The sequence below is a fragment of the Giraffa tippelskirchi genome, chromosome 3, assembly GCF_054371585.1.
Source record: "Giraffa tippelskirchi isolate mGirTip1 chromosome 3, T2T-mGirTip1v1.2.pri, whole genome shotgun sequence".
Taxonomy (NCBI): Eukaryota; Metazoa; Chordata; class Mammalia; order Artiodactyla; family Giraffidae; genus Giraffa; species Giraffa tippelskirchi.
In genome coordinates this window covers 38007641-38068805 of record NC_137277.1, presented here as the reverse complement: position 1 = coordinate 38068805, position 61165 = coordinate 38007641, and the positions used below count along the sequence as shown (strand labels likewise).

Below are 61165 nucleotides of genomic sequence, written 5' to 3'. Positions count from 1 at the left end.
ACTTAGATATTTTTAGTCTTATAGTAGTGGAGAGCCATGGAAAGGTTTTATGCAAGGTAATGATAGGGTTGTATGTGTGACTTAGAAAATTATGGCAAGAAATATGAAGAAAAGACTGGAGGGGAATGTTGGAACAGGTGTTGTTGAGCTTTAAAAGGGTCCAAGTGAGACATGAAAGATTAGAGCTAAGTCCATGAACAATGAAGACATTTGAAGATATTAAGAAAAAAGTGGATGGGCCCTAGAGGTGGGAGTTGAAGGAGGAGTCCCAGATGGCTTCTAGGTTTCCTGCTTGGTAACAATGTGGATGCTTCTGCTATTTGTCAGAGATAAATGATACTGGGTTGGAGCATGTTGAGGGGAAAGATGACGAGTTCAGTCTTGGATGTGCTGAGTTTAAGGTGCTGAGGGCTATCTCGGGGGGAATGTGCAGGAAACTGCATATAGACTGTTTGGAGATGAGGTCACATCTAAAGATGGAGGATGGGATGTCCTAGGGATGTGGATAATTGTTGAAAGCCCAAACACGAGTGAGAAGCTGCCGAGGGAGGGTGTGCCACGTGAGCAGGGAGGAGACTGAAGCTGAGCACTGGAGACACTCCAGTGTAGGGAGATGGGCAGAGGGGAGGTGGACTGAGCTCCCAGCTAGCAGACGTAGAGCCAGTATTTCTCTGAGTGTGTTCTGCAAAGCCTAGTCATCTTCCAAGATGTTCTGTGGCCTCATACACATGGGGAGATGGCAGCCTATACCTCCCCATGGGAGACTCCCAATGTACATTCTCAGATTAAAAGCTCTGAAAAGTTCCTCAGTGAGGGAACCTAATTCTCTATGTTTACCTCACCATTTCCCAAATATACTTGCCCTTGGGACATGGACCACTAATGTCCTGTGCCCCATTTGTTTTGAAATTATGGTCTAGACTTAATGAATGAATATTAGAAGGCCCTTTAGCCATCATTGACTTCAGCCTCACATTATGTTGATGAGGAAACTCTGTCCTGGAGAAGCTAAGGGAAGCTACTGCCCCCATCCCTGTGGGGTAGCAGAGGAAACACTGAATTAGAGGGTAGACACACCCTACCCTCAAGGTTTAGTGCAAGCCTCATCATTTACTGGGCTTCCTTGGCGGCTCAGATAGTAAGGAATCTGCCTGCAATGCAGGAGACCCAGGTTCACCCCTGGGTCCAGAAGATCCCCTGGAGAGGGGAATGGTTACCCACTCCAGTATTCTTGCCTGGAGAATCCAATGGACAGAGTAGTCTGGTGGGCTACAGTTCATAGGGTCACAGAGTCAGACACGACTGTGCAACTTAACACTTTCACTTCATCATTTACTAGGTATGTGACCCTAGGTACACTACTTTTCTTCCTTGGGTCTCTCTTTCTGGTTAAGAGCTAAAACTGCTCCCTGGACAGGGCTGTGGCTGAAAGGATGAGGAATTTGCGGGAGTGGGAAGGGGACCATGGTGTTGGGCTTAGAGCCTTGGTTCTGCCTTCTGCCTACAGTCCCACAGCTGGCCACATCCTCCAGCTGGGCCCTGTCCTCTACTCGGCATCATCACACCATTATGAAGGTCAGTGCTGGGGCTCAGTCCCAACCCCACAGAGCTCCTAGGTCTGTCCTTGCCTGTTTGATCACCTGCCATTCTGGGCCACCCAGTGGAACTTCCCGCATCCAGCTTTGCAGGCCTGCACTCAGCAAGCTGGAAAGAGGCAGCACAAGAACTTTCAGAATGAAATGTTTTCCTAACCCTCTCGTCACAGTCATTCATACCCAACACAACGATGCATATTTTTAGTCACTTCACAGAATTTAAAACACACCTCGAAGGCGCCAAGAAACACCAGCTTGGGGATTAACTCTGCTCACAAGAGACAGTGGGGTGGATGTGGGGAGGGCTGCCTCGTGCTGCATCACCCGTTGTCTGTGCCATGACTCACTGTGGCCGACACCTTCACGAGATGCACCTGCCCATGGATGTTGGGTCTGGAGCAGCCTGCGGTGGGAACTGAGCTCCCAGCCCAGGTATTGCACCAACCCCAGGTCAGTGCTAACTCTGGCACCTGCTAGCTGCACGTCCATAGTGGGGTCATCTCTGGGCCCTGGAACCTGTATGTGGAACCCAGGACATAATTCTGGTTCCCCGGGCTCGGTCTCGTTCTAGCATTCTCTCCTCAGCCCTTTGTACAGGATTTTTATTTCAATCAAAGCTGCAAACACATGAACGGGGGACGGAGCTTACCAGAACCACAGCACCTCTGAGATGGGTGACAGTGGAGAATGTAGTCCCAAATACAGAAGCTATTCTGCCACTCTCTACAGGGGATGGGGCTCCCCGCTCCAGCAAGGGAGAACCTAGGGGACTTCAGACCATCTAAAGCCTATCCTCCTATCTACCCCCAGAGAGAGAAACTGACACCAGTTAGGGTTCTTGTCGGACACGACTGAAGCGACGCAGCAGCAGCAGCAGCAGCAGCAGCAGCAGCAGGGTTCTTGTCTAGGGTCATGCCACATACCAGGGCAGAACTGAGTTAGGGCCCAGCCTCCTGTCTCCCATTCAGGGCTTTGTCATGCGCTGCTGAAGCCTGATGCTTGCGGTTACTGGGCCCTCAGGGGACAAGGCCCCCTTTTAATGCCCTGTTTCTAAGGTGTCCCAGTTGGAGCCCGGTCTCTCCCTGCCAGGGGCTGCCTCTCTGTGGGGCATGGGTAGGGTCTCGGTGTGCACACAGGAATGGGTCCAGGGGGAGGCTGGGGGCTGGATCTGAGTTTCCATGGGGAGATGGGCGACATAACCTTCTGTGTCTGTTGGAGCCCTGGACCAAAACCCCCACTGATCATGCTTCTCGGTTCTTACAGTAGCCCTCCCTGATCTGATTAAATCATGGCGGGTGAGTAGCTGCTGGAGCGGTCACGGGCTCTCCCACCCGCGCTCCTGACTTAATCATCTGAGACCCTCTCTCCAAGATGTCCACATGCCCTAAGCTCCAGCCCCTCAGCTGTCGCCCAGACTCTCTGCTGCGGTAGGGGATGGTGGGGGAGGGCACTGAGTGGGTGCCAGGGAGTCCGGCTTCCCGCACGCGACTCCTAGCTCCGTGGTTCCCCACAAACCCCCTCCGGGTCCTCGCCAGCCTCAGCGGCCGCGCGGCTCCGGTGTGACTGCGCCCTCGTCGGGCGGGAGGGGCTCTGCGGCCCGGCCCCCTCTCCGCCCCCCTGGAGGCAGCACGTGTGGGGCGGGGCTGTGGTCTGAGCCCGGGGCTGATTGGGCGAGGGCATGGTGGGCGGGGCCGGGCCGCAGCTGTCAGAGCGGCGGCGGCGGCGACCGCGGCGCATCGGGCTGAAACGGTGGCAGCTCCGCAGCCGGGGCCGGAGCGCAGGAGCCGACGGGGCCCGGCCGGGATGGTGCAGCGGCGGCTCCTCGGCGCACACACGCACTGAGTGGGCCCAAGCTGGGCCCCGCGCCCCCCGCGCCCCCCGCCGCCCCGATCCCGGCGGGCATGATGTGCCTGGAATGCGCCTCGGCGGCGGCGGGCGGCGCGGAGGAGGAGGAGGCGGACGCGGAGCGGCGGCGCCGGCGCCGGGGGGCGCAGCTAGGGGCCGGCGGTGGCGGTTGCTGTGGGGCGCGGGCAGCGGGCGCCGCTGGAGTCGCGACCGCCGACGATGAGGTGCAGACGCTGTCGGGCAGCGTGAGACGGGCCCCTTCCGGACCCCCCAGCACCCCCAGCACTCCTGGCTGCGCAGCGGCTGCCAAGGGCCCGGGCGCGCAGCAGCCCAAACCAGCCAGCTTGGGCCGCGGGCGGGGGGCAGCCGCCGCCATCCTCAGCTTGGGCAACGTGCTCAACTACCTGGACAGGTACACCGTAGCAGGTGAGCGAGTGCCCCACCCAGTCCGAGAACCAGGACCCTCTGCCTCGAGGTACCCCAGGGCAGGCCCCCTATATCCAAGCCTTTGGTGGTGTCCCTAAGGGCCTTCGCCTCAAGTACCACTAGGCAAGTGATGCCCCCAAGATCTACTGGTCCAATCCTGGGACCGCCCCCGCACGTCCCTGGCCAGGGGTAGGGGGAGTCCCCACCCCTGGAGTAGCCTGCGCGTCCTCGCCAGCCCTTGACGTCCCATCCGTTGTCCTCTTCTGCGAGAGTCTCCTTTGCGTCTCTCTGCGTTATGGCCTTCGCGACCCCTTCCGCCCCAGCCTCAGGTTCCCGGGCCTCTCTTCCCCTTCCCCCAGCCCAGGCGGTCTGTCCGTCCGTAGCCGGTCAGTTCCTTCCTTCCTCCGCCGCCTCCACTCCCCTGCGTGCGTGCGGCGAGTGCGCGCGCCCCTTGCGGGTGTGCACCAGAGGAGACCAAGTGTGTGCTCGCAGGCGGCGCGGATGTGTGTGTGAGCGTGTGAGCGCGTGGCTGACAAAGGCTTGGGGCTGCGGGGAGTGGAGGGAGGGGCGGGGCGGGTCCGCGGCGCCTGGGGACCCAGGATGCGGTTTGCAGCTGGCCCTGGCTAGAGGCCTGAAGACGCTTCCCTCTCTTCTCTGTCGCTTGGGGCCTGGGGTAGGGCGCAGGCCACTGGGGCAGGAGAGGGACTGCCTAGTCCTCTGTGAGCGTCTCCTGGAGCCAGCCTCCTCAGGGAGGGGGTAGGGGTCGATAGAACAACTGAGTTCTCGCCCCGAATCTGCCCCTCTGTGCTTGGTGTGTGACCTTGGGCCGGTCTTAGCTGGTGTTTAGGTCTCTTCACCCGTTTGTGAGGTGGTTGATCCTCAGACCCTCTGGGGATGAAAGAACGTTCTGGGAATTCTAGTCTGCTGGCTCCCCTCCCCTGGTTCTCAGGGGTCTATGAGCAGGGACTTTTCCCTAAATTGAGCTACTCCTGGGTGGGAATGGTGTAGCCTTGAAAGAAAAGGACTTGGGCCAGACTTGCATGTGGGGGCTCTCTGCCATAGGAGACTAGCGACTGGATGCCTGACATTCTGGCCTGCTGGCCCCAGAACCTGCCTAACCACAGCTTAGTAAAATCTGGAACTACAAAAAAGAAAAAAAACAGAGAGGGAGAAATTTTGGACAGACTCTACAGAGAACTTTGTGCCCATGACGAGAGGCGAATCCTGGCCTAAACCATAAAACATAATGCCACCTGGGTCTCCTTTCCCAGGACTCAGTCTCCCTGTCTGTTGAATGAGGTTTTGTGTCAAGTGGAAGGGAGAGGCTTCTGCCTTCCCCGACTCCCACTTTCAAAATCTTTTATCTCTCTGTTCCTCTCTGCGGGGAGTTGAAAGGGGGTACCCCTGGCACCAGTTTCTGGGGCGAGCTGTCCCAGGGGACTCTTACTTTGGTCTGGTGAGCTGGAGTACCCAGTACCATCCAAGCACACCAGCCCCTCTCATGCATGTGCCATCCTGCCTGGGACCTGGGAGCTTAGGTACCACCTTAAAGTGGGGAGAAGTCACAGAACACGGGCGGGGGGCAGGGGTGGACCTGCGGTTAGTGCAACATCAACTTCTGTCCACAGATGAGCAAACTAAGGCCTTTGTCCACAATGGCTCAGAGAGGGCACTGGCATTCCATCTAAATCCATCTACCTGGCTCCCACCCTCTCAGCTGGGCAATGAATGGCCTGCTTCTGGCTCTGTCACAGCAATTTGTCTTTTCAGGCCCCAGACCACTACCACCCCCTGACCCACACTCTGACATTCTTAGGGAAAACTGACTCTGCTTAGTGGCTGAGGTGGGAGGGTGGAATCAAGGAGGGCTGGTGCTTATCTGCCCCCACCCCCAAGGGGGTCCCAGAGTTAGAATGGGAGAATAAGATAGGAAATTTTTGGTGAATTGGTAACAGGGGGTGGAGCAGTAGGGAGGAAGGTCTGGAAAGCTCTCTGCAAACAGTGCCTGAGCTGTGCATCCCCTTCTGTCCCGCCAGGGCCAGCAGCTCCTGCTCCACCCCACCCCCAGCACATAGCACACACAGATTTCCTCTCCGGATAAGCCTGGCTCCCTCCCTCTCTCTTTACTGTCGATTCTCCTACCACCACCCCCTTGTTGCCAAGTTCAGTTTTCAGGAAGATTTACTGTCTCTATGGCAACTACTATGGCTTGATGTGTCTTGGGAGGCGGGGAGCGGTTTGGGGGGATTGCAGGGGAATGGTCATCTCAGGCTTCAGTCCACCTGTTGTTGACTGTCCAGCTGGGACAGATGAGGCGATGCTGACAGTCCATGGCTCAGTCATCTTGGATATTTGCACCCACCTGATCCCTGAGAAACTCACCATCTGGCCCTGGCTCCCCCATCAAGAAAAAAAAAAAATGGAGATAGTTCCCACTCTCTTCCTTTCAATCCGTCCTGTGCATTTCTGTTTTCATGGTATTGACCAGCTTGGTCCAAAAGAGATATAAGGCAAACCATGAATATAATTTAACATGTTCTAGGGGCCACATTTAAAAAAGTAAAAAGAATAGGTGAAATGAATGAACAACATTTTATTCCACTGACTCTAGCGAACATCATCAACATAGAAGCTCTTGATGGGATAGTTTGGCTACTTTTCATACTGAGTTTCAAAACTCAGTGTATTTTGCATTTACAGCACATGTCAATTTAGACTAGTTGTATTTCAGATACCCAATAGTCATAGTAGCTAGGGGCCCCCACGATGGACAATGAAGGTCTAGAGTCTTTGATGCCAGAGTTCATGTCCAGGCTCTTCAAATTCCCAGCCCTGTGACCTTGAGGATGTCACCTGGGCCTTCCGGGTAATCACTTCCTCCCCTCTACCTCCCAGGGTCGTGGTGTAACTGGGAGGTGTCTCTTATGCCAGGGACAAGGCCAGACTCCTAGGAGATCTTCACTTCTCCCTGCTCTTCCATGGCTCTGCCCAAGCTGTGCCCCGGTCATTGTGCCCTCCTATTTCTTGCTTTCTCACAGTTCCTTTTAGGATTCCTTGGCAAATCCCCTCCTTCTTCACCAGGGCTGTTCTCTATCCTGGGAACTCTGGTAGGTTCTGCCTCCATCCTAGCATTCCCAGGGGTGATCGAGCTAATTACGGCTTCTTCTCCTCCTCCCCATGAGAACCCCCTGAGGGCAGCAGGCCTCAGAAGCAGGTGAGAAGGGCCAGGCTCCCACTCTGGCTTTTCTTACTGATGGATGTAACTGAAGTAGCCCAGAAACCACCTCTTAACCTTGCCTTCCACCTCCCTGGGTGGATGGGGACGTGGATGCTGAGAGAGAGCTGGCATTTATCCAAGGTCACATGATAGGGTGGAGCAGGATCAGAACCCTCCAGTGTGGTCTTCTCTCCAGGGCAGGACAGAGCATGCCCCCCTGCTTCTGACCTGGAAAACTGGAGGCTCCGCTGGCCAGGGCGGAAGCCCTCCAGTCAGATGAATTTCAGCTCAGTTTAACAGCAGCAGTTTGAGCTCCCCTAGGGCACATGGCTCCCGCTCCCAAGGCCCCTACTAGCCTGGCAGCCACTCACTCTCCATTCTGATCCCACCTGTGGCTGCCAGGTCAGGAGAAGGGGTGGAGCCTCTCATTTGAGGGTCCTGAGTCTCCCCTTACCAGCAGCACAGCACCATGGTGCCTGAGAAGCCTGTGCTCTCGGGCTTCCATTCTTCCATCTGTAGAAGAGAAGCAGAACTGAGAGTGTAGGAGGCAGCATTCTTTTCCTGGAAACAGACCCAGCAAGAAGAAGTTGTCATGGCCCTGTTCATGGTTGCTGAATGACTATTTGAGAGCTGAGATTCTCCCCTAACTTCTCTGGGGGCACCTGTTCCCTTCCGGAGACCCAGTTTCTTTCCCTTTGATCCAGCCCCTTGGCAGACTAGGCACTTGAAATCGGGTGGAGCAGGGGCTGGTGAGGAGGAGAGGCAGAGCCCTGCCCTGGGGGAGTCTTTTCTGCCAAAGAAGCTGAGACGGGTATCCATGGCAACGCTCACTAACACAAACCCAGAAGGAGAGAGGAGTAGAGGGACCCAGCCTGGAATGCAGGCCTGGCAGGGACTGGGGGCTTCCCCAAACACCTGAGCTGGGTGCGGGAAGGGCGGCCAAGCACGGGCTCTTGGCTCTTTTCCTTTTTTTTTTTTGTCTGCTTGGTTGAATCTGTCCAGAGCTAACACTTAGGGGAACGGAGGCTCCGGGCCTTCTGCAATGTCACCTGAGTGTGTAGAAGCCAGGTCAGTCCCCACGCTCCATGGCTATCTCTGTGGATAAGGATTATCAATGCCACTCCTGCCCTGCCCCCTCAGGTGGCTTTGTTTGACCCCTTGAGTGGCCCTGCCTTGGTCACCACCAAGTCAGGACTACGTAAGGTCTGCAGGGTGGGGTGTCCCAGGACCACATTCCAGAATGCCTGTCTGATAGGTCAGCGTCCAGGTGCAACGCTGGGCTGGCCTGGAATGCCAGCACCACAGTGACTAACCACTAGCAGCCCATTCTCAAGCTCCTTTTTCCTCCTTAGGCACCTTCCGGTTGGATCTGTTGGCACCTCCTCTGTGCCATTGACCTGTCAGAGAAGTGCCTTGAAACTCACTACCTTGGTTTGGGACTCAGGGCCAGTGACCGGCCCAGCCTATGCCTTTGTTTCCCCTTTGTGAATGGGGCAGGAAGGCTGCAGGGTATAGCCTGGTCCGAGAGGGAGGTTGCGCGGCCAGAGCTGCTCAGAGAGGAGTTTCGTGTCCCTTCCCTGACAGGAAGTGGCTTTTGTTTCTCCCTGGGTGTGAAGTGAAGTTGCTCGGTCTTGTCCGACTCTCTGTGATCCTGTGGACTGTAGTCTACCAGGCTCCTCTGTCCATGGAATTTTCCAGGCAAGAGTACTGGAGTGGGTTGCCATTTCCTTCTCCAGGGGATCTTCCTGACCCAGGGATCGAACACAAGTCTCCCGCATTGCAGGCAGACCCTTTACCGTCTGAGCCACCAGGGAAGCCCTGGGTGTTGGGGCCTGAAATCCTGAGGGTAGATGGGGGATGAGAGCACAGGAGGCAAAGAAGGCACTGTCTTGATCCCCAGGCGCATGGGGCTGGGCTCCCCATGGGCCATGACGATCTCCTGGGCTGCTCCTGGCTTTGTCAGAATTGCTGTGTGACCTGAGGCAGATCCTGACCCTCTCTGAGCCCTGAATCCACAATAGAAAGTTTTGTTCCTCTTTTTCTGTGGTCAGGGTCTTGCTCCCAAGGGTAGTATGGGGCGCGTGACTTGGTCTCAGGAGTTCTCACCTGTTAGACTTCGGCTCTGCCTACATCTCCCTTTCCCAAGATAGCCAGGTCTGTTTCCCTGTTGCTGCAGTGGCCAAACTTATTTTTTGCTGATGGGCCTCAGTGGTGCCTCTGCCCTCCTTCCTAGAAGTCTTCCCTATGTCCCCTCCACTCTGTCCCACATCCATCATAGCACCTACCCCTGTTATAGGCCAGCTGTCTCCCTCCAGCCTCAAGGGTTTCTGAGCCTGGTCACCTCTGTGACCCCAGTACATGTGAGGAATGGGCATAGGCTTGGCTCTTGTTGTCCGACTATGTGACAGAATTGAGTTGCCCCAGCCTGGCCTGACCCCAAAGCCCATCCTTCTGGGCTGAAGGGGCACTGGTAGGTTTGGATGACCCCGGACCAGGATAGGCCCCTGTGGTCGAGGCTGGGGCTTCTCTTGTGGTGGCCGATGCTGCCCTTTGGTCCTGACCAGGGCTCACAATGAGCTACAAGCCTCGTGTCTCCAGGAAGGAAGTGGGTGCAGTGGTCAGTGTGGTCCCTGTCTGCCCCGCCCGCAGACCTGACAATGGGTCTCCCTGGCTCCATGCTGGGTAGAATGGCTCCTATGCATGCAGGAGGGCACTGGGGTGGTTCTGCCTGGTCTCTTCTGCAGGTGGGGCACTGGAGGTAAAGAGCTGGTCCCAGGTCACTCTGCCAGGTGGGGTGAAGCAGGACACTGGTCCTCTCTGGTCCTGGCCCTCTCTTGGTGGTTGGGGGGTTGATGGTAGGAACTCTAGGTAAAGATGTAGCTGAGGGTAGAAGCATTTCTTTTAGAGTGAAAAAGGAGCAAGAATGATGCACTAGCCAGAGTTTGGAGGTTAGGGGTGCGGGCCCTGCCTCCTGCCTTGCCCTCAGTTCTCTGCCTCCATGGCGACCTTGCTGGGGTCTTCTCCTCTGCCCCACCCCTCCATCGTGGGGTCTTCATGATCCCTTCAGTGCCTGGCATGGACTTGCCAAATGGGATCTCTGACCCCAAGGAGCACGGTTATGCTTTGTAAACTGTAGAGGGCTGTGCCTGGGGTGGGATGTTGTTACTTAGTCACACACTGTTTGGAGCACCCAGGTGAGAGTGGCTGGTGTGGATGTTGAGAGGGGGCTGGCTGCAGCCTCTTTTCTGGTGTTTTTTTGGGGTGAGATGGGGAGGACAGGCCAGATCGGGGAGCTTGGAGGCCAGCTCAGCCTAGCTCCCGCCTGGTCTTCTGTGGTCTGTTTCCTTCATCTTCTGAATCTCAATTTTCCATCAGAGAAGTGGGAGTGGAAGTCATTGGTCACCTTAGCCTGCTGGTGCAGCATACAGGGAGACGGCTGAAGGTTCGTGGGCTTGAGCCATGCCATTCCGAGGTCTCTTATCTCTCCCCACCCTCTCTCCCCCCATACCTTCTTGGCCTTATCCTGGGTCTGTGTCCACACAGCCCACACCCTCCATGGGTCACGATAAGGGTGTGACCACCTTGTCCCCAGCCCCTGGTGGTCTTGGGAGTCCTTGAGCCAGAGCAGGGCTGGGGAGGCTGAGATGGGAAAGGAGTAGCCCTGCAAAGCCCCCAAATTGCTAAGGCTGAGTCCGGTTCCAGGAAAGCCGGCCCCAAATGATAGACCAGAACCACAGGCCAGAGGCCTGGCTGCCTGTCTCCGCCCACTCTGGGCAGAGAGGCTTGGTGGGGAGTAGGGGATGGGGTGGGGTATTGGGGGAGGGCTCTCTGCTCTCCTCAGGCTGGCAGGGTCTGCGGGCAGGGCTCTGGGTAGGGAGGGGTGCTATGGGTGCTCTTTAAGGGGCCAAGTTTGGAGTCTTCTAGGGAGGGGCTGAGACTGTGGGGCTGGGGCCCCATCCTCGCGGTCCCTGCAGAGATGACCACTAGGCTGTCCTGACATTGATGATCCAGATTTATAGGGAGACGTGGGGGGTAGGAGGGAGGGTGTATATAGAACAAACTTGATTTAAGATTTAGGATGGACGCAGCAGGGATGTGTAGGGATTCTGGGTCACTCTCAACCTGGGCCCCAGAATAGAGGCCAGATGCTCCCGGAGGTCACTCAGCTTGTCCCTGGGGGATCGGGGGAGGGTCTTGCCCTTGGACACTCTGGGGCAGGTAGAAGTGAGCATGCTTGACAGCCCGGGTCCCTGGCTGAGGAACTGCCTTGGTCAGTCCCTTTAGGCTCAGGAAGGAGGGGGTGGGTGCTGGTGGGGCCAGGCTGTGGTTTCTTAGCCTGAGCCATCCAGAGCCAGGTCAGCAGAGCCAGGCCCTCAGGCCCCTATAATTACTGGGGCGGGAGCTACAGCCCAGTATGGTAGCAGGGGTGAGACTTCCAGATTGAGCCAGCTGTGAGGCCTCCAAAGGGGACCAGGGTCCCTCCGGGAGGGACCGGCCAATGGCAAGCAGTACCCACCATCTGCCCCCATTTTGGAGAAAAGAACAGTGAGGTGGGGATTCCCATTCTCTGGAAACTGATCACAGGGTGGGGCTCTTGCCCCATGAGTTAATGATCTATGATCACGTTTATAACATTTATTGACTACCTACTATGTGCCAGACACCGTTCCAAGCATTTTACAGGATTAACCCATTTAAACTTCACAACTATAAAGCAGATGTTAAAATTTATTCTTGTTATGGTGTATAGGTATACATATATACATACATATATATATATAATTGAATATTACTCAGCCATAAAAAAGAACAAAATAATACCATTTGCAGCGATGTGGATGAGCCTAAAGATTTTTATGCTGAGTGAAGTGCATCAGACAGAGAAAGACAACTATCATATGATATCGCTTATATGTGGAATCTAAAAAAATGGTAGAAATGAACTTATTTACAAAATAGAAATAGAGTTATAGATATAGAAAACAAACATGGTTTGTTACCAAGGGGGAAAGGCAAGGGGAGGGATAAATTTGGAGTTTGGGATTGACATATATACTCTAATATATATAAAATAGGTAACTAAAAAGAACCTACTGTATAGCACAGAGAACTCTACTCAATACTCTATAATGACCTATATGGGAAAATAATCTAAAAATAATCTAAAAATGAGTGTATATATATATATATATATAACTGATTCACTTTGGTATCACCTAAAACTAACACAATATTGTAAATCAAGTATACTGTAATAAAAATTAATTAAAAAAATTAATCCTTGTTACAGAGGAGGAAACTGGCACAGAGAGGTTAAATAACTTGCCTGAGATCACACAGCAGGGAAGGTGGAGAAGTCAGGATTTGAACTCAGAGCCCATGCTCCTAGGAATTCAGCTATGCTGCCTGCTACTCTGAGAGAGGCAAGGTGGACTGCACTGGATGGCGAGGCAGAGAGAGACCTCAGGATCATGTCCCAACCTTGCATCTGAGGCTGGTCTGAACTGGGGGCTCCCGAAGTCAGTGTGGATTTCCTCTTACACTGTGGCCTTTTTGAGGACTCAGTGATGTCAGCAGGTTGGGTTCTGGACCTGGCTCCTCTGGGGGTGATTGAGGGGCCAGCAGTGATGGAGAGTCACTGTGAACATCTGTGACCAGCCTGATAGGCGAGTCAGGCCAGATTTCATCCAGCTCTGGGGGTACCTCAAGGTTACAGGCATCTCTTCAACAAGAGCCCCGAAGGAGGGAGCTGGAGGGTGGAAGAACCTTGGTAGACATGAGCTTGGATCTGGGCCCTGGATGAGGTGGAGATGAACAGCCCAGGAAGAGGGCACGGCTGTGTCAAGCCTTAGAGGCCTGTGGACCATGATGTGTAAGCCACGGGGGTTCAGACCATCCAGGCCAGTGATTTCCAGTTACCTGGACAGTGTGTTAATAGATTCCTGGCTCTCGCTTCTAGACAGGGTGATTGTGCAGGTCTGGAGCGTGGAGGCCTCAAATTCGAGAAGTCTGGGCTGAATTTGGGTGGTAATGCAAAGCCACTAAACCCTAGCGGGGCAACCACGCTCAATGAGCTAATAATTTGTTTCCACGCTCAGAACAATGTCTGGCATGTAGTGAGCCCTCAATACACGTTAACATCCATATTATTGTTGTCATTAGCAGTAGTATTATGAATAAGGGTCCTGGGCCGTGTATTTTGAAGACCTCCTAGGTCTCCAGGAGCTAGTGAAGGACAGGGAAGCCTGGTGTGCTGCAGTCCATGGGGTCACAAGGAGTTGGACACGACTGAGCAACCAAACAACAACAACTTAGATGACTCTGAGCCCTGGTCAGAGCTGACAACCACTGGGCCACAGCCTTAGCTCCTTGAGTCCAGAGACTGTTTGTGGTCTCTGAAGCCCCAGCCCAGGACTTAATAAGAAACTGATAAGTGCTTGTGTGGTCAGGCTACCTGAAGGGGTGCTGGGTGGGTGGGAGAGGCTGGAGGCAGGGAGTCCAGGGAGGAGACTGGTTGGGGAAGAGAGAGAATCCTTGGGACCCATTCATGGGAGGTAAAGGGGGTGTCATGGCCGACTCCCAGGTGTCTGGCCTGGTGGAGTCATGGAATCGGGGTCCAGGTGACTGTGATGCTGAGGGATGAGAAAGCCTGTGGGACTGAGCCACCAGGAGGTGGTTGGCTTCAATGGAGGATGGAGATGAGGACACTGAGTTGGGAGGGACGAAAATTCTTTTAAGAACTTTAGCTATGGAAATTCCCTGGCAGTCTAGAGGTTAGGACTCAGCGCTTTCACTGATGTGGCCTGTGTTCAATCCTTGGTTGGGGAACTAAAAAAAAGAAAAAAGAACTTCATCTGTGAAGTGTGAGTAGCTCAGTCGTGTCCAACTCTTTGCGACCCCGTGAACTGTAGCCCACCAGACACCTCTGTCCATAGAATTCTGCAGGCAAGAATACTGGAGTGGATAGCCATTCCTTTCTCTGGGGGATCTTCCCCACCCAGGGATTGAACCTGGGTCTTCTGCATTGCAGGCAGATAGATTATCTACCATCTGAGGCACCCTGGGAAGTGGGGAGAGAAAAAGACTGGCTGGTAGGGGGGATGAGGCAGGACTGTTTTTACCACCAGGATCAGCGAGAGGTGAGAGCATTTGTGGACTCTGTGCAGGAGGCAGGAGTGAAGGAGGTGCTGACAGCATAAGGCAAGCCAGTGGCTAACCCAGGGCCAGCTCCCTGGGAGGCAGGAGGGGCAGTTGGCCTTGGACAAGAGGCGAGCCCCTCGGAGGCTTGAGAGGGGTGTAATTAGGGTCAATGGGTAAGAAAATTCAGGTGCTCCTGCGTTTCCAGAATGTTTTTTCTTGGCTCAGGGATGAGGACCCTGTGGACAGAGGATGATCGTGGCTGTGGATTTGGAGTGACTGCCTGGAGAAACCCGGATCAGGAGCTGTGGCCATGGGTGGGGGGAGCTGCATGTGGGGTGGAAGCCCCACCTTGCTCACCCTGGGCTAGTGGAATGGGCTGGGTCTGAGCTGTAGGAGGCTACTCCTAGGCGTGAGGCCTGTCCTGTGACCCACTAAACCTCAGCCTCCAGGAAAGAGGCTAAAAATAAGGCTGTGGTGAAGAAGGGAGGGGGTTGTGTGGGTCCAAGCCAGCCTGGAGCCCAGAGGAAAATCTGAGACGACCATCCGGGCTGCTGTGACACACGCTTCCCGTGCCAGCGGCCAGTGGGATCTCACCGGCCTGCGGCAGTGGCCTTTTGCAGGACTAGAAGAGGGAAAACAACCCAGAGAGGCTCAGGCAGGGCCTGACCTGGAGTCTTACAGCCTGCCCAAGGCCCTGTTTCCTGGGGGGGTTCCTCTGACTTCCTGCCTGGAACTCAGGCCTTGGCCCCAAGACTGGATTGCAGGGGGCTGCTGGGACAGGGGCATTCAAAGCTTCCTGTGCCTTGGGGTCTAGACTGCTCAGGAGTTCCTGAGGGCCCTGGATGCCCATCGGGATGTGGTGAAATACTGCTCCCCGTTATGAAGCACTCTGTGCAGTGGAGGAAGTCAAGGAAGGCTTCCTGGAAGTGGAGGCAAATGCTGGACCTTAGTCATGGGTGGGGGAGTGCATCTAGTCAGATGTCTGGGATGTGCCTTGGGGAGGAAGCAAGAGTGTTTTGTTTCTTAAAATAATTTTATTTATGTAGGGCTGTGCTAGGTCTTTGTTGCTACATGAGGGCTTTCTCTAGTTGCCATGAGTGGGGCCTACTCTCTAGTTGTAGTGCACGGGCTTCTCAATGTGGTGGCTTCTCTTGCTGCAGAGCATGGGCTCTCAGGTACAAGGGCTTCAGTACTTGTGGCATATGGGCTCAGTAGATGTGGGTGGCACACAGGCTTAGTTGCCCTGAGGCTTGTGGACTCCTCCCAGACCAGGGATCGAACCCATGTCCCCTGCATTGGCAGGCAGACTTCCAACCACTGGACCACCAGGGAAGTCCAAGAGTGTTTAGATTTGCTGTGGACACATGCCACCTTCATTGTGACCAGTTTGATATGGCCTCCCTCCCAGAAAGTGGGCCTGAGGTTACTGCAGAACCACGGCCTCCTCTGGGCTGTGGGTGGGGACCCAGTATAGGACCCCGAGGGAGTGGTACCCTCCTACTATCTCTCTCTTTTTAAAATTTTTTAATTGGAAGAAAATTGCTTTACAATGTTGTATTGGTTTCTGCTGTACATCAGTCATATATATCCTCTTCCTCTTCTCCTACCGTCCCTTGACTCTTCCCATCCTTCTGTTTGCCCAGTGCCTAAATTGTGACAGTCTCTGTCCTGGGTTCTAGAGATGACTTGCTATGGTCCCAGCTCTCAAGGGGCTCATGATCCAGTTGGGGGGGTGGGGAGGCAGGCACCTGTCCATCTGTCTGAGGTTCCCCCCAACAAACAGTCCTTGGGGGTTGGCTGTGTGCCCGGCCCTGGGCTGGGGAGGGGGGGTGGGCAAGAGCGAACCATGCAGAAGCCATGGGACAAAAGAATGAGCTTAGGTTTTTGGTAATAGACCTGGTTTCAGATCTTGCCCCTGACATCTTGGGTGCTGCCTGACAAGCTATATAATTTCCCGGAGCCTCGGTTTCCTCATATGTAAAATGGGGATGATAACCCTAGATCAGCATGGGTAGGAGGGCTAGAAATACCCCTTGTAGAGTCACACACAGTGCCTGGAACTCAGCAGGAACCAGCAACTAGGTGTTTTTTTGCTCCTGGCCACAGGGGGTCCAAGGAGCTCATATCCATGTCCCTGTGTCTTCTCTATAGAACAAATTGATCCTAGTGTGACAAGTGCTAAAACAAGGATGGACAGGGGAGAGTAGGAGCAACAAGCTCTCCCCATTGTGGGAGGGGGAGAAATCATGGAAGACTTCCCAGAAGAAGAAGCATCTAAACTAGTTTTGAAGGAATGGCAAGAATTAATTCAGCAACAAAATTGCACCAGGGTAAGAAGAGGCAGCAGGTATAGTTAGGGGAGCCATAGGTAGGTTGGAGTGGCTAGAGCATGGGGTAGGGGTTGATGCCCTGAGAAGTGAGGCTGGAGGGTGATGTTGGCAGGGCTGAAGCTGCAGCCGCATAGCCTGATGAAGCCAGGGGAGGCACCTGTGATGGTGATTATGTGAGAGAGGGCTGTGATCAGATCAAAAAGCTGCAGGCCCTGGCTCAGGACTGGGAATGGGCTTTGAGGCTGGGAGGTGAGTGTGGGTGCCTCCCCGAACTCAGCCATGCCACTCATAGCCCCTGATGGAACTCGAGGCCTCTGAGTCTGAGCTGGGGGCACCTCGGAGGTCCCACTTGATGGCTCTGCCATCCGCAGACCCAGGATTGGCCCCTGGTTTCCGCCTTCGAGGTAAAGTCGCAGCCCGCCCCGGTTATTAAGTCGTTAGCTGGGTCTCACGCAGCCTCTTCATTATGGGTAATTATGGTGAATCCTCTCTGGGTATTAATAAGGAGGAGACCAGCTGCTCTTGACTGTCAGGCTGCTAGAACAGGAAGTCCCTGGGCATCCTAGCCCTGGGTCTCGGGTGGGAGGACTGTGGCATCTTCTGCAGCACTGGCCACCAGATGGGACCTTCGTACTGTGTTTGGAGATTCCACTTTCAACCATTTCCCTGTGACTTTGAACTTGTGGCTTAACCTTCTGTGCCTCTGTTTCCTCATCTATCCAGTGGGATGATAGTACCAGCCACCCAGAGTTGTGTGAGGGCTAAACTGATAAAGCACTTAATGCTCAGTAATATGAATCACTGGAGAAGGAAATGGAAACCCACTCCAGTAGTCTTGACTGGAGAATCCCATGGACAGAGGAGCCTGTAGGTGGGCTACAGTCTATGGGGTTGCAAAGTGTCGGACACAACTGAGCGACTAAACAACAACAAAACAACAAGAGAACCACCATCATTTTAGATGCTGGCATCAGCATCATCGTGTTGAATTGTTCTGGGAGTTCCCGGAAGGCAGGGTCTGGTCCCTTCCTCTGTCCCCTGCGTGGGGAGCTTCAGAGAGAGGCCCTGTCTCCTTTCTCCCCTCTTCCTTCTCAGCGCAGATGTGCGGTGGTCAGGGGGGCTCTGGCCTGTGGTCCGGCCTTCTGTTCTGAGATAAGCTGAGGTAGAGGCCCTGGGGCCTGTGGGGGCGGAGGGTTGTGCTTACCCGGGGGCCCTGGTGGAGAGCTACGTGAGGTCAGAGGGGGCCAGGACGTTGATGGCCTCCATACCGCCAAGGCCCTGTCCGTCCACAGCTGTGGATCGTTTCTAATTGTCCTAGTTACCAACCCTGTTGACGCTCCCTAATGGGAGTGCAGAGGTGGCTGGAAGTTGGGAGAAGGGCAGACATGGCCTCGAGGGCGCTCATTCCCCCAAGAAAGCAGGCCCGGAGCCCTGCCTGCTTCCCTCTGCATCTTGGCTCCTCATTGGAAAATTGGAGGTCCTGGTTATGCTCCTGAGGACAGCTAGGGGGACGTGTTTGTGCACATGTACAGGTGAGCAGGTATAAGCATTACCTGCATGCCCTCACCACTGTCTCCTTGGCCAGAGGGCTTTCCTGCACAGCTTTCAGAGGCTGCCCATCCACTCTCCCCTGAGGGCAGGGTCCACCTCTGGGGTTCCAGCACCTAGTCTGGGGCTGCGCTGCAGGTGGGCAAGAGACCCTGGCTGGCAGTAGGAGGCTTGGTTGCCCTAGGTGGGCTGAGTGATCATGGAGGAGACTCGCTTCTCTGCTCCTTGGACCCCACACTGGCTGAGTGCGAGGATAAACACCGCAGGATGGATGCTTGGCCTCCACGGTCCCCAGTGGCCTGGCTAAACTGGGCAGGGTGGAGTTTTCTAGATGGGGCCAGGCTGGGCCCTGAGGGGTGGAAAGAGGACTGGGCGGAGGCTGAGGGTCACCTGTGTGGGGTAGAGGGATGTGGGTGCCCAGGGGTCAGACGTCTCCAATAATCACCCTCTGTCTTCTCCTCCCAGGCGTTCTTCTGGATATCCAGCAACACTTTGGGGTCAAGGACCGTGGCGCTGGTTTGCTGCAGTCAGGTGAGGCCCATCTCCCATCCTGGTCCCTCCACCTGGCTTTCTACCCAGTGGGGATTCCCTGCCCATCTCTTCTGTGGTCCTGACTTGCTGAAAAGAACGTGAGCTTTGTGTCCAACGTCCCACCTTGTCACTCACACAAGGCACCACTTCTCCCAGCCTCTGCTTCTATTCTTGTAAAACAAATAGCACCTGCCCTCAAGGCTGTGGGTAATACACAAGAACGCAGGCACCTGGGAATCACCTCTCAGATGCCAAAGCAGGAAATTCTAGCTGGTCAGCCTTGGAGCTGGTTGCAGACCCAGGGCAGGAGCCTGAGAAACCTGGGTCCCAGACTAGACCTGGGTCTGAGGTTCTTGGCCCCTCTCGCCTGGGATCCTGGCCTCGGGACTGATGGGGAGGCAGGGCCCAAGCCCCCTGGGCCAGGGCAGCCTGGCAGGTGATTATGCAGTTATTCCAGCCTCTCTGCCCCTCCCTCCGGGGTCCATGTCAACCTTGCGCCTGCCCAGCCTGCTAAGTGGCCCTGTTGGACCTGAGGTCCTGGCCCTCCCATGGGCTGTGGCCCTGCTGGCCATGCCCTCAGCAGGACCCCCAGGCTGGGGCAGAGACTTGGAGCAGTGTTACATCCTTGCTGTGTGGCCAGATCCCTTGGCCCTGGTTTCCCCTGGGTGTGAGGCCCTGTTAGATGTGGGGGAGAAGGTCCGTGGTCTGCATTCCAGTCTGGGAACCCCATCCCCTCCCGGGCTCTCCGGGCTCTCCGGGGAGGCAGGGGCGGAGCGAGCTTGCTCCCTCTAGGAACCTGCCTGACCTGTCTGGGTGGCATTCCGGCATGCCTGGTGCCAGGCCTCCTTGAGCCACAGCCACTCGGCCAGGCTCGTTTCTCACTTCCCAGGTGGAGTCTTCTGGGCTTAGAGAGAAGGCAGATGAATAGCTCCAGGGTTCAGCCCTAATAGGTGAGAATGGATGGAGCTGGGACTGGGGCAAGGCTGTGGGGCCCAGCTCCTCCTAAGGGCATCCAGGTACCCCCCGCCCCCGCAGACATCACCTCCCAAGCCCCTCTGCGGGCTCCTTGCTCTCTCCCTGCCCTTGCTTGGCCTCCTTTGGCTGGGTCAGAGCAAGTCATCCTGCCCTGGGGCCTGGGACAGGTTCCTCCAGCCTCCTGGGCTCTGGGCAACGCACTGACCAGCACTTACAGCCTGGGAAACGGGGGAGACTGAGGTCAAGCCCGATGGGAGTGTGGGAGGGAGCAGGCTGCCAAGCTGGTGAGGGAAGGGCAGGAGGGAGCCTAGTCGCCCATCTTCCTCCTTCCATAGCCCCTGAGTCACTGGGGACCCAGCCCAAGCCTCATCCCCTTCCAGGTTGCTGACTGATCTTCCCCCGCTCCAGTCTCCACTGACGGAGGTCAGGGCCAGTGCATGCACCCAGGGAGAGGATGCGAGGGCTGCAAGGGTCATGGCTCTGCCACAGTTATGTCCCGGGCTGTGCCTTTCTTGGTTAAGAGAGAAGTCATGGCAGCCCCTACTTATCCCTGGCCACCTGGTTGGAGGTGGGCAGACCATCCACAGCATCATCTTCTTTGATTCATCCTCCTCCAAGCTCCCTTTGGTTGGCTTCACTTTCAGGATAGCATAGAGGTCAAGAGAGGGAAAGCGACTTGCTTAAGGTCTTGTGATGAGAGAGTAGAAGGCCTGTCATTGGGACTTCTGCATATGGGGTCCTCTTGGCTTGGGAGGGGACACAGACACTCACTGGATTGGTGAGGCTTGTCCCAGGCATCTGAGTGTCTGGCATCTCAACATTCTTGGGGTGAGTGCCTCTGGGCCATGGTGAGCATTTCCAGAACTCTCCAAGACCCTCTAGTCTTCGCCCTGTGGTCCTCATCCTACCACCCACCCTGGGCACCAGCTTGGAGGGCTCCCCAGAGTGTCCTTGCCCTTCTGGCCAACTGAGCCAAGAAACCAGGTGGGCTGGCCCAGGACGTGACTCAGTGGGTTACCAGGCAAATCATCTAATTGGCCTGGGCCTCAGGCACCTGTCTCTTCCCCAAGCCCTGATAAGGTCGGAGGCAGGTGGAGGGCGCCAGCTAGGTGTTGGTGCTTGCCCAGATCAAAGGGCCAGGATTGAGGGCTGGGTTGCCTGCTTATTTGTGGGCACCAGAGGCTGCTGGGCCAGGAGACAGGGTTGGGGGGCAGGGGCGGAGAGTTCAGCCTGGGCCTGCCCGTGCTGTTTCCCCTGGGGACCAGAGCATGAAGGCTGGTTTGGGAAGAGCCTACTTTTGGCAGCCCCCTCGCATATTGCTGCCAGCTCTGAGCTGGCCCCTCGGCTGCAGCAGCCATAGCTCAGCCTCTGGCAGAGCCCACAGCAGAAGTACAGCTCTTGGGTCTTGCTGTCTTGGGAAGTCAAGAGTCCCATTAGGCTACATCTAAAGGGGCAGCTGTTGCCAAACCTACTGCTCAGCAGACCCTGTGCTAGGCTCTGCCTCGGACTCAGTCCTTGCACGCAGGAAGATTCCTTGTATTGATGGGAATAGAAGACATATTTAGCCCCCACCCAGTGGAGACTGTGGGAGCCTGGGGTGGTGGTGGTTATAGCAGAGAGCATGGGCCTAGCTGTATCTGGTGGCAGGTCAAGACTTCCCCGAGGAGGGGACATTTGAGTGGGGCTTTGAAGGATGAATTAGAGTTTACTCGGGAAAGCAGAGCTTCCCAGGTGGCACACTGGTAAAGAATCTGCCTGCCAATGGAGGAGATGTAGGAGACTTGGGTTCGATCCCTGGGTCAGAAAGATCCCCTGGAGGCGGGATGGCAACCCACTCCAGTATTCTTGCCTGGAGAATTCCATGGGCAGAGAAGCCTGGCGGGTTATAGTCCATGGGGTCTTTAAAGAGTAGGACATGACTGCGCACACACACACAGGGGAAAAGACTTCAGTTAGCTTGTTGATTTGTCAGAGTTTCCCCCTTCCCAGCTTGATAAAATATGTCAAGAAAACATATTTAAATGACATAGCTGAGTTTGAAAGCTAAAGCTAGCAGGGACATTTTCATGTGATAGAAACAAAGAGTTGAACTCAAAAACAGGAGTGAGAGCTGATACTAAAGCCAAGCGGGGACCAGCATATGTCTTAGAAGCTTGTTACAATATTTTTAATGTAAACATTTTTATCACAAAGACTTTCAAATATACACAAAACATAGAATAATGTAACAGGTTTCCATAGAGCTATCACCCAGATTCATCAAAGTATGACTAGTCTGGCCCCGTTTCCAGACTTGGGGGGATTCTTTACTTTGAAGATCATGCAGAGCAGATTTGGGTCCCTGTGTTTTTAGTTGATCACCGATATATGGGTGATTCAGTTTCTGCCCGGGGCAAGCTCCCTGATTTCAAGCTATATACCCAGGCCGGTGGACAGTTTTTCCATCCGTGAAAAGACATCGCTTCCTTGGTTCAGCATTTTAGCAGGGAGCCGAGTCTAGCTTGTGCTTTGTACAGGCCTGGGAATTCCGCCCCCTTCCATAGATAGGCATCTGTTTTCAGGAAACCCAGCAGAAACAATTCCAAACTGCTCCTTGGGGAAGCTGTCATGACCCAGGACCTGCACAGGACACAGGTGACAATTCCCACTGAAGACAAACCCAAATTCAAAATGAACAGAGCATACAGGGAAACCCACATTTGTGGGAGAGAATCCACCAGCTCAGAAAATGGGGAAACCCACTCCTAAAGAATTAGAGAGAACATACTCATTTGAAAAGACTTTACATTAGGTATGTTTAACACTCAAAGCTCTAAAGAAAGAGTAGAATTTATAGGACTGGAATAGCACATTATTAAAAAAAAAAAAAGTAAGGAGATGTTTAAAAGCCCTAAATTCGAAATTCTGGAGTGAAAAATACAAATATTGAAATAAAAAATAATTAGATGAGTTAACAAGTAGACTAGACCTAGCTGAAGAGAAAATAAGTGAATGAGAAGCTGGATCTGAGAACACTGGCGTAAATGCAACTCAGGGGAGCGGGGAGTGAGAGTGAGGGCTGTGGTGTCGCTGGCTCTGGTGTGAATTTTGTCGTGGGGAGAGCTAAGGTGAGGGGCTGGGGACAGCAGGTGGGGTCTGATGGTAAGGAGCATCTGGGTTTTGTCTGGAGGCAGCAGGGAGCCAGAGAAGATAGCAGAGCAGGGCTGGTCCCTGTAAGGTATGTGCATCAGGAGGGTCATGCTGGGGCTGAGTGTGGGAGCGGACGGTGGGGGAAGCTGGGCAGCAACTCAGGGCTGGGGTTTGTGGCATCACGAGGCAGGGCTAGGATTGGGGGGGTGGGGGCGCAGGGACAGAGGAAGGGCCAGCTCAGACTGAAACCAGACGGCGCCTTTGCTTTGGGACTGAGTCTCCCTCCCCACTTTGGCCAGCCCGGCAACATCCTCCAGCTTTGGCAAAGACTCAGGTTCTGCAGGCAAAGTTGGGAAGCCCCCGTGGCTGTCCCCTCACGGCTCTCCTGTCTGAAGGGATGCTGGAGAACCTCTCTTCCCGAGGCCTCAGTGGCCAGCCTAGGGTCTATATCCTGAGCAGAGTCTGAAAGAGGCATAGTTCCTCTCCTTCCTGCTGGAACTCTTGAGTGTGGTGGGTGTCCAGGCACCGATGGGGGGTGGAGGTTGCTGATCTGGGTCCTCCTAGTCATCTCAGCCAGCCTGGGCCTCCATCCTCCATATCCCATGGGCAGGCATAGCCTGACTCCCGCCACCCCGCGCCTGCCTGAGCTCCCTCCCTGCCCACAGGATGTGGAGGATGGTGAGTCTCCTTCCAATAATAAGTTGGTTGGATCCGGATTTTGTAAAAATAACCCTGGTCCAGCCCGGGCTGAGGTGGGGCTGGACACGTGCTCCAAGGCCACGGTGTGGGAGCCCAGGGCTCCCCCAGTGCAGACCTCACCCGCTCCTGATCCAGGACTACCTTCTCAGCAGCCCCAGGGGGTGGGGTGTAGGGGTGGTAGTGGTGGAGGGGTTCCTGGGGCTGCCTGCCAGGGCTCAGAGCTCTTAGCAGGGATTGCTCAGAGCTCTTAGCAGGGGTTGCTCAGAGCTCTTAGCAGGGGTTGCTCAGAGCTCTTAGCAGGGGTTGCTCAGAGCTCTTAGCAGGGGTTGCTCCGAGCTGTGGGTGCTGGCCTCCTCAGCGGGCCCACTGGGAGAAGGCTTGCAGCCAGCACCACAAGAGGTGGAGGGTGCCTTAGGGACGCTCTCAAGCCCTGATGACTTCCTGTTGGCCCTGCGAGGAGGAGGTGGGACTTCCTGGTGGTCCAGTGGTTAGACTCTGCACTTCCACTGCAGAGGATGCAGGTTCTGTCCCCAGGGACCTAGATCCCACAAGCACGAGTGCGTGCGTGCTCAGTCGTGTCCGACTCTTTGGGATCCCGTGGACTGTAGCCCGCCAGGCTCGTCTGTAAATGGGATTCTCCAAGCAAGAATACTGGAGTGGGTTGCCCTTTCCTCATCCAGGGGATCTTCCCAATCCAGGGGTTGAACCTGCATCTCTTGCATTGGCAGGCGGAGTCTTTACCACTGTGCTATTCGGGAAGCAGGTGCTGGGAGGCAAAAAAATTAAAGAAAAAGTGAGAAGGCGGCATCGTCCATTTTGCAGAGGAAGGAGTGAGGCTCAGACCCAGCTTCTTCTGTTGAGCCAGGGGCTCTGACTCCTCCCGCGCCGCCCTCCGAGGCCCTGCCCCCTGCCCTGGCTCCCTGCCAGCGGCTCCATTGTCCGGGACCTGTGGGCTCAGCACATGTGAGCTGACGGAGGGCTTCCCCACACCCTGACCACAGGATGTCCTCGTGCTGGGAAAGCCATCCCTGCCGAGACCAGGGGTGGGGCAGCCACTCTGCCCAGAAAGCTCTCCTCGAATAAACAAAGACTATGGGTTTGTTGTTGGTGGGCCCGGGAAGCTTCTAGCCTGGGCTGGTCTTTATTTTCATCAGAGCTTCCTGCTGGCCGGAGAAGGTTCTGGCCCTTTTCTGGGACATGGGTCACCTGTCCAGGCCTTTGCCCGTGCTGTTCCTTCTGCCGGGAATTTGTTTTCCTCTGGTCCCTACCTGGTTGTGTTCAGGCCTTTCTGCTGGCCTGTGACATCCCTGAAGGCCAGGAGAGGTCCTTTCTCTTGTCTCCCCAAGGCAGAAGGGGAGGGCTGTCAAGGGGAGTCTTCCTGCTGACCTTGGACTCCTAGGTCCCCAAGGGGAAGGCCCTGAGGAACAAGGGAGGCCAAGGTCAAGAGGGTTGCTGTGTCATCTTGAGCAATTTCCTCCACCTTCCAGTGGCCCCAGCTGTAAAATGGGACGGAAGGTAGAGCTCCAGTTGGGGCTTGGTGCTCTTTGGCAGGATGAGGGTGGGGAAAGGGCGTGGCTGCTCCTACAGGAGTCCACCTGCAGTCCTGGGTGCCTCTGGCCACCCAGACAAGCATGCACAAAACCAGTGGGTAAAGTGCCAGAGGGGCTGCCTTCTGGTTCCCCTGTGGACATGAGGGTAGGGTTGGACCAGGGTGGCTGGATGTCAGACTGAGGCCTGACCCACCTCCTTCAGCCCCTCTGCACCCATCCATTGGGGGCTTGCCTAGTGCTGCGGATCTCCCACTGCCCACTCACTAACCACCAAACCCGGTCCTAGCGGTTATGGCCTGGTCCCCCTCCATGGCCCCATCCCCTGCTGCTCGCTCCATCACCTTCCCAGCCTGCAGCTTCATGCATCTTCCTGCTGTCCCCGACACACCCTGAACTTTCTCTGACCTTTGGAACATCAGCTGGGATCTTCTGCCTTCCTGGCCTGGCAGTCTGTAGTGTGATTTAGAGCAAGGACTTTGGAGTCAAGTTGGAGTATAAATTCTGGCTCAGCCACACACTAGCTGTGTGATATCACTCCTTTAAGCCTCTCTTGTGTCTTCTGTAAGATGAAGATAATAGAATCAGATTGAGGGGATCTGTGCTTATGTCCAGGGTAGGTACGTACCTGGGCCTTGCCTAGAAAAAATGCTCCATAAATGGTAACTGCAGTTATTATTAATGGTCAGCATTATGGCTCATTAACCATTATACAGTCATACGATTTGTAACTGATCTTTTAGTATTCTTGATTTTAAGTGTTATCATCACCACAGTAAACTCCTATGCAGCCTTCAATGCCCAACTCTGGCATCACTGCCTCCAGGAAGCCTCCCTTCACTGTCTTGGCAGAATTTAGCCCTACTTGCTGGTTCCTTGACATTTTAACTCTTTAAGCTGGGCAACCCGCAGATGAGGTCTACTCCCTGGTCGGACAGCGGGGGCAACTCCTACTCTGATTTTTTTTCTGCCCACTCCCCACCTTGCAGAGACAGGCATAGAGGGAGCGATTCTTCCTTCTTCCCTAACATGTGGAGTCCTCATGAGACTGCAGTCTCTTTCCTACCCCTATTCTTCTCTGATCTCAGGCAGATCCTGGGAGACAGACCCAGCAGGAACAATTCTTTTTCTAGATACGAGGAAATAATTTCTACCTTGACTGATCTAAACAAGGGCCCATTGTTGACCAAGGTTGACCCACTCTGGGCAGGGCGTGGCATTAAGCACTTTACAAGCATTATCTCAGTAGTGCCCAGAGCAAGCCGGGAGTTGCTATTTTTATCTTCATTTCACAGATGAGGAAGTTGGCACGGCGGAGGTGGCTTAGACTCCTGAGAGTTGATTGTTAAATTTTCAGGAATTGTGTGAGCTTGTTGTTAAGCACAGACCGTTGTTAAAAACTAAAGTACATCAACTTACAATTAAACAACATATTAAAAACAAAGGTAATAAACGCTCAATATTCATCACTTCCTAATTATTTTACTGCCTTGTATCTGTTATCTACGTTCTTTAGGTTATTTATGTCTGTTGAATCTGGATGGTAGACTCATATACAGCTCTACGTGACTGCGTATCTCTTCTCAATTCTGATTAGTGACATCATGTTGGGAGCTTGAAATCAGGCCACATTGGGAGTATTTGCACCATGAAAACTGGCAAACACTACACATCAGGGCCCGTCTCCCCTCCCTTGTGGAGAGAGAGTTGCTAAACATTTATCAGCACACCACGGAATGAGGAACAGAGAGGTTGTGACCTGCCCAAGGTCACCCTGCTGGCAAGGAACAGAGCTGAATTTGAGCCCGGGCAGTGTGTCTGGAGCCCAGATTCTTGCACCTCTCTGCTGTGCTGATTCTGCAGCGGGCCCCCCATCACCCAGTTGGGATTAAAAAGTATCCTCACACCCATACACACTCTCTGTCCTTCTCCGGAGGATAAGAGACAGTCACGCTGCTCCAGCCTGCCCTCCTCCCTCCGTCTCTTCTCCTAGGGGCTCAGGCCTGTGAGGGACCAGCCAGCCCCTGTGAACATCCAACTTGGCGGTCAGAGGCCACCCTGTCTGCTCACCCGGCCTTTGTCTGGCCATCTGCCCATCAGCTGCGGGTCCGCCTTCCAGGAGGAGGAATCAGGGGCTGCCTCTCTGCATGACCTGGCGCCTACCCTGCCTTGCTGGCCTCTTCATCCCACCTGGGACCCCCAAGGCCCCTCCCATCCTGCTAGAGCCATCCCCATGGGGTCCTCTAAGACTCTGCTGCTCTCTTGTTCTGGAAGAACAAAACCAGGTCACCTCACGCCTCTGCTCAGCATCCTCTGGTGTCTTCCTCTCTCACTAGAAGCCATAGTCACCTCAGTGGGCCACAAGGCCCTACCCCATCTGGCCTTTCCTCCAGGTCCCTCTACATCAGCTACTCGGGTCTCTCTGTTGTTTCACAAATATGCTAAGCCCACTTCTGCCCCAGGATCTTTGCATTTGCTGTTCTCAATCTAATATCGGCATGATTCATCCCCTCATCTCCTCCAGGTCTTTGTTGAAATGTCACCTTCTCTGACCTTTCTATTTAAAATGTTTATGCCTGTATTCTTTCTCTTACACGCTTTTCCTACTCCTTTTTCTGCCCTTTTCCCCTCCTTAGCACTTGTCACCACCTGACATACTATATTTTTTGTTTGTTTGTTTTTTGTTTTTTTGTTTTTTTTTTTAATATTTTTAATTTTATTGTCTGTTTGTCACTAGAATGAAAACTTCAAGAGGCCAGGAATTTTGTCTTTGTTGAATGGATGAAAGGATGGATGAATGAGCGAGTTATTGAATGAATGAATGAACAAAGAAATGACAATGTTCCTAATTGTTAGGAAAGCCTCTGTAGCTTACTGGGAGTAAGGGTGGCTGTGTGATCAGGCCAGTATGAGACCTGGGTTTCCAGGTTCAGTTCTGCCCTCTTTTGCTGTGTGGCCTTGCACAGGTCCCTTTCTCTCTTTGAACCTCTTTTTCAAATATAATAAGGAGAGCGGCATGGCAAAGTATAAGGAAGACTGGCTCGAGTCAGGCAGATAGGGGGTCAAATTCCCACTGGAACATTTACTGCCGTTGGGACTATGGGTAAGTCACTTCTCTCTGTGTGAGAGAGAGAAGTGAGATGGGACGGGGGTCAGAAGGACACACAAGATGCTATGCGGTGAACGCCTAGAGCAGATCCTGGTGCATAAAAGTGTTCAGTGAATAAATCTTCACTCTTTTAAAAAGTGAAAGTTGCTCAGTTGTGTCCGACTCTCTGTGACCCCATGGACTATACAGTCCATGGAATTCTCCAGGCCAGAATACTGGAGTGGGTAGCCATTCCCTTCTCCAAGGATCGAACCCAGGTCTCCCGTATTGCAGGCAGATTCTTTACCAGCTAGCCACCAGGGAAGCCCAAGAACACTGGAGTGGATAGCTTAGCCCTTTTCAAGTACCTAAAGGGCTCACCTTCCACTGGGCATTGAAGAAGATGGAGTCGTGTGATCTCCTAACCCAGCGGGGCTGTCCTGGCTCCCTTGGGCCCAGGGCCTGGCTGAGGCTGCCCCTCTTGGGTGGGGGCTGCTTCCTCAAAAGGCACTTGGTCTCTTGCTGGGTGATCTGAGCAGGTGGGCTCTGCCATGGGACCCTCCCACCCTCCCACCCCCTACCCGACCCCTGAAACTCTCCTCTCCTACGCAGTTTTCATCTGCAGCTTCATGGTGGCCGCCCCCATCTTCGGCTACCTGGGTGACCGCTTCAACAGGAAAGTGATCCTCAGCTGCGGGATTTTCTTCTGGTCGGCGGTCACATTCTCCAGCTCCTTCATCCCCCAGCAGGTGAGGCCTGCCTGGGCTTCCTACCCGGCATTCCTGTGCGTCCCATCCATGTGTCCTGGTTCCTCCAGGGGGTAGCTAGTCTGATTGACCTGTCCTAGTCTAGACTGGGGTTCCAGCCTGTTGGGTTCAAGTGCAGTGGGGTGAGGGGGTCTTTGGGTACTTTGATACACTGGCCTTGCTGATAGGCTTTCCCTGTGCTGGCCTTGAGCTGAAGGACTCGTAGCCTGGTGGGACATCTTAACTCTCCCTGAGCTGCTTCTGATTTGCAGAGAGTGTGAGGAACAGGAGGAAGCAAGTCGGGCCAAGGAGTCAGGACTTTGGGTTCTAGTCTTGGCTCTGCTGTCATCTTGCTGCGTGACTCTAGATACATCACTACCTTTCTCTGGGCCTCACACGGTTTGCTCTTTGTCCAGTGACCAGCCAGCTCCCTGGATCAAAGTACTCCGGAAATAAACATCAGTTCAACATAAGGAAGATGTTTCTGACTTGTCTCCCACAGTTCAGGGTTTGACGATCCCAGTTCTGTGGCCCATTCAGCTTTGTGATCTGGAGAAACTTGCTTTACTTCTCTGAGCCTCAGTTTCCTCCTCTTTACTAGGGGGATAACACTTTGCAGCTTGAAGGGCTATTGTGAGAAATAACTGAACTGGTGGATGTCCACACCTTGACACATACATGGAAGGTGTTCAACACATTTTTATTTCTGCTATTTCTTCCAAAGAGGAGATATGTTGCTCTGATAGGTAGTAAGTGTCCCGTCACTAGGGGTGTTCAAGCAGAGAAAGGACAATCACATGATGGCTATTGGAGATAGAGGAAGAAGGGGGAAAATCAGGTCTTATCCTCAGGGAGTTTTCAGCCTAGGGGACAAAAGAGGAGGCCCTGGCTTTGGGAGCATCCAGGCTGGGGGTGGAAAGATGTAACAGGAGCACTCACATTCAGACTTTCAAGATATGCAAAGTGCTGAAAGTCCTCACTGAAGAGAGAGAACAGTCTTTGATATCCACATAGTCAGGGAAGACTTCCTGGAGGAGGTGGCACTTGAGCTGGGCAGGCAAGACAGGCAGGTTTGGTGAAGATGGCACAGGCTGAGGGAGCAGCCCTATGGAGGCATAAAGGGTGTAGAGTGTTGACAGATCAAGGAGGAGAGTGCTTTGACTGGAGAGGGAGGCAGGGACCAGGTCATGGAGAGCCTTGACTGCCAAGTTGGGAGGCCTGAACTTCTTTCTGGGATCCTGGGAGAGTCTGAAGAAGGGAAGGGTGACTCAGATTTACACTTATGGAGAGGAGGTTGGAGGTGAGGGCAGAGAGAACTGGTAGATTTGGGGGTTCCAGCTTTGCTTCATGGGGCAACTTCAAGGAGGAGGGTCAGGTCAGTTAAGCTCCAGGCCTAGAGCACCAGGTAGAGCCTGATGGCCACAGGGGACTGGACCAGAAGAAGCTCCTGGGCCCCCTCTGGGTCTTCTCCTGCCCCTGAGGCTGCTTCTGGGATCGACCAGTGAGTCTAGGACCATGGTGTCAAGTCTGGGCACCGTTCTGGGTGTGTGGGAGGAAAGGAGAGCTGGGGAGAGAAGATGAAGAGAGGCAGAGGGAGAAACAGACAGGTCACTCCCAATTCATCTCTAAATTCACTGCAGTCATGTTCTGAGTCCCATGGCGGGTTTTGGTGGACCTTGGCAATGTGATTCTGAAGTTAATTTGGCAGAGAAAATGCCCAGTAACAGCCAAGAGCATTGTGAAAATAACAGTGAAGGGGGCCTTACCCCATTAGTTATCACAACATGGCTAGTCTAACTAAAACAGCAGAGGAATAAACTAAGAGATTGAGGAAACAGAGTCCTCCTTTTCATGGGAGGATGAAAGTTGCATCTCAAATAAATGGTGTTGGGAGGACTGGCTGTCCATCTGGATGGAAGATAAAGTATGGTCTGTATTTCTAACCACACTTCAAAATAAATCCCAGATAGATGAAAGTAAAGTTAAAAGCAAACTATAAAAATCAACAAGAAAAAGACAAATAGCTCAGTAAAAAAAAGTAGGCAAAGGATAGTGAGAGGCAATTCCTGAGGAAGATCCCCGAAGGGTAATGTATGTAGGAAGAGATGGCTCTCGGCTTCCAGAGTAATGAGGGCACTGCAAATTAAAACAACAATGAGATGCCATTTCACACCCATCAGATTGGCAGCAATTAAAAAGGCTGACAATACCAAGTGTTATTAAAGCTGCTGGTGGGAGTGTAAATTGGGAGAGCCTCTTTGGAGAGCAAAGTGGCAAGATTTTATAAAATTCTGTGTGCACCCCAGAGCCCTGCCTTCTACTTAAAAGTATATGCCAAAGAGAAACTCCACCTCATGGACACGAAGTGATGGGTGCATGCAAGGACGTTTGTCGTAGTTTTGTAATAGAAAAAAAGAGACAGGGAGAGAGCGAGACAAATAGTCGAAATGATCATGACTAGGGGGGTGCCCAGATAGAAGGGGGTGTATTCATGCTATGAGATTCTTGGCAGCAAATGAATGAACTAGATCTACATTAACCAGCTGAAATGGGTTTCCAAAAGATGAAGGGGAAAAAAAGCAAATTGTGGGACAAGATGCATGGAGAAAAACATGGTCATTTGATTTATTTTTTTTTGTGAAAGCATACAGGGGACACTAAATGTTGTCCGCTGGTATGTGTACGTACAGGCAAAGGTAGAAGTCATGACAAATGTGCCAGATATCCAGTTCCAGGGGGAGGACTGAGGATCAATGGGATCCTTTGTCAAAGAGGTCTTATCTGCCTGCTCTTGTAACCGAGAACAGGACATCATTCCCATTTTCTTTCTCTTTCTAAAATAAAATAAACGCAAAAGATAAGATAATATATATATATATATTTTTTTGTTCTGGGGTGGACTAGCCCTTCCTGAGCAAGATGTGAAATCCAGAAACCATTAAGGGAAAATCAGCAGCTGGGACAGCATTGAACTAAATAACACAAAATAAAGCTTCTGTGTGATGAAACTCCCCGTAAAAAAGTGGAAAGAAAGATGGTGGTGGAAAATATTTGTGACCTATCTAATAAATGTCAATTCCCATGATATATAAGAAGCTAACAGAAACCAATGCAAGACAGACAAAGAATCCAACAGAAAACTAGGCAAAGGCTGTGGGCAGCTGATTTCCAGGGAAAGAAGCACAGGCAGGGGGCCAGGAGAAGGAAGACTCGGAGACAGTGAGTGAAAGGGTGAATGAACTATGGAAACGAGAGGCACAGAGATGGGTGGGCAGGACCAGCAATGTGGAGAGATGGCTGGGAAAGAGATGGAGATGGAGAGCAGGAAACAGGGAGACCCGGAGGAGGGTTGGATGTGGGCGATGCTGGGCCGGATGGGTGGGTAGGGTGGGGCCGGGGGAAAATGACCAGGCTTGGTTCTCAGGCCCTGGCAGCTGCGGGGATGGAGGGGCCGGGTCCACATCAAAGCGGGTAGGACCACTGGCAGCTGGCATGGCCCCACCCTTCCCGGCTCAGCTGGGCTCTGCTCTTTGATGTGTGATGGGGGAGGGGTACAGAGCCCACTGGGCTTGCCCTGCCCACTCCCCATGTACACTGGGTCCTCAGTGCCGCCAGGGTCAGCCCAGCGGCTCTGTCGGGGGATGGGACACAGAGTGGGGCTGGCTTGAGGCTCCCGAGGTGGGAGAACCCAGGGAGAAAGGCTCCTAATCGGTGGGGCTGGCAGTGGAGACACAGGCTCTTACTCCTACCACACCTACAACTCTCAGTCCGTGAAAGTCCAGCTCCATTCCAGTCCTGGGCCCAGTCTGACCCATTATTCAGGGGTGGGAACTGAGGCCCAGAATGGCCCAGGGTATAGCTGTTGCTGAGGCAGTTGTTGGGCTCCATCCTGGCTCCTGGGCCCCTCAGTGGGTGGGGAGCAAAGTGGGGACCAAGGATGAGCAGGCAGAGGAGCAGGATGGTCCCCCGGCAGCGTGCGCCCCTCCCCCACAGCACTTCTGGCTGCTGGTCCTCTCCCGCGGGCTGGTGGGCATCGGCGAGGCCAGCTACTCCACCATCGCGCCCACCATCATCGGCGACCTCTTCACCAAGAACACGCGCACGCTCATGCTGTCTGTCTTCTACTTCGCCATCCCGCTGGGCAGGTGAGGGATCCGGGCAGGGTCCCCTCAGATTTCTGACCATCCCCTCTCCTTGACGTCCGGCTCTGTGACCTAAACATGCGGGTGGTCAGCATTGAAAGCCGCCGGGACCAGCTCCCTGGCTGGTTGAGGGGGTGTTGGGGTGGGGCAGGGCTGGTGGCCTCCTAGACTGCTGAGCATCCCCTGACCCCCACACCCCGGCCTCTCCCTGCCTGACTATGCTGTTTTCTCTGCAGCGGCCTGGGCTATATCACCGGCTCCAGCGTGAAGCAGGCGGCCGGAGACTGGCACTGGGCCTTGCGGGTAAGGACACCTCCCCCAGAACAGCTCTTGCCCAGGGTCACCCAGAGATTCGGGGACAGAGCCCAGGCCTGGCCCCCTAGCTTCCCACCTCATGGACCTAGGCTCTTCTCCACGAGTCCATTTTGAGGTGTCGGGGAGCCAGACTTGCCCCCGCCACCCTCAGGGGCCGCAGTCTGTGAGGACAAAGGAAATTCCAGGTTCATGGTGGCACTTCCTGGATCGAGCCAGGCGAGGGGCACTGTACCAGGGTGGGACTGAGACAAGACCTCTGTGTGGGGCCACTTCCTGTGCTGCAGGAGGATTCAGCACAAGTGTGCCAAGGCCCCAGGACGGTGCAATCAGAGGAAACAGAGATCCCCAGTCTCGCGAAGGAGAGGAAGCTTAAGACAAAGTGTTTTTTCCTCAAAAGCAGGAAGGAAGCAGCCTCCGTGGAATTTTTTGATGGGGGGTGGGGGAGACGGCAAATGGAGAGGAACTCCCCAGCCCACGGGCTCCCAGGCCTGGTGGGGGTGGGTACAGATTTCCCTGTTCTCATGAGCGGGTGGAGGAGCTGGCGGATTGGAATCCAGGCTCCCAAGATGTGCCCCTTCCACCCAGAGAGAGGACTGGAGATTCTGTTCTTGACACTGGGCAGGATGCAAGGAAGACCCAAAGGGGCCCCTTGAGCCTCTGTTCTTCTGGGACCCCCATGCTGCTGCAGCTGCTTAGTCGCTTCAGTTGTGTCCAACTGTGTGTGACCCTGAAGACTGCAGCCTGCACCTCTGTCCATGGGATTCTCTAGGCAAGAGTACTAGAGTGGCTTGCCATGCCCTCCTCCAGGGGATCTTCCCAACCTGGGGATCAACCCCGGGTTGCCTGCATTGCAGGCAGATTCTTTACTGCTGAGCCACCCACATGGGCCCCTCCCAATTGATCACCTACTTGATATATTAGCTGGAAGTTTCATGCCCAACCAGTCCCTTCTCAGTGCTCACCCTCCCCAGGGAGAGGAGCTGGCCTGAGAAACTTTCCCAGACCCAGGGAGGTGGGTAAGAGCTGGTATCTGGCTCCCTGACCCCAGGAACTCTCCTTTCCCAGTTCTCATCCGCCCACCTACCTGTCTTCCTTTTGTTCCATCCATCACCTATCACCCATCACCCATCCATTCATCCATCCTCCTGTGTTTCCATGTGTTAATTCATCCACCCAGCAATCTATCCGTCCAACCATTCGTCCATCTGTCTGTCTCTCTATTTAGCAATCTACCTTCCTTCCTCCATTGTGACCATCCCTCCCTCCTTCCCTTTCACTTTCAGTCCCCTCTCCAGTCCTACCCCTAGTCTGGACACCCCATTTGGAGCCCACCATCCCTTTGTGCTGGCATCACCCCTGGTGGCTTTGCCTAGTCTGGAAGGCTGGGCAGATATGAGCCCAGAGGAGGAGTCCAGGGCCTGGGGAAGCTGTGGCTGGCCTGGTACCCCTTCCCAATGCCAAAGAGAGACAAAGACTCTGGGGCCCTGGTGTTCTAACTTGGTGTACCCTGCCCCGCCAGGTGTCCCCCATCCTGGGCATGATCACAGGAACGCTAATCCTTGTCCTGGTCCCGGCCACGAAGAGAGGCCACGCCGACCAGCTGGGTGGGCAGCTCAAGGCACGGACGTCATGGCTCCGGGACATGAAGGCCCTGATCCGCAAGTGAGTGCTGCTGGGAGGGGTCCAGTGGGAAGAGGGAGGGGTTCCGAGATGAGAGGACATTCCCCCTCGCCTGCTTGGCCGAACTGCTGGCATCTCCACTGTCGACAGTGCTGAGACCACTAGTGTTGATGTTTCCTGAAGCCAGAGCCCTTGGCCCCAGGGCCAGCAGGGAAGGCATCTGAGGCCTTCTGCCCTTGGGGGGAGGGTGTGAGTGAGGAAAGCCTGCCTCCTGGACCCTGCCAGCCGCAGGGGTGCCAGCACCCCCTGCTCAGTGTCGCTGCCCCGGCCTCTCTCCAGCCGCAGCTACGTCTTCTCCTCCCTGGCCACGTCGGCCGTATCCTTCGCCACAGGGGCCCTCGGCATGTGGATTCCGCTCTACCTGCACCGTGCCCAAGTCGTGCAGAAGACAGCAGAAACCTGCAGCAGCCCGCCCTGTGGGGCCAAGGACAGGTGGGGCTGGGCCTGGGGGTTGGTGCCAGGGGGCGGGCAGGGGGTGGGTGGTGAGGGATGCGGTCAGCCCCCGTACCCCAGCTCTGCCCCCTAACCCACTGTCCTCTGTCTCTGCAGCCTCATCTTTGGGGCCATCACCTGCTTCACAGGTTTCCTGGGCGTGCTCACGGGGGCAGGAGCCACACGCTGGTGCCGCCTGCGGACCCAGAGGGCCGACCCGCTGGTGTGCGCTGTGGGCATGCTGGGCTCTGCCATCTTCATCTGCCTCATCTTCGTGGCCGCCAAAAGCAGCATCGTGGGGGCCTATGTGAGTGCAGGGGGTGGGTGCAGGGGCTCTGGAGCAGGAAATGTGGGGGTGGGAGACGACCCCGTCCCCCTCCCACTGGAAGCTCCAGTCCTCTGTCCCTGCTCTGAAAAAAAAAAAAAAAGTGTACTGAGCTACCCGGACCTTCTTTCCTCAGCAGTTCCAGCACTGCTGCTGCTGCTGAGTTGCTTCAGTCGTGTCTGACTCTGTGTGAACCCATAGACGAGGGCTCTGGGTGCCCTTTAGGGCTGTGGGCCTGGCTTGAAGCCTGTAGATTATCCACAGATTTCCCAGGAGCCTGACTGCCAGGAGTTGGTGGGGGGAGGCTTGTCGGGGGCTCCCTGCCAGCAGCCAGGGTGCAGGGAGCAGCCTGGGACTGATGGTGGGTAGAGCGCCCCCTGATGGTTGTTCTGGTCTCTCCTGCCCACCCGACCCCGGACAGATCTGCATCTTCGTAGGGGAGACACTGCTGTTTTCTAACTGGGCCATCACCGCAGACATCCTCATGGTGAGGCAGGCCATGGCTGCTCAGGGCAGCTGGGGAGGGCGGGTGAAGGGGTGGGAGAGCTGGCAGGACTTGTGAAGGGAGACAGCAGGGATTTTGGGGGGTCTGCATTGGGCCAGGGCCTGGAATCAGGGGGTTGAGCAGGCAGAAGGGAGGGACGTGGGGACTGGGTGCAGAAGGGTAATATATGGAGGCCTAGGTTTGTGGCTGGGAGGCTGGCAGTGCCAGGCTGGCACCGATGTGGTGCTGTCTGCCAGCGCTCCGCCCCCAGGGTCTGAGCTCCTGTGGACTTTGCCCTCTCCAGCTCAGCCCGGGTCCCGGGCGCGCCTGCCCGATGCCTGCGGCTGGGCTGGGTGGACAGAAGCTGTCTTCACAGGGCCAACAATGGGCTCCAGACCAGCCAGCCAGGGACAAAGGGCTGTCTGAGTGGTGGCAGGGGTTTGTGTCCTTGGGCAGGGACAGGAGCAGTCTAGGAGGGACCTGGAGGGGCCTGTGGCCTTGATAACAGGCAGCAGTCTGGGGGGGGTGGTTGGAGATGGGGTGACATGTGGTCCTGACCTCAGGGATCCTCCAAGTCGGGGCCAGGAGAGGGTTGGGAGGAGGGTATGCGGGGGACTGACTGGTGGTGGGGAAAGTGTCTGGGAGGTGCTGGGGGTGGGACCCGGGGGGGGCAGGGAGGAGGGACTCCTCAGGGGCCACCTTCGGGGCACTTGGAGTTTTCTGTCAGAGGTCAGCCTAGGAGGTCAGATTCTGCCTGGGTGTTGGGCCCCTGCCATCTCTCCTCCTCCAGGAAGCCTGCCTTGCCTCACCCGAGCTTTCCTGGAAATCTGCTTCACTAACCCCCGACCAGCCCATGGCTAGAGTGGGCGGTCTAACTCAGCTCTGCACCTCAGCATGGTGGCAGGGGTGGGGCGGGGTCACCACACACGCAGGAGTGACAGTCAGAGTGAGACTGAATCAAGTGCCCTTGGCAGTAGGCAGGACCCCTGCTCTGCCTCTACCCCCCGGGGCAGCCCCAGCTGCTGGCAGGGTTTGGGTCCCAGGGAAATTGTGTCCCATTTTATTAAGTGTCACAGCTAAGTGACTAATTATTCCTGGAAACAGGGCCATGCAATCGAGGTCTCCCCTCCCCCCGCCCCCGGTAACTGGGTGCTTGGTGGGCACTAGCTTCTGTTATAGTCTGTCCACAAAGGGTGGGGTTCTGGGGCAGGGGGCTGCCCAGGGCACTTGCTGAGGTGGCTGCTGCCCACCCTCTGTTCCTCTGCCATCAGCCCTTCTGTCTGTCCTTGGCCCACCCGGCTTTAGAGCTATGGCCCCTTGTGGGTCAGAACCTGCTTGGTCTAAGCAAGAGGGTGGGTTTTGGGGGCCCAGGGGCTGCGGCAGTCGGTGCTGGGGGTGAAAGTGGAGGTTCTTCCAGGCAGGGTCCTCTTCACCAGCATCGCCTATCTCTGCCAGCCTGGGCCTTGGCAGGGCAGCCAGGATGGGTCTTTCCCCTGTGGGGGAGGTGAGGGCAAGCCTAAGGCCAAGGTTCTGGTCCCAGGGAGGCCGTGTGCCATCTGTGTGCCTCTGGGCCTTGGTTTGCCCGTGACCGGTGCACTTGGCTCTCTGGCAAGGGCCAAGTGCAGGTGCTAAGACAGTGTGGACTCAGGAGCTGGAGGAGGGGGTGGGGAAGAGAGGAGGGCCCAGGAGAGCAGTGTGTCAGGACCCTGGGGCAGGACTGCGTGTGAGGCCATGGGAGCTGCAGAAGTGTCGGGCCCCCTGGGATGAGGCCAGGTGGGTGCACCTGGCTCTCCTGGCCTCTGACCTGCCACCTCTTGCACAGTACGTGGTCATCCCCACCAGACGGGCTACTGCCGTGGCCCTGCAGAGCTTCACCTCCCACCTACTGGGGGATGCCGGAAGCCCCTACCTCATTGGCTTTGTGAGTACCAGGGACTGGAGGGGAGGGGGTGAGCCAGGGGAGCGGGGCTTCGGGAGGTGGCCCTGCCCTGACATCCATCGGCTCCCCCACCCCCCAGATCTCCGACCTGATCCGCCAGAGCACCAAGGACTCCCCGCTCTGGGAGTTCCTGAGCCTGGGCTACGCCCTCATGCTCTGCCCCTTCGTCGTGGTCCTGGGTGGCATGTTCTTCCTGGCCACCGCGCTCTTCTTCCTCAGCGACCGTGCCAAGGCTGAGCAGCAGTGAGTTGGCGGCATGGGTGGGGGTGGGCCTGCTCCGGCTGTGACAGCCGAGGGTGAAGTGGGTGGGTTCACCTGGCCGACGAGGTCCCTGCCTCCAAGAGGTGCGGCCTGCATCACTAGTGGGGGCCCACAGCGGCCCCGGGGTTTGTGTGGTGGGTCTAGACAGAGTGTTTCTCTGGAACGAATGGTTTTCAGGGCTGGAACTCTGCCCCTTCGTTTTCCTCTCGTCTGACTTCTTTCTCCTCTCCTCTTTACTCCCCCCTCTCTCTCTCCCCTCTCCCCACTCCTGGGCTCTCCCACCTCCCCCTGGGGCTGACGAGGTCCCTGCCCAGTACGTCCGGCCCGCCGGCCCCCGCGATGCGATGCTCCAGAGCAGTGTCCGGGCCCGGCCCCCGCTGATGTGCCACCTTGACCCCCGCCCGTCTCTCCCCCAGGGTGAACCAGCTGGTGATGCCTCCCGCATCCGTGAAAGTCTGAGGCAGTGAGTGTGGGCGGGGGCACTTCTTGCAGGAGAGAAGGGGTGGGGATCTCGGAGTGGGGAGCTGTGCAGAGGGATGTTCTAGACTCCCTGTGTCACGTCTTGCCTGAGCACATTGCAGCCCTGGGATTGGTCCTCTTCCTCCAGTAATGTTGCCTGGATTGACTGGTGGACCCATGGGATGAGGGGGCGGACAGGCTCCCTCTTCCAGTAAATTAGCTCCCCCTTCCTTCCTCAGAAGGGCTGGGGGCACAGGTCAGTGTGGGGACTGGCCAGGAACTCCCTGCTGTTCCGGGCTCCATCCTCCCAGATCCTCCTGGTGGTGCCAGAGCCGGACTCCTACTTGGACCTTCCTCTGGGCCTGGCCTCCGGGGGCCTCAGCTTCCCAGCAGAGGAAAATGCAAGGTCACTGCCCCCACGCCTTGGCCGTGGCAGATCTGCTCTATCCCTGCCAGTGGGGCCCAGAGGGAGGATCCGGAGGGGAGCCCTGGATTGGGCGTTGCACCTGACCTCTGACCTCTTCCCTCCAGGTGCCGCTGGGATAATGAAGTACCCCGACTCCTGCCTAGTCTGGGAGGTGTCCCCCAGCACCCTGGCCCTGCTGGGCTGTCCCGAAGCTTTCCGTGTGACCCACAGCGGGGCACCCACCAGCTCTGGTCTGGGACTGCTGAGTGGCAGTGGTTCCAAGAAGCTGTGTCCTCAACTAACCTGGAAGGCTGTGCGTGCTGGAGCCATGCTCTGGGACAGGCCACCCCCAGACCCCGGTCTGGGCCACAGGGGCCCTGGGGTCCCAGAGGAAGACAGCCCCCCATGGGTGTGTGGGGAGAGGCTGGCCTGTCCCCAGCTTATGTGATCCTGGGGCAGTCTCTGCCCTCCCCAGACCCTGGGGCCAGGGGGCTGGACTTTCCCATACAGCTTGCTGGGCAAGGTGCTGGCTACAGCTTTGAAGACCCAACAGCCCCCGGACTACACGGAGAGGAGGGGGTCCAGGCCTCAGGGCGGCACTTCTGGCTCCCCAAGGGCCGGGTGCGTGAGGACCTCTGACCTTGAGGACACCAGACTCAACCTGGCAAGAATGGCACCCAAGCTGCTGGCGCTTCCCAGCCTGGCTGGTCACTCTGGAGGACACTGGTCTCTGCCTTGGGCTGGCTGTCAGCCCAGAGGTCTCCCAGGTGGGGGACCATGCTGACAGGGAGCTGGCGTCACCGGGAGTGAAGGCCTTGGTAGCAGCGACACACCACCTGTGCCCCATGCTTGAGACCTTTGGGGGTTCCCAATCCCTACGGGGCTCCTTGGACCCACCGAAGCACCCCGACTGTCCATCCCCTCCCTGACCATCCCCACAGAAGCCAGGAACTGACTCCTGCCCCCAGGCTGGGCCCCTTCCAGGGGCAGTGCCCAGGGGAGTATTTCCAGAATCCATGGGGCAGTAGCCAGGGCTCTGGCTGCCAGAGGAAGCGGCCATCCTCCAAGCTTCCTGTCCCTGGGAAGAGCCTGGTGGAGGCTGAGGTGCATCGGCAGAGGCCAGCACTCAAGATCACCTCCCTGCGCACGTCAGCCGCTCAGTTCACATGTTTCCACGTGGCCCAGACCCACCCCCCCGAGCCACACACCAGGGTACAGCTGCCAACTTCACATCAGACACTCCCGCCCCTACTGCCGCTTGTCCCCTCTGCACCACACCCTCCCCACCACATCGAGGTGGTTCTGGTCTGATGGGTTCCATGGGGCTGGCAGGAGACCCTAAGAGCCAGCCAGCTTAGTGCTCTCTGCTCAGTTACCGGTTGGTGTGGCTTCAGGGGTGAGTAAGCCTGGTGGAGCACCCACTCCCCACCGAGCTCTGGGGTACCCTGGGAGGGGGGCTTAACCAGGGGGTGGGATTCCCCCAAAGACCAGCCTGGCCTCCACTCCCACCCTGGCCTCAGCCCAGGGCCCCAGCAATGTTTTCTTGTTGTACAAGAACCAGGTCCAAGTGCTGCTTCCTCTTCCTTCCGGAAGCCAAACTGCTCCTTTATTTTTTAGAGCTGCTGATTGTGAATCTCAGAGTCTTAAGAGAGAAGCCAAATATATTCCTCTTGTAAATGAAGAAATAAAGCTATTTAAGTCATGCTCTGGTGGCTCCCGCAGCAAATCAGCCTGGGGGGTGGAGGTGGGGATGCACGAGGCGTGGTCACACTGGTATTCAACCCACACAGACACTAGAGCCCTGGGTCTGGCCCACGGCATCTGGGAGCCAAGGTCCCAAGGGTGTTCTGTGCTTGAGAGCAGCAGCAGGACCCAGCTTAGGGCTGGGGTCTCTCAGGCCATGCCTGCTGCAGCAGACCTACTACCCTCAGCATGGAAGGTAGAACCTCAGACAGCAGCTGGTTTATTAAAATCATGGTGAAAAAAATAGGAGTCTCTAGGGTGGCGCAGTGGGTAAAAAATCTGCCTGCAATGCAGGAGCTGCGGATTCGATCCCTGGGTTGGGAAGATCCCCTGGAGAAGGGAATGACTGCAACCCACTCCAGTATTCTAGCCTGTAAAATCCTATGACAGAGGCAGCCTGGTGGGCTACAGTCTATGGAGTTGCAAGGAGTCAGAAAGGATTGAGCACAACAGGGTGGAGGGGGCACTCAGAGCTTTTTCGCTTTCCTCAGCTGCACCTTCTTCTTGGCCCCACTCTGGAGGAGGCTGGGGCTCCTGCTGGCCAAGGACAACCTGGCCTTTTTCCGAGGCAACGCAGACTGTGGCGACTTGCCTGAAACTCCCTTCTGGGGCAGCTTCTTCTGACACTTTTTGGCAGCTGGCTCCTTGGGGGATTCAGGAGGCAGGGGAGTGGCTTCGTTCACCTGGGACGGCTTCTGGCTTTTCTTCTGTGGTTTTGGGGTCTTGGCGGGGGTGCTGGGGCTCACGGCAGGGGGCTCTGGGGTCGGACTCTTGGCAGCAGGTGTCCCATTCACCTGGGACTGGGCTGGGGACTTGGTCTTCTTCATCTTCTTCTTCTTCTTCTTCTTCTTGCCGGTGCTGGGGGGCTGGTCCCCACTGGCGGCTTCGGGCTTGGCCACTGCCTCCTCCGGGGTGACCTCAGGCTTACGTTTCTTGCGCTTCTTGGTCTCTGGCAAGAAGCCCTTTTTCTTCCGCTTCATGCTAACGGGGCTCTGCTGTGTGGCCTGAGGGGCCTCCTTGGTATCCTTCTCTGACTTGGGGCGCCTGGGAGGAAGTGAGCAGAGTAAGGAAACTTGTGGCCAGGGAAGGGGTGACCTGCGCCTCTGTCCCTCAAGCTGCCCGAAGCTCCCACAATGGGGTGAGAAGACATCAGAACGCATGCAACATGAGGGTCTTTCCAGCACCCGCCCTCCCTGAAACGTACTGGACTCCGAGGAACTTCATGGCCTGCCAGTAGAGGTCATGGAGGCGGCTGGACCCAGCCGAGTGCTCCCCCTGCTGTAGCCTCTGCTGCAGCCTCGGCTGTTGGCTCTGCAGCACGCCCAGGACGGCGGTCAGGTCCATGGTCAGCTTCTGCAGAGAGGTGGGCAAGGCTGTGGCTGCAGTGGGGACCAGAGGCATGGCCTCTCCCCAGCTCCCAGTCCCCATTCCTCCCACCCTCGCCCAGTTACTGCCTCTCTGTGAGCCACCCCTTCAGCCTGTGCCTCCCTAGCCTCTCTCACCTTGGGGAGAAAAAGAGGGCCCTAGGTGCCAAGTCTGTTCTCTCTTCCCACGGCCCAAAGCCCACCCACCTCAGGGGGCACCACGCAGTGACCTTCAGGTTGCCAAAGCCCCTTTTCCCATCTCTCCTTCCCTGTCACGTATTGAGTGGGGTGTTTTTGAAAGCCACTGGCTTCCAGAACAGCCCCTCTCCTGGCTTTTTGCTACCACTCTGGATCTGCCTGCCGCTCAGCACCTGCCCCTGCGGCACCCTTCTGGAAGCTTCCCTGCACTGGGGCTTTGATCAGTGTCTACGCCAAGGACCCTCACACCTTTCCCTCTGGGCCAGACTGGGGGAACCAGAGCCTTGCCCACAGCCGCCCCGTGGCCCTCACGGGTCTCACCCGCCACACCCCCGCTGTCTCTGCAAGTCGGGGAGTCTGAGTTCCCACCTGACAGCGTGTCCTCCCGTGCTCGCCAGCCCTCCCCGCCCCTACTCAGCTTTCTCACTGGAGCACGCCAACAGCACACCAGCTCCCCCTACCCTGGCCAAGCACAGGTTATGGCACCCAGCCCGCCTCAAATAATTAAAGCCCAGTTTCGTCACCCTGGCATCCAGACCCTTCCCCAGATGGCTTCCCACCGCCCCCCAGCCTCTGCTCAGACTGCGTGCTCTGCCCACCTGGTGACCTCCTGTGCCTGGTGTGCCAGTGCTCACCTCGTGATGGAAATTCCTGAACAGAGTGTTGAGCAGCTCCAAGGCTGCCAGCTCCTTCTGGTGCCCCGACTTGGTCTCAGCCTCGCCCAGCGTCCGCAGGGTCTGGGGGAGAAGGCGGCCGGGGTGAGCCACTCCAGAGAGCTGCCCGAAGCTTGTCTCCCACATGAGAGACTAGGGTCCCCAGGGAAGAAACGTCTCCTAGGGGAACCCCAAACCCACCCTGAGGTGCAGGGTCCAGCAACCCTCACCCCTGGGTTCCCGGGAACCAGAGTTGGCGGGTGGGGGAGGAGAGCCCAGGGCTGTTACCTCGGTGACCTTCCCCAGGGTCTGGCCCAGCAGCTGCTTCCACTCTGGGTCCTTAAAGCACACGCGCAGCTCCCGTGTGGGCAGGGTCTTCTGGAGCAGCAGGCAGGCCTGGACCTGGGGTTGGGGCAATGTGGTCACCAGGAGCCTCGGCACGCTGGGCGACCCCCACGAGCTCCAGCAGCCTGAAGAAGGGGTGCAGGTGGGGCTGCCTGCTGCACCCAGTGCAGCCTGCCTTGGCTGTCATCACCAAAGCTCTGGGCTCAGCTGTCACCATTGCCTGCTCCTGCCCGCTCTTCTCAAGTGGGAGACCCGAGGTCTCGGGGGACAGCAGGGCTGTCAGCTGGACATGGTTCCGGGCCCCCTACTAACTCAGGACATCTTTCTCCAGCCCCCTCTTCCTACCCTGACCCCCAGGCATACCCGTCAGGCCGAGGCGTGATCTCTGAGGAGCTGGAGGACTCAGGCCATGTGGGAAGTGTCCCCCCATCCCCACTTACTCTGGGCCTACAGTGGCAGGATTGGGTGGGGGGCTGGCCTGGTTGGAGGGGCAGGCTCACCCCACCCTGTCCCCCAGGATAGCACTCCTGAGTCGCTCAAACAGCCGAATAGACGTAAGTCAAGTGGGTAATTCACACAAACCTGGGGGTGGGATCTGGGAAGGCCTTACCTGATGGCGGGGCCGCGTGTGGCTTGTCACGTGCTCGATCACGATGGGGAGCAGGTTCTTACAGAGCATCTGTGGAGAAAATGGTGGGCAGTGAGGCGGGCAGTGAGGACGGGGCCCAGCAGGGACCTGGGGAAGGCGGCCTTGCCCGATACTCACAGGGTGCCGGGAGAAGAGGCTGAGGAACATGGGGACCGTGAGAGGGCTGTTGCGCTTGGTCAGGAAGGAGCTCAGCGCTGACGAGTAGATCGGGGTCACAAGGCTCAAGTCCAGGCAGCTGGCAGCCTGCGCCATGGCAGAGAGAGCTGCTGTGATGCAGGGAGCAGGGGCCTGGCACGGGAGCCCAGCCTGGGTTGCCTTCAGAAGGCTGAAGGCTGGGTCCTGGGGAAGGTGTGGCCTCACCTCCCCGTCTGTGAAATGGGTCGACTGACTGCCTCTCTGCCTCCTGAGACATGCTCCCATCTAGTGGTGGTGGACTTTCAGGCCAAGCCTCCCCGAGCCAGGTCTGCTCACCTCCGGGCCCTGGGGCTGGGAGCTGGCATCTTTGCCGGCTTTCTCCTTCTTCTGGGCCTTGCAGGTGGACTTGTCCACGGTGCTGCCCCTCAGGACGCGGAGCAAGTAGAGGGAAGCGTTGAAGTGGTAGAGGGAGACAGAGGAGTCGGCCTGCTGGCTGGCCTGCTGCACCAGCCGCTCCAGCCGGGCGTACAGAGTCTCCACGCGGTCACCTGCCGTGCGGCAGTAATGCCGGGAGCGGCACAGGTGATGTCTGGGGGAGGATGGGGGGCGGGTGGGCAGAGCTGGTCACAACGTCCCCCCACCCCAGCAGACCCGAGCCCTACTTCACAGGTGGGAAACAGACCCCTAAAGACAGGGGTCTGACTGAGGCTGTAGGGGGAGGCCCGGGGCCACACACACATCTACCGAGGAAAAGCTGGAGGGACACCGGCTCTCTGGATGACACCCCACCACAGGCCAACACCCCGATGTGGTCCTCAGGCCCCGTAAGCACCTGTCTCTCAGGGGACAGTGGCTTCTGAGCCCTTTGTAAAGCAAAACCAGGATCTGTGTGCTCAGGACACTGTGTATCTGGGCAGAGAATTAGCTGAGAAAGTGCGACCTGGGCCGGTGGGGTAGGGGCACTGGGGGTGCACCCCCCCATTTCAAGCCCTTGTTAGGCCTTTGTCTCCACACCCGCCCTCAACTTCCCTAGGAGGCAGGGCTCTATCTGCTACCTTTGTCGTCTCCGTTGTTGGGCTCCCTGCTCCAGCAGCGCCTACCCTGCTGCACCAAACCTCTGCTCTTTCTGCAAAGGCCTCTGCGGCCCCTCAACACTGAGGTCGGTCAGGCCACAAGCTGTGTCTGACTGTGTCAGACATGCCTTCCTGCTCTGCCTGTGGCCTCTGGGCCGATGAGCGAGCTCCACGGCTCCCAGCACTGCTGACACCTCTCCCAGGAAGCCTTCCCTGGTCCCTCAAGACTGGGTTAGGTGTCCCGTCTCCCGTCCACCCGCTGCCATGGCCCTGGCCTGTCACAACTGGGCGCCAAGTCTGCTTTCCCAACTAGTGACCCCAAGGGCATCGATGGGACTGGGGGCCCTGTGCTAAGCACTGCAGGAACAGATGGGTGAAGGCTCCAGAGTGATGTGGGCCCCTGGCTCCCACCCCTTCCGTCCAGGAGCCCCTTGGCCCGGCTGTCCGGGCCCACCCTACCGCCCGCGCTCACGTGAAGATGCGGGCCGTCTTGTGCAGCAGGTCCTGCTCCTGCTTGGCACTGCTGTTGCTGCGCATGCTCCGCCGGATGATGAGCAGCAGCGGCTCAAGCAGCTCCAGGACCAGGGGGTTCTCGGGCTGCTTGGTCACCAGCACCTCGATCAGGTCTAGGACCTGTGGTGGGAAGGGTGAGCTCAGCCAGGCATGGGGGTGAGGGAAAGGGGAGGAGCGGGGCAACAGGACGATGGAGGGCAGGGCAGGGCTGGGGCTGCCTAGTGGGCTCACCCGGATCTGGAAGTCCCGCCGCAGTGCCTTCTCCTTCTGCAGCTTGTTCTTCTCATCCTTCCGGGCCTGGATGCGCAGCTTCTGCTCAGCGAAGAGGCTGGCCAGGCTCTTGTCCAAGGCCATCATGGCCTCGTCCCCCAGCTCCTCGTTGTCGTCCTCACTGTCCGCTCCGCCCTAGGGTGGGGGTGGTGCGGGGACAGAGGCCTGGTGAGCAGCACCCCCTCGTGCAGGAGAAGGTGCACAAGGGCAGGGGGCCCCGGGCCTGGCCCCCACTCACCAGAGCCTTCCCGGCCTGCAGCACTGCCATCAGCTGCTCCCGGAAGCCCTGGTCCACGTCCCCGTCTCGGTCCTCCTCGTCGCTGTCCTCGTCGTCACTCTCCTCCTCGCTCTCCGAGCCTTTGTTGCCCTTGCTGTCCTCGCCATCCGAGCTCTTGTCCTGTGGGTGGCCACGTGTCACGCCTCCCCGTGGCCCACTGTGTGTCCGCCCGCCCCTTGCCCTTTGCTGACAAGTACCTCCGCATCCCCCAGCGGCTGCTCCTCGGAGTCATCCGTCACCACCACATTGTCGTCCTCGTCCTGGCTCTCCTCCGGGTTGAGCACCTGCGGGGAGTCCCAGGTGGCCATCGCATCTGCTGTCCCTGCCCCTTCACCACCCTCTCAGGCCCCGGGACCTTCTCAACTGCCTTCCCTCCCCTTCCCATCCAGTCTTGGCCAAACGTCCCCATTTCAGGGAGGAAGATAAGAGCCTGGGAGAGAAAGCCATTCCCTCCAGTGTCCTTGACAGACCTGACCCCAAGTCAGGGGTGCACAGCAGAAGACTCTGAAGGAGGCCCCCACCCCACAACCATGCGGGTCACAGCAAGGACGCAGCAGCCCTGGTGCAGCCCTGGGTTCAGAGAGCCCCATCCTGGGACCCATGTCCCCAGAGGCCCTCACTTACGTCCAGGATGAGCTGCAGGGCACGTAGGGTCAGATGGGAGCATATGTGGCTGAACACACTGCGGGCCACCTGGCGCATCAGGTGGCTGGGCTGAGCCAAGAGGGAAAGCAGGATCTCCACCAGCACCTCCACCCACGGCGGCTCCTGGGGGTCTGCAAGCAGGGCAGGGGTGAGCCTGGGCAGGGCACCAGTGCCCTATGTTGGGTCCTACTGTCTGCCCATCACCCTCCCAAGGGACAATGACCCACTGGTGGCCTTGGAGTAGGTCCGAGTGCCCCATGCTGGGTCCTCCTGTCTGCCTATCACCCACCCCTCGCCCCGGGGATGACAACTCACTGGCGGCCTTGGAGCGGGTCCGGCGGGTTTTCTCCCCCAGGCTCTTCTTGATGCAAGTCTGGATGTCGCCCAGGAGGTCACAGCTTTCTGCGGGGGACTGAATGGGACAGGACAGAAATCAGGGGCCAGGCCCCACGCTCAGCCTTTGCTCAGCTGGGAGAGGGAGTGACCAAGGGGGAGGAGTTGGTATCAAGGCCCAAAAGACTCCAGGCTGTCCTGGCCAGTCCCCCTCAAAATCTAGAGCAGAGGACCACAGCCAGACCCCAGGGGCAGCCCAAGAGCTGATGACCTAACATCCAGACACAGTCTGTGAGCCTCACGGAAGATGAAGCCAAACCTCCCCACCGGTGCCCAGGGCAGCGGGGAGCCTGACCAGGCTGGCTGGATCAGGGTCACAGGGCACCAGCAGGTCCCAGCCTCCTCATCTGCAGTTCTCGATTCCTCCTCCCACACCTGGCTCGACATCATTACAAAAAGAACTGGAAATGACCGATTTCAACAAATTGAATTTAAACCAACTTAAGTCTATCTTGGGCTTCCCTTGTGGCTCAGCTGGTAAAGAATCTGCCTGAAATGCGGGAGACCTGGGTTCGATCCCTGGGTTGGAAACATCCCCTGGAAAAGGGAAAGGATACCCACTCCGGTATTCTGGCCTGGAGAATTCCACAGACTGTATAGTCCATGGGGTCACAAAGAGTTGAACACAACTGAGCGACTTTCACAGTCACTTCAAGTCTATTTTGCTGAAAAGATAAGCCCAGACTCCAGCTACCAGCCAGTGAGTTGAAAATAACCTGTGTGACTGCTGGTAGCGAAAAGGCAGACTTTTGCTCCATAACGTTGCAGGGCAGCTTCAACGTATGGGGTGGGGGTGGTGGAAGCAAGACCAGAACACGGGCTCAAAGCCTCGGGCATCTTTGCCTCTAGCGCCCTGGCTGTGGCCGGGCAGCTTTCATCCACATCAAGCTCAGAGTCCAGGGTATGGGCAGCCCCTGTTGGATGTCCAGTGCCAAGGACTGGAAGGGGCATGGTGACCCACTGTTCCCCACACTGCTTGTCCACGAGCTGGGCTGAGTGCCCAACGCCTGGAAGCAAAAACCTCAGCCGAGAGGCCAGAAGGGAGTCCTGTCTCCTGAGACTACTGAAGACCTGAAGCAACCCACAAGAGCCTTGTACAACTTGAGAGGAAAATCTCCAGAGACCTGGGTTCACAGCCACAGGAAACCACAAGGGTCAAGAGAGCTGTCGGCACTAAGCTCCACACATGGTCAAAATTTCTTTGTGGAAAGAACAGAAAAGGAGACAGAGTGGGTTTTAGAGAACTGGTTATGAGAAGAGGTACCCATGACACGAGAAATATAGTTGATAGGACATAGGACCCCATGGGGGGGGGCGGGGTGGGAGGCACCAGAAAAAAAGCACACAACCCTCAACTCACCACTGTAGATTCCAAATGTGCAAGAGTTAAATAGAAAAATCGCAGCCCCACTTCTAACTGACCACAGACAGACAGAAGAAGCATCCCTGTTGGTCGACGGGTCTGCCCAGAGCCAGGCCCCGCCCTCCTTGACATCCACCACCCCTGGCCAGTAAGGTAGTTTCGGGAGGTCCTATGAGATAGTAGAGTCAGAGCCCCATGTTTGAATCCCAGTCAAAAGCTGTGTGGCCTGGGCTAAGTTACTTGACCTCTGTGAGTCTATTATCCCACCTGTCAGAAACGTGCCTGCCTCCAAACTATGGGTAATACCAACAAGGGACACTGCTCAGAAAGCTCAGGATAGAGCATGCGTGTTCACTGCTCAGTTGTGTCTGACTCTTTGCAACGCTATGGACTGTAGCCTGCCAAACTCCTCCGTCCATGGGATTCTCCAGGCAAGAATACTGGAGTGGGTAGGCATTTCCTTCTCCAGGGGATCTTCGCGACCCATGGATTGAACCCGGGTGTCCCGCACTGAAGACAGATTCTTTACTGTCTGAGCCACCAGGGAAGCCCAGGGTAGAGCTGGTGTCCAGTAAGTGGATGGAGTCGTTTTTCTCTTGTGCTATACTCCCAACCAGGAGCAGTCAGCCTAGGAAACCTGTCACCTTTAGCTCCACAGAGCTGTCCCCGGCCCCTGCAGACCCTAGGTCTGTAGCCCCCTCCACTCCAGGCCGCCGTACCTTGAAGAGGTGGATGCCCACCAGGAGTAGCAGGTGCTGGAAGGCAGTGGCCTTGGCCTCTGAAGAGAGGGTGTCCAGTTCCTTAAGAGTCTTCAGCATCCTGGGCGAGATGCGCATGCTCTCAGGCCACCGCAGCCAGCGTCAGACCCCAGGGGATCCCACCCACTTGTCCAGTGTCAGACCCCAGGGGATCCCACCCACTTGTCCAGTGTCAGACCCCCGGGGGTCCCACACACGGGTGACAACCACGCCCTCTCACCGGTCCCAGGCTTGGCGCTGCTGCGTGGTGAAGGCTGTCAGTGGAGCCACGTTGCGGCCGTGGTTCAGCAGCACGTCTGCGAATTGCACCAGGTGGTAGGCCCAGGGCCGCCCGTCTGCCGTCTGCTCCGGCGCCAGCCTGAACTGCGTGCTGAGGGTCTGCAGCAGACTGGTGGTGGTGGGGTGGGCGGGGGCGGTCAGGGTCACGGGCTGGGCTGATAAACACGGCCACCCCACTCCATCCCCACGCTTTGAGCCACTGGAACTCACGGGGCCTCAGATGAAGAGATGGAGAGAGCGGCCCAGCCCGAGGCCACCTCCCCGCCCACTCGCCCACCCTCAGGCCTCTCCCGGGCTGCCCGGTGCCCACCTGAAGAAGGCACCGCACACCACCTCCCGGGTCCGGCCATCCAAGGGCAGGGAGAAGCGCTGCTCGGACTCGGGGATCTGCGACGTCGGCTTCTTTGTCTCGAAGAACGAGTGGAAAAAACAAAACCTGGGGAGGGTGGGAGGATACCCGTGTTCTGCCGGTCAGTGCCACCATCCTGACCAGCCCACTCTCGGGTGGCCTCACCGAGGGCCTGGTGCCAGGAGGAGATGATGTCAGAGGGGACGTTTCTCAGGCCTGGACCCCCAGCAGAACGGAGCCCAGCCCGAACCGGGAGAGGACCAGCATCCTTCCCTTGGAACCAAAGACATGAGGCTGAGTGGCCTCGGCTAGGTTACCGCCGCTCCTGCCCCTCTCAGGGCCGCCGTGAGAGGGTGAGGCAGCGCGGGTGTCGTCATTAAGGGCCCCCCAACACTGTCGATGCACAAAGGCAGCGGGGGGAATGTTGAGGTAGCCTGAACCTTGGAGCCCCCCCCACATACCCAGATTCCCTGGGGGATTTTCCCCAACCTCCTCCTGCCCAAGGGGCAAGGATGACTTGGCCCTCAGGCTTTTGGCTCCAGGAGGGACCCAAAGCAGGATCGGACAAGAGGCTGCTGCACCCGTGGGAAGTCGGGGTTCAGGCACATCTCGGGACCACACCTGGCCACCTCCTCAATCAGCGCCTCCTCCTTCTCCACGTGCAGGTCGTCCACGATGCTGACCAGGCGAAGGATGATCCACTTCCGCAGCCGGAACGCAGCTCGCTCGGGGCTGTGGGCAGGAGACAAGTCCCGGAAACCGCTTAGAGGTGGTGAAGTCTCATCATCCCATTTCATCCTAGAGACGGGAAAACCAACCAAGGCTCCCCAACACCCTGATCCCCAGTGCAGGGCCATGTGTGAGGAAACGGAGGCCTTTAAGAACGAAGGTGTGGCTCCTCCCTGGCCCGAGAAACTCGGTATTTGGGAGGGAGGGTCCAGGCCTTTGGGCCCCACAGGCCCACTCACCTGTGGAATGAAGCGTCTTGGGTTTTCTTCTGGTTGTTGGTGCTGAAGTCCACCAAGGATTCAAGGTCAGGGTGGAGGAACATGTCCCGCAGCCAGGTCACATAGCCCTTGAGGGCAGCGGGACTCAGGAACTGCACGACCCGCCAGAAGGTGGGGACCACAGGGAGGCCCTGGTTGGTGATGGATGTGAAGGCCACTACCAGGGCCAGCTGCCGCTCGGGGTCATCCTGGCAGCCTTCCAGGAAGGTCCCCACGTACTCGTTCATCTCCGGGGCAAACCTGAACTGCTTCGGGAGCTGCGAGAGTCGGGCACAGCGCTAGGGTCACCAGCCAGGAGGGGTCCAACACACCCCCAGCCTCTTCCACAACAGGTTACCTGGGGCCTAGGAAGGCCCCTCCCTTGTACCCAGCTGGGTCACCCGGGCACCCCCACGTTTAGTCTTTGGGACAATCCTTTTACTGGCTCCTCTAACTGTCTTGCAGATGAAGAAAAATGAGGCACAAGAAAGCCTGGAAGTAACTTCTGAGGGTCACAGGGCTAAAAGTGGTACAGCTGGGACTTGGCCCCAGTCCATCTGGTCCCCCAGCTGTGGAGCTCTTAACCCCTGCTCTGTACTCTGAGCCTGTCCTTCATTCGGAAGAGGGGAATGGCAGCTCTCCAAAGCTGGTGGTAAAGATGGAATGAGCTAGAAGCAAACCCAGCAGCACTTCCTGCACACCAGGCACTACTTTAAGCGCCTGTGGCTATTAGCCTGATTATCCTCACAACAACTGTAAGGAAAGTGCTGCTCCTCGGCTCATGGACAAGCAGGGGCAGGCAGAGAAGGGAAGCAACCTATGGAAGGTCACACAGCTAGCTGCAGCGGAGTTAGGACGGGAACCCAGCAGTCTGGTCCTAGGTTCCCTGCTCTTAACCACTACTCGATTCCCCTGTTGAGCACTTAGCTTAGTGTGCGGCATGTGGACGGTACTCAGAACAGCATCAGTGACGATGGTAGTGTTACTGTAACACCAGCTGAGGGTGGAGAGGGGTCTGGACAGAATGCTGGCTGTACAAGCCTGGGCTGAGCGGCCTGGGGGCAAAAGGGCTGACCCTGCCACTTTCGTTTCATAGGGGAAGATGGGGGGGGTCGACCCTCAGGCAGCTCACTCCACCCAGAGGTGGGGGACACCCAGGTCCCCAGCCCCTCCTCCCAGGGGCAGCTGTGTTTGCCCATCCCAGGCAGGACCACTGACAGCAAGAACAACCCTCTTTTCCAGAAGCTGGCTGATCCCTTCCCTCCTCTTGGCAGGAAGAAGCCCAGTCGCCTGGCCCTTTCTGGTTGGGCCAGAGTTGGGCCGCGGGGGCAGCGCTCACCTTAGCAGTGACCATGTGCTCCCCGTAATGTCGGATCAGGTCCCCTTGCATCACCAGCTGCAGCTGCTCCTTGGACAGCAGGGGCAGGGCCGCGCCCAGCAGGCGGAAGCACAGGTAGCTGAGGGGGCACACGACAAAGCCTGGTCAGAGCCTTCGGCCCCCTGACCCACCCCTGCTTATCAAACAGGGGAGAGGGGATGGGACACAGGGAGCAGTCAAGGGTCCACGCACCTGGCCGGCCAGAACTGCTTCTTCAGGAGCCCCTGCTCCACAACTTCCTTCCAGAACCATGGGAACTTGTCCTCCTGGAGCGCCCGGCGGAGCAGGTCCAGAGCCACGGTGGGCAGCTTGCGTTCCTTCTTCACAGAGTTGGCCACCGTCTTTAGCACAGTTACCAGCCTGTGGAGGTGGGGGAGGGGGGTGAGGAAGACTCAGGGGGCATTCCCCAGCAGACAAGGGCCAGGCGCCTGGGGCCACACAGACCCCCAACCCCGGGTCATGGTACAGTGCAAACCTGTGGATGCAGAGGCAGCCCCTGGGACCAGAGAGCCCACCTGCCCACCTCCCTCACACCTGGGGATGTTCTCATCAGAGAACAGGTTGACTGGTCCCATCAGCTTCTCCAGCTTCTTGGGCACCTTCTGCTGGGCCAAGAGGAAGAGGTCCAGGTGCTCAGGGGAGCCAAGCACTGAATTCAAGTCGGGCTTGAGGACCTTGGGCAGGATCTCCTGCAGCATGGTCTCCGGAACCTGGCATGGGGAGACAGGTTGGTGGTAGGGGGCGCCCTCATGGCATCCTTTGTCTCTCCTGGTATGAGGTGAGCTCTGTGGGCCCTGTTCTACCTCCCAGGCTCCCCCAAGGCCCCTGGCACAGCAATAGCCTGAGAAGGGACCATCACAATCCACCTTGTCAGGCAACAGAATCACCAGAGGGGATTTCTTAAAAAGCTCGAATTTCCAAGTCCTTGGAAACTGGGTTTAAATAAGCACCCTCCTGATGCTAACTAGCCCAGGACCACCCTTTTAATTAATTCTCTTTGGGGTTTTGCAGGACTAGCCCTTTTTTTTTTTTTTTTTTTTTTACAAGGAGCCCCCAGTGAAGAGCTGGGATTTGAATTCAGGTCCTTCCAGCTCTGTGGCCAGGGCTATGCAGAAAGCCTTGGCCTAGGATGTGCCAGTCCTTGGCTTTTTCACAAAAGCAAGGATTCTAGGTACCAGCCCACCTCCACTTCCCAAGTAGGGCAGTGGGGACCCCTGAGGGGCCAGCTCTGCCCAAAACAACAATGGCAAACATGTTTAACCCACTGGGCACAAGTCAGGTGCTGTTCTACAAATGCATGGTCCAATATGGAAGCCACTGGTCACATGTGGACACTGAGCATGTACAATGTGCTAATCTGAATACAGATATGCAGGTGAGTATAAAATACACTGGGTTTTGGAGACTTATCACGATAAAGAATGTAAAAAAACCTCCATAGATTTTTTGATACTGACTGCACATGAAAATACTTTAGATGTTAGACTAAACCATGTTACTAAACCACATCCCTTTTCCTTCTTACTTTTTAAGTGAAGTTACTACAAAACATCATGTTCCACACTTATGCTTCTGTTTTGTGGGATGGCACTGCATTTCTATGCATTAACCTGTGTCTTCTCCATGCTCGTCTATAATGGGTGGCGTTAGTTACCCAAGGCTCCATAGCTGGTGAGCCCGTACCTGAGAGAGGATGTCCACCAGGGCCTTCTGGGGCTGTTCCTGCAGGTGGTTGTAATGCTGGCCCAGGGCCTGCAGCAGCTTCACTGACTTCATCAGTGCTTCTGAGTCCTGGTGGTCCCGGAGGCAGAGAGGGTATAAGCAGGGTGTGCCACTCTCCCCCACCACTCCAGGGCAATTCACATACCCCCAGAACCCTCAAAGCTCTTACCTTCACCAGCCTGCCTGACTGAAAGAGGGCTAGCACCCCAAACAGGTTTCCAAAGAGGGCAGGTCTCATCATCCCCTAGAAAAGGATTCCAGGCAGCCGTGAGAAGGACCCAAGCATTTCCCACCCGGGGGGACTGCTGATATCCCCAGGGCTGCTAACTCTCACCTTCTTAACCTTCTGAAGGTCATATTTCTCCTGTATCTGCTGCAGGATGCTGCCCAAGGGGATGTCTTCGAAAGACTGTAACAGCTGCCAGGAGGAAGAGAGGGGCTCAGGGGGAGTGGCCCTGCCACATCCCGACAGACCTCAATCTCTTTCTACTTCTCCCTTCAACTTCTGCCCTTGGGAGCAGGCCTTGGGCCCCTGCTCCCATCCCAAGGATGCCTCTGAAGCTGCCTACCCGCCTCTGAGCAGTGCTGATGATGGAACACAGCTGTGAATGGAGCGGAACCCCGTCTCCCTGTCCCATGCGAAGCTGGGGTGCTTTGGCCACTAGACTGTGATTCCCAAACATGCTGTCCCCAAAGCCAGCTCTGAGCTCCCCCTAGACTGTTCTTCAAGGACTGGGTCTCTAGAGACCTTCCATTTATCCAAGCTCCTTAGATATGGCTTATAATTAGCTGCTTATAATTAGCTGAGTGCCCCTTGGGAGAAGAGGGTCCTGAGCCCTGCAGAGGTAAGAGAACTCACCCCAGAGTTTACCACCCCCACTACATGTACCTCGGAGGCTGGTCAACCCAGGTACCCAAAAGCAGCCTCAACTTCCCTCTCTCTGCCTGCCTGGGCTTCTCTGCATACAGGCCTTGCTCACACAATTTTCTCCGCATCCACGTGGGCACACCTCCCATCGGCTCGCCTGGGATGCTACCCTTACTTCTCAGCTCTCACTTCCCTTACAGCTGGGACATCTGCTCTGCTCACTCACTCCCCCAGCGTTCTGACCAGCACAGGTGGACCCCTTCCAGGGGCCACCACCTCACCTGTGCCAGGGCCAAACTGTAGCAGGGCCGGGCTGCTTCTCGTCCGCCCCCAAGCCCAGTGATTAGGCGCTTCAGGGCGTACTTCATCTCGGAAGATCCCTGAGGAACCAAGCACATCCCCAGGTGGACCAGTGAGAAGGGTCGTCTGGCACCCGCCCATGCCCGCTCCTCGGCGCGCGCTCACCTGGGGCGTCCAGGTTCGCGACCATGTGACCCCAGGCCCGCCGCTACTTGCCGGGATCTCTGCTGCTCCTGTCCCAGGCCCCGCCACCATACCTTTGGCTTTGCGCGCAGATACTCCAGCAACTTCTCTGTGGCCTCAAGCCGCGTCTCCTGCTGCGGCTTCGCAATGTCCCAGAAGAAGTCCAAAAACTCGCGGCTGTGCTTGAGCAGGCCATGACGGTCGGCAGGGCAGGCTCCGCTCTTCTGGGCCTCTCCCGGAGCCACAGGCTCAGCGACTTCCATACTCACCGGCTCCGCCATGCTCGTCGAACACGTGGGCTTGGAAGACAGCCTCTTCCAGGTCGGGTCGCGGCGCACGCGCACTGAATTGGGTCGGCTGGGGGCGGAGCTAGGTGCGACGGGGGCGGGGCGGAGCGGGGCAGACGGGGAGGTGTGGCTCTTCCGCTCTTACAGAGCTCAGGAGTTCGGAGTTCATTCTGACTGTGATAGGAAATCACCCGAGGGTTTTATGGAGGCACAAGCCTTGGTCCTATTTAACTCCCCTCGACGCCCCCCGCCTTGTGGGATTTTATTTCCCAGATCAGGGATGGGTCAGGAATGGAACCTCGGCCCTCCGCAGTGAGAGAGCCGAGTCCTAACCACTGTACCTTTAGTGAAGTGTTAGTTGCTCAGTCGTGTACCGACTCTTGGCGACCCCACGGACTGTAGCCCGACAGGTTGCTCTGTCCTCAGGATTAGCCAGGCAAGAATACTGGAATGGGTTGCCATTTCCTTCTCCAGGGGATCTTCCCGACCCGGGAATTGAACATCGTCGGCAGATTCATAACCGACTGAGCCACTAGGGAAGCCCCAGGGAATTCCCCTATTTACACGTTTAATAGATTATTCTGCTGCTGTGTGGAGGATGAATTGAAGGAGAGCAGAGGTAGAATCAGGAATACCAGCTGGATTGAACCAAAGTGCTGAGAAAATTCCACTTAATTTGAAACAGGTGGGAGGTGACAGAAGCAAGAGGGATGCTAGGCTTGGGGCTAACATAAGTGGGTAGACTGTGGTACCATTTGGGCTGAGGGAGGAATTCTTTGTCCGGGAGTGGGGGCGAGCTGCGAGAAGGAGGTGGCGGGATTGAGTTCTAGTAAGTCAGAGATACATTTTACAATGCGGGGCAGGAGTGCTAATGGCCACCCGTTTCTTGGCTTGAGAACTGACCTATGGAGGATTGTAGTTCAGAGAGAACCCAGCCCTCTTGGAGGTGGGGAGGTGAGGGCCAACCTCGGCCTTGAAACCACACATCCAGCTCCAGCCCCCTTTGCTCCCCCCTTGGGACACCTCCTACTGTCTCCAACCCCTTCCTTGCTCTGTCAGCTTCAGAAAGTGAGAACTGCTTTACCTTGTATGTGTGCTGCCCCAGGAGGCAGGGGAGTAGAGCAGGGAGGGGCAGAAAGATACTAGCCTGGCTCTGCACCCCTGCGTGGCAGTCTCCTGTGTTCCTGTGGTCAGAGCCCAGATGCCTCAAAGGCTGATGTGAAATTAACCAAGAAGCCAGAATGGCACATGGCATCCAGGAGACTTGATCTTTATTTTGTTTCCAGCCTGGTTGAGGGAGATCAGTGGAGTGTGGCCTGGAGGGGAGCACGGAGATTCCAGTATGCCCCCAGGATCTTGCCTGCTCTGCCCAGGGGCCCAGAGCCTCAGCAGGGGTATGGCTTTCTTCCACCTGTCCTTCCCAGAGCTGGATCTGAACTCAAGGCTGTCCCCAGGTTCCTGGTGTTCTTTCCTCATTATCCTCAAGTTCTTTAGCTAAAGAAAGAGCTGAAACTCAAGTCCAGCCGGAAGTGAGGGCCTGAGCCAGTGGTGGGCACATAATGGACGCACAGTCTTTATGCACACCATTGCTGCTGGGCCCTCTACCCCTGCCTCCAAGTTTGAGACCCCCTATTCTTGTCCACCCTTGCCAGACACTGCCCTACCTTAAAACCCCTGGAAGGGGCAGCAGCCACTGGGGACACTGGAGACATGGGCGTGCTCCGTGTGGGCTGCCACCTGGAGCAGGGTCCCCTGGCCACAAGCTCTGGGGCTCTCTGTTGGTCCTTGCTGGGCTGGGGTTTGGGGCCTGGCCAGGTAGCTGAGCAGAGCGTGAGTTGTGACTCTGGCATCTGCAGGGGTCCCTGAAGCCACCAGCCCCAACACATCGACCTCTGTGTCATCTGAGATGCCACGAAAGATGAGGGGACAGGCCCAGGCATCAGCTGCAGACTCGGCCACCAGGTTGTTAAGTAGAACCCCGGTGCTTGGGGACAGGTGTCCAGAGCCGAAGGAGCTGTTGAGCGAGGAGGTGAGAAGGAGGATGGAGCCGCTGCTGTCCACGGTGGCCAGGATACTGCTTCCGGGGGCTGCAGCAGCTTGCGGGAGTGCTGGGCAGGGTGCAGGGCTGGGCCCTGCGGACTGTAGAGATGCTTCCAGCAGCTCCTGCAGTTCTGGGCCAGCTGAGGGGCTGGGGGTGGTGAACAGGATGCCCTGGGGCACAGGTAGCTGCAGGGCTGGCTCCAAGGTGGGCCTGGGCCTGACTGAGGGGCCCTCAAGCCCCAGGTCTTTGGCCAGCAGACTCAGCAGGGTTTCCCCGGCGAGGTCTGGGGTGGGGGCCAATGAAGCCTTGTGGAGCACAGCTGCCAGCTTGGTGTTGGTGACTCGGGTCCCGGGGCCCAGGGGTGTCCCGTTAGCATGGCAAAGTAGTGGACAGAGGCCCTTGGTGTCCTGGGCTGCCAGGGCGCTGGCCAGGGATATGTCCACCAGAAAGCCCTCTTGAGCCAGTGAGATGGGGCCTACCAGCAGGTGTGGCCAGGGCAGGCGGCCGAAGTGAGTGTGCAGCATATGCAGTGCGGGCAGAGCCGAGGGCAGCCCCAGGCCAGGGGCCAGGGTCTGGGCTGGGCCCGATGTCAGGGCAGTGGAGTTGCCCGAGGAGCTATTGTGGAAGAGGCCCCAGTATGTGGCACCTGGGAAGAGACAAAGGGGTCACACAGGGGTCAGGGGCACTTGGTAGTCCCAGGTGAAGGGTCACTGACTTAGCCTGGGGTTAGTGGTTACTGACCAGGCCTGGAGACAGGGATCAGTAACCAGGCCTGGGGTCAAGATCACACTGATCTGGGATCAAGGGTCACAGCCTAGGGGTGGGGCTACTGCCCAAGTCCTAGGTCCTGCTCACCAGCAAGCCTTGAGGTCAGGGCCGCTGACTGCCCGAGTTCCAGGTCACTGCTGAGGCCCAGGGTTTGGGTCACTGTCTGGGGTTGTGGGTTACTGACCTAGCCCTGTGGCGTGAGGATGTACCACTGCCAGACACAAGGCTGCTCCAACTCCAGCATCCACGATGTTGCCCCCGGCAACAAACAGCTCTCGACCCAGGCGGGAACACTCGGCTGCAGTGAGAGAGGGGACTATTTTGGGGTGGGGAGCGGGGACCAGTGATCCCCCACTTCTTCCTTTGAGCTACTCCTAGCACTGACCTGCTGGGCTGATGATGGCACCGTGGTGGTACACACCAGGCTTGTGGGTGTGGGAGTGCCCGCTGGCTGGAGGGGCCCCAGAGCCCAAGGCTCCTGGAGAGGCACCATTGCTGCAGAGTTGCCTCACAGCCAGGGAGAAGCCGACGGCCAGCAACAGCAGGGTGGCCACCAGTTGGGCCCAGGCCCTGGGCAGACGGCCAGCATTGTTCCTGCAGAGAGCAATGTCCTGAGCCAGGGCCAGGCAGGAGGACACCCATGAACCCCTGGAGAACCCAGGGACTAATTCCCAAAAGGTTTGGTCTTGCTTGCAGGAGGAGAAGTTTGCCAAGGAGAAAGGGCCTCCTGGCAGAAGACACAGCCTTGTGAACAGAGACATGGAGATGGGAAGGAGCTTGAGGAAGGTCTCTGGAGAAGAAGGGGTTGGACAGGTAAGGTCCAGCCAGTCTGGAGGGATGCCTGAGTGGTGCTTGGCAGGCTCCAGGAGCCGGGCCCGGCCAGGTGTAGCCAGAACCAACCTGCCCAGCAAGTGCCTCCTGCATAAGGGGGTGGGGGCTGGGAGGCTTTGGCAGAACAACTGGCAGGGCTGACTTGGTACAAATGTCCCTTCAGTTGCACAGACCTTGGATTGACTGGCACTGGCCAGGCCTGGGCTGCAGCTGGCAGGGGGTCCCCACCTTCAACCAGAAGGTTCCTGGAGCTGGCGGAGCAGAGAATTGTCTGGCCCTCCTTAGAGGCTCCAGAGGGAGGAACTTGCCAGCCTCAGGCCTGAGTCACTGGGTGCCCAGACCCCTCCCTGACTCACCCAGAGGAGTCCTGGGGCCCGGAGGCTTCTGGAATGAGCTGCTCCGACATCTCCTCCTCTTCTTCCTCAGACTCCAAGCTCGGCTCCCAGACCCGCAGCTTCTGGTAGAGCACAGGCCCTGCTTCGGGTTCCATGGTCCCACGGTGCCTGCCCTAGCCTCCTGCCTGCCGGTCTTCCAGGCTGAGTCTCAGGAGGCCCTGCCCGGGCTGGTGGGTGGGAGGTGGAGGAGCCCTGGGGAAGGGTGGTGTGGAATCTAGAACAGGTCTGGGCAGGGCACGGGGCCAGGGAGGCCGTGTGTGAGCCCGCCCTATTAAGGCACAGGGCCTGAGGGGCTCTCGTGGCAGGGGACCTGGTTTAGGGTATGCAGGGGAGGAGGAGCCTGGTCCTAGGGCCACAGCCACAAGCCCCGAGACCCAGGACATCCGTGGGCCCCTCCCTTTAGGAGGAAAGAAAGTGAAAGTCGCTCAGTCATGTCCGACTCTCTGTGACCTCATGGACTATACAGTCCATGGAATTCTCCAGGCCAGAATATTGGACTGGGTAGCTGTTCCCTTCTCCAGGGGACCTTCCCGAACCAGGGGTCGAACCCAGGCCTCCTGCATTGCAGGCGGATTCTTTACCAGCTGAGCCACTGGGGAAGCCCCCCTTTAGGGGGTGCAGCCTCTAAATCTCTCCTGTTCAAGCTCTAATTTAGGGACAGGGGAGAGAGAGGATGGCAGTACATTGACTTGGATCAGGGCTCAGCATGTGACTAGGTTCCGGTATGGGGGTGTCTGGTCTCTGACTGGGGTCAAGGCTCAGCCTTGAGGCCACTCCAGGGATCTGGGCTTCCCTGTTTGAGGAAGCAACTTCGGTGGTGAAGGTATCAATACCTCCCTCGGCATGTCATGAACATCTTGTACAGCAGGTGGCGCCATAGACCTCTTGGGGAGCCCCAGCCTGGAAACCAGGTATTCCCAGACTCGTTCACTCTGGAGTTCACGTCAAGGAGCTGTTTTCTGGCAAAGTTATGTAACTCCAAAGAGTGCTGCAGTCTCATTCCTTTTCCAGTCATCTCTCTCCTAACCATGCTCTACTATGAGGGCCTCAAACCCCAAACCATCTGCCATACACTCTCAGCAGACTGCCTGTCCTTCTTCACATAACAAATCAAAGCTGACACAAAGATCCCCTATATCA

General features: G+C 56.9%; 3 protein-coding genes across 12 annotated transcripts; 1 reads left to right on the top strand and 2 right to left on the bottom strand.

The window, feature by feature from the left end:
* The first annotated feature begins 3299 nt into the window (after positions 1-3299).
* On the top strand, positions 3300-40964 carry SPNS2 (SPNS lysolipid transporter 2, sphingosine-1-phosphate). 5 transcript variants are annotated; one of them, XR_014079498.1, is made up of 14 exons: positions 3300-3866; positions 18567-18632; positions 28683-28819; positions 32810-32961; positions 33195-33261; positions 34793-34935; positions 35233-35385; positions 35503-35692; positions 36132-36197; positions 38017-38115; positions 38213-38376; positions 38811-38857; positions 39093-39259; positions 39385-40964. XR_014079498.1 is itself a non-coding variant. In XM_081579859.1 (13 exons), exons 1-12 carry the CDS (start codon positions 3497-3499, stop codon positions 38851-38853), a joined length of 1650 nt encoding a protein of 549 aa, XP_081435985.1. In that variant the 5' UTR covers positions 3300-3496; the 3' UTR covers positions 38854-38857; positions 39385-40964. The 5 variants fall into 5 exon arrangements, 2 of the variants coding, with proteins under 2 accessions (XP_081435985.1, XP_081435984.1); XR_014079497.1 differs by having other exon boundaries at positions 38697-38857; XR_014079496.1 differs by lacking the exon at positions 39093-39259 and having other exon boundaries at positions 38697-38857.
* MYBBP1A (MYB binding protein 1a) lies at positions 40831-55997 on the bottom strand. Of its 5 annotated transcripts, XM_081579857.1 has the most exons (27): positions 55778-55997; positions 55502-55600; positions 54687-54770; positions 54522-54596; positions 54314-54421; positions 53165-53340; positions 52823-52990; positions 52592-52709; positions 51235-51530; positions 50888-50998; positions 50228-50353; positions 49859-50026; positions 49600-49699; positions 47440-47536; positions 47104-47255; positions 46677-46763; positions 46441-46599; positions 46164-46337; positions 45892-46052; positions 44683-44935; positions 44329-44454; positions 44173-44241; positions 43506-43613; positions 43200-43301; positions 42207-42355; positions 41500-42046; positions 40831-40901 (listed from the first exon to the last, which is right to left on the bottom strand). In XM_081579857.1, the coding sequence occupies exons 1-27, from the start codon at positions 55982-55984 to the stop codon at positions 40866-40868; spliced, it is 4056 nt and encodes a 1351-aa protein (XP_081435983.1). In that variant the 5' UTR covers positions 55985-55997; the 3' UTR covers positions 40831-40865. The 5 variants fall into 5 exon arrangements, 3 of the variants coding, with proteins under 3 accessions (XP_081435983.1, XP_081435981.1, XP_081435982.1); XM_081579855.1 differs by lacking the exon at positions 40831-40901 and having other exon boundaries at positions 41367-42046; positions 43506-43619; XM_081579856.1 differs by lacking the exon at positions 40831-40901 and having other exon boundaries at positions 41367-42046.
* A 1237-nt stretch (positions 55998-57234) lies between these two features.
* Positions 57235-60472, bottom strand: GGT6 (gamma-glutamyltransferase 6). 2 transcript variants are annotated; one of them, XM_081579860.1, is made up of 4 exons: positions 59987-60472; positions 59185-59393; positions 58984-59097; positions 57235-58677 (listed from the first exon to the last, which is right to left on the bottom strand). In XM_081579860.1, exons 1-4 carry the CDS (start codon positions 60118-60120, stop codon positions 57656-57658), a joined length of 1479 nt encoding a protein of 492 aa, XP_081435986.1. In that variant the 5' UTR covers positions 60121-60472; the 3' UTR covers positions 57235-57655. The 2 variants fall into 2 exon arrangements, with proteins under 2 accessions (XP_081435986.1, XP_081435987.1); XM_081579861.1 differs by lacking the exon at positions 58984-59097 and having other exon boundaries at positions 59987-60401.
* Positions 60473-61165: the final 693 nt, after the last annotated feature.

Coding starts and splice junctions, on each gene's coding strand:
- SPNS2 (XM_081579858.1), top strand. CDS start 3,497: ATGATGTGCCTGGAATGCGCCTCGGCGGCGGCGGGCGGCGCGGAGGAG. Junction 28,820..32,809: donor GCTCCTTCATCCCCCAGCAG/GTGAGGCCTGCC, acceptor CCTCCCCCACAG/CACTTCTGGCTGCTGGTCCT. Junction 38,377..39,384: donor CGTGCCAAGGCTGAGCAGCA/GTGAGTTGGCGG, acceptor TCTTCCCTCCAG/GTGCCGCTGGGATAATGAAG.
- MYBBP1A (XM_081579857.1), bottom strand. CDS start 55,984: ATGGCGGAGCCGGTGAGTATGGAAGTCGCTGAGCCTGTGGCTCCGGGA. Junction 51,531..52,591: donor AGCACATGGTCACTGCTAAG/GTGAGCGCTGCC, acceptor CGACTCTCGCAG/CTCCCGAAGCAGTTCAGGTT. Junction 40,902..41,499: donor AGAGTGGGGCCAAGAAGAAG/GTGCAGCTGAGG, acceptor TTCTCTCTTAAG/ACTCTGAGATTCACAATCAG.
- GGT6 (XM_081579860.1), bottom strand. CDS start 60,120: ATGGAACCCGAAGCAGGGCCTGTGCTCTACCAGAAGCTGCGGGTCTGG. Junction 59,394..59,986: donor GGGCCCCAGGACTCCTCTGG/GTGAGTCAGGGA, acceptor TGCTCTCTGCAG/GAACAATGCTGGCCGTCTGC. Junction 58,678..58,983: donor TCCTCACGCCACAGGGCTAG/GTCAGTAACCCA, acceptor GTCTCTTCCCAG/GTGCCACATACTGGGGCCTC.